At 47.9% G+C, this 72089-nt stretch overlaps 1 protein-coding gene and 1 gene segment (V, D, J or C); both read left to right on the forward strand.

Moving 5' to 3' along the window:
- The first annotated feature begins 25630 nt into the window (after positions 1-25630).
- Positions 25631-46966, forward strand: LOC140419442 (Ig heavy chain C region-like). The segment is given in 5 exon segments: positions 25631-25713; positions 42892-43188; positions 43385-43690; positions 44515-44823; positions 46529-46966. Coding segments are annotated over 5 exon segments (1347 nt in total).
- Positions 46967-58245: 11279 nt separating this feature from the next.
- On the forward strand, positions 58246-63766 carry LOC140419445 (uncharacterized). Of its 2 annotated transcripts, none has more exons than XM_072503314.1 (2): positions 58246-58341; positions 61381-63766. In XM_072503314.1, the coding sequence occupies exon 2, from the start codon at positions 61881-61883 to the stop codon at positions 62697-62699; it is 819 nt and encodes a 272-aa protein (XP_072359415.1). In that variant the 5' UTR covers positions 58246-58341; positions 61381-61880; the 3' UTR covers positions 62700-63766. The 2 variants fall into 2 exon arrangements, with proteins under 2 accessions (XP_072359415.1, XP_072359414.1); XM_072503313.1 differs by having other exon boundaries at positions 58334-58400.
- The last annotated feature ends 8323 nt before the right edge of the window (positions 63767-72089 follow it).

Below are 72089 nucleotides of genomic sequence, written 5' to 3' on the forward strand. Positions count from 1 at the left end.
CCACATCTGTCCTATACCCCAAAGAACCTGCTCAACCTCGCCCCCATCATGTGAGCTCTGTGAACCACCTTAAATTGTATCAGGCTGAGCCTGGAACACAAGGAGGAGGAATTAACCCTACCTAGGGCATCAGCCCACAAACCTTCCTCGATCTCTTCCCCCAGCTCCTACTCCCATTTACCCTTCAACTCTTCTACCAGCGCTTCCCCCTCTTCTTTCATCTCCTGGTGTATTGCCGACACCTTGCCCTCCTCGACCCATACACCCGAGATCACCCTGTCTTGAATTTCTTACGCCGGGAGCAACGGGAATTCCCTCAACTGTCGCCTCACAAAAGCCCTCACCTGCATATATCTAAAGGCGTTTCCCGGGGGTAACTCGAACTTCTCCTCCAGTGCCCCTAGACTCGCAAACTTCCCGCCAATGAACAGGTCCCCCATTCTTCTAATCCCCAACTGCTGCCAGCTCTGGAACCCCCCGTCCATCTTCCCCGGGACAAACCGGTGGTTACCCCTGATCGGGGAGCACACCGATGCTCCCATTGCACCCCTGTGCCGTCTCTACTGGCCCCAGATCCTTAGCGTTGCCGCCACCACCGGGCTCGTGGTATACTTTGTCGGCGAGATCGGCGGCGGTGCTGTCACCAACGCCCCCAGGCACGTTCCTTTACAGGACACCATCTCCATCCTCTTCCATGCTGCCCCCTCGCCCTCCATAACCCACTTGCGGATCATCGCCACATTTACTGCCCAGTAGTAGCTCCCCAGGTTTGGCAGCGCCAACCCTCCTCGGTCCCTACTGCGTTGCAGGGACCCTCTCCTTACCCTCGGGGTCTTGTTCGCCCACACAAACCCCATAATACTCCTACCTACTCTCTTAAAAAAGGCCTTAGTGATCACGATGCAAAGGCACTGAAACACAAACAGAAACCTCGGAAGGACCACCATTTTGACCGACTGCACTCTACCCGCCAGCAAAAGTGGTAATATGTCCCATCTTTTGAAATCCTCCTCCATTTGCTCCACCAACCTCGTCAGATTCAGTTTATGTAGGACCCCCCAACTCCTGGCTATCTGGATCCCCAGATACCGAAAACTCCCCTCCGCCCTCCTCAGCGGTAGGTCCCCTATCCCTCTTTCTTGGTCCCCTGCCTGTAATACAAAGAGCTCACTCTTCCCTACATTGAGCTTATAGCCCAAAAAGTCCCCAAACTCCCTTAGAGTCTGCATGACCTCCACCATCCCCTCCATTGGATCCGCCACGTACAGCAACAGGTCATCCGCATATAGCGACACCCGATGCTCTTCTCCCCCTCGGACCACCCCCCTCCATTTATTAGACTCCCTCAATGACATGGCCACTGGTTCGATCACCAATGCGAACAACAGGGGGGACAGGGGGCACCCCTGCCTCGTCCCTCGGTACAGTCGAAAGTACTTCGACCTCCGCCGGTTCGTCACTACACTCGCCACCGGGGCTCTGTAAAGGAGCTTAACCCAACTGATAAACCCTCCCCCGAACCCAAACCTACGCAGCACCTCCCAGAGGTACTCCCACTCTACTCGGTCAAAGGCCTTCTTCCCGTCCATAGCTACCACTATCTCTGCCTCTCCCTCCACCGATGGCATCATCATCACGTTTAAGAGCCGCCGTACGTTACTGTTTAATTGCCTGCCCTTTACGAATCGCGTCTGGTCTTCATGGATCACCCCCGGGACACAGTCCTCGATCCTCGTGGCCAGCACTTTTGCCAGCAACTTTGCATCCACATTAAGAAGCGAGATCGGCCTGTACGATCCACATTGCTGTGGGTCCTTGTCCCACTTTAGGATCAAAGAAATTGTCGCTTCCTACATTGTCGGAGGCAGTGTCCCCTCCTCTCTTGCCTCATTAAAGGTCCTCACTAATAGCGTGGCCAACAGGTCTACGTACTTCCTGTAGAACTCCACCGGGAACTCATCCGGTCCCGGGGCCTTCCCTGCCTGCATACTCCCCAAACACTTGCTCAGCTCCTCCAACCCAATTGGTGCCCCCAAATCAGCCACCTCTTGCTCCTCCACCCTCGGGAATCTCAGCCGGTCTGGGAATCGTCTCGTCCCCTCTTCCCCTGCTGGGGGCTGGGATCTGTACAGCTCTTCGTAGAAGGCCTTAAATACCTCGTTTATTTTCGTCGCACTCCGAACCGTGGGACCCCTTCCATCTCTGACTCCCCCTATTTCCCTCGCTGCAATCCTCTTACGGAGCTGGTGTGCCAGCATCCAACTAGCCTTTTCCCCATACTCGTAGGTCACCCCCTGCGCTTTCCTCCACTGTGCCTCTGCTTTCCCTGTGGTCAACAGGTCAAACTCTGTCTAGTGCCGTCGTCTTTCCCCAAGTAATCTTTCCTCCGGGGCCTCTGCGTATCTCCTGTCCACTCTCAAAAGCTCCCCCACTAACCTCTCCCTTTCCATGCCCTCTGTCTTCTCCCGATGGGTCCTAATGGAGATTAGCTCTCCCCTGATCACCGCCTTCAACGCCTCCCATACCACACCCACCCGCACCTCCCCATTGTCGTTGGCCTCCAAGTACCTTTCGATACACCCCCTCACCTTCCCACACACCACCTCGTCCGCCAGCAGTCCCACATCCAGCCGCCACAGCGGGCGTTGGTCCCTCTCCTCTCCCAGCTCCAGTTCCACCCAGTGTGGGGCATGGTCCGAAACGGCTATGGCCGAATACTCCATCCCCTCCACCCTCGGGATGAGCGCCCTGACCAGAACAAAAAAATCTATCGGGAGTAGGCTTTGTGTACATGGGAGAAGAAAGAAAATTCCCTGGCCTGCGGCCTAGCAAACCACCATGGGTCCACTCCCCCCATCTGATCCATAAACCCCCTAAGTACCTTGGCCGCCGCCTCCTCTTTCCAGTCCTTGATTTGGCGCGGTCCAGTGCTGGATCCAACACTGTATTGAAGTCCCCTCCCATTATCAGGCCTCCTATCTCCAGGTCTGGAAAGTGCCCCAACATGCGCTTCATGAATCCTGCATCATCCCAGTTCGGGGCGTATACGTTTACCAACACCACCCACGTCCCTTGCAGCCTACCGCTCACCATTACATATCGCTCTCCATTGTCCACTACAATAGTCTTGGCCTCAAATGACACCCACTTTCCCACCAATATTGCCATCCCTCTATTGTTCGCGTCCAGTCCCGAGTGGAATACCTGTCCTACCCATCCCTTTCTTAGCCTGATCTGGTCCGCCACCTTCAGGTGTGTGTCTTGGAGCATGACCACGTCCGCCTTCAGTCCCTTGAAGTGCGCGAACACTCGAGCCCTCTTCACTGGCCCATTCAGGCCCCTCACGTTCCACGTTATCAGCCGGATTGGAGGGGCTCTCACCCCCCCCCCCCACGCCCCGCCGACTAGCCATCTCCTTTTCTGGGCCAGTCCCGTGTCCACGCCTCACTCACCCTCCAATCCCCCAGATGGGGGACCCCCGCCCACCTCTTCTGTGTCCCATTCTCTTTCGGCCAGTGCAGCAGCAACCCTTTCCCACCCCCCTTCCCCTCCCCCCCACGCTAGACCCCTGTCTAGCTTTTTTGCTCCCCCCCCATGTCACTCCCGTAAGTCAGCTGACACCTGCTGACCCCGGCTTCCCCCGCCGTCCCATTGACCTCCCCGTGTGGGAGCCCCCATTCTATCTGCGTCCCTTCATTCCCCTTCCCACCTTTCTTACTGCGCGCGGGAAAAACACAGCGCTTTCCACAGCCCACTCCTCCCCCTCTGGCGCAGCTCCTGTCGCTGCCTTGTCTCTCTCCCCCAGACCATGTAACATTCCTGCGCGTGGTTGGCCCCCTATATACACCAACCATCACACATCAAACCTCAAACATCCCCCCCACCCTCACAAACCCTCAGTTAGAGTCCAACTTTTCAGTTCGAATAAAGGTCCACGCCTCTTCAGGCGTTTCAAAGTAATAGTGTTGGCCCTTGTATGTGACCCACAGTCGCGCTGGCTGCAGCATTCCGAATTTCACTCCTTTTCGGTGCAGCACCGCTTTGGCCCGGTTGAAATCCGCTCTCCGCTTTGCAACCTCCGTGCTCCAGTCCGGGTATATTCGGATCTCTGCATTGTACCACTTACTGCTTCGCTCCTTCTTGGCCCATTTCAGGACCCACTCTCTGTCCGTGAACCGGTGAAACCTCACCACCATCGCCCTTGGTGGCTCATTTGCCTGGAGCTTCCTCGCCAGGACCCGGTGTGCCCCGTCCAACTCCAGCGGCCTCAAAGGGGCCTCCTTGCCCATCATCGCCCCGAGCATCGTGCCCCGGCATCGGCCCCCTCCAATCCTTCAGGGAGACCTAGGATCTGCAGATTCTTTCTCCTCGACCTGTTCTCCAGGTCTTCGAGTCTTCCCGCCCACCTCTTGTGTGGCGCCTCGTGCTGCTCCACTCTCACCGCCAGGGCCCAAGAGCTCGTCCTCGTTCTGACTGACTCTTTTCTCTACCTCCTGAATCTTAACCTTGTGGGCCTTCTGGGTGATCCCGAGTCCTTCAATTGCCGAAAGCATAGGCGCCAGCATCTCCTTGCGCATCTCCTCGCGCTGCTCCTCGAAGCAGCGCTTGATGAACTCCTGCAGCTCCCCTTTGTCTCTGGCCGCCGCCATTTTGTTTTCTTTCCCTCGCTTCTCCCGCTGCTCCAGTGCCGATTTTTTGGCCTTTACACTTCTGGTCCCTTTCATAGAAGTTGGAGGGGGACCTCTCTCTTCCCTTCCCCACGGGTTGCCGTCATAAAAAGTTCCGTTGGGGCTCCTCTAGCGAGTCCGAAAGTCCGTGGTAGCGGGAGCTGCCGAATCGTGCGGCTTAGCTCCGCATAGCCGCAACCGGAAGCAGTTGTGGATTTTATCAGATCAGCCACGATCTCATTGAATGGCAGATCATATTCCATTAGCTGAATGGCCAACATCTGCTCTTCCCTCTTATAGTTTTATGGTAGCTGGGGGAAACAGCAATTGAATGAATTAATAAATCAGAAATAAAAATCATCGTGTCATTCATAATACTCAAGAAGCTATCGAAATTTCGCCAAGCCCAGCAGATTCACCAATGCCCTTCAGGCGAAGAAAGCTTCCCTCCTTAATCTGTCTGCCGTATATGTAACTCTAGGTCAACAGTGATGGGTTGACTATTAACTATCTCCGATATTGCCGAGCAAGCAAGTCAGTTGATGGGAAGATGCTGCAGAAAGTCAAATGTTAATTAAACCGCCCGAAGTGCACCTTATCAAAAAGGTGGTTCACATCCGGCTCCTCAGGATGGACAGTTAATGCTGACTGTTACTGATGGCCATATGGCGAAAATGAATCCAAAACTGTTCAAAGTGCTGCAGATTCTGGAAATCTAAAACTAAAACAACAAAAAAGGCTGCTCAGCAGGTCAGTGATCATCAGCAGAGAGAGAAACAGATTCACATTTCAGGTGGATTACCTCATTGATATAATTCTAAAGAGCAGAGCTGCTTTTCCCAGTATGCTAGACCAATGTCCGTTCTTCAACTAAAATCACAGATTAGCTGGTGACTTATCACATCTCAGTTTGTGGGAGCTTGCTGTGCACTAATTCCCTGCTCTGCTTCCAACATTACAGCAGTGACTAAATTCAGCAAAAATATATCAGTGAGTTTTAAGGGTGTTGGGATGACCTGAGGTCGAGTAAAGCGTTTTACAAAAGCAAGCTCTTTCCAAATGTTTACTTTTTAAAATGCAAGTTGTAACATGTCGAATGATCTGTGATTAATGTGACAATAGATCACTCCACTGCCTTACGTTTTAATTTAAATACTTTAAATTGGTTAATATTTCAATCAAAGTCACATTCAGTGGAAAAGTAGCTGGTTAAAGGTGCTTTATTAATTGAGGCTTCATAACTTTCAGAATGAATACTTAATTTAAATCTATTTTTCTTTCAATTAAGTAACATCTGTTCTAATGGAAGTTTCTATTCGTTTTAACCAACTGTCAATATTCTTAAAATAAACCACTATTTGGAGTTGAAACTAATCAATACGTGAATGTGTTTATCTCGTTTTGCTGAAATGCACACTTAATTGTGACCAGTGAGGTGTTTCGGTAAATAAACACAGAAATAGAAGTCCCAGTTTAGATTGTGGACTGAGAAAAACAAAACAAATATTTCCCCACCAACACAACACTGAAATAGAGGCAAGGATGCAAATCGATCAACGGATTCCAGTAATGCTTGTTTTTCGACATTTTCTATTCATCAGTTATATGAGAAAAATTTCATGATGGTATCCATGTTCAGAATTAGGAAAGATTCCCTCTAATCTCTAAATATAAGGACCTGCGAAATGTGTTCGTAGAGTTTTTCTGTATCCTATCTCTCTCTCTGCCTTTCTCATAACTCTCCGCGATGGGTCATTGTGCTTAATCGACAACATGAAGTCAACAGGTGGCCAATACATTCTCTCAGCCCAATCGCACCCCATTGGTTTCCAACTAAATGGATTGAATCCAATGAATTGGAATACGTAGAGGGAGTTTAACTCTAAAATGTGGTTGGAGCATTCAATGATCTTGGAGTGTTAATGAGAACTGTAGGACAATTTTACTCTATATCTGATCTGGGCTGCACCTGGTGGCGAGGATTTAATGTGGCAGGGCCGGAGAATCTTTCCTTGTACTTCACCAAGCTGCCGTGACCTTGGAGCATTTGTTTGCCCAGGGTGGAGCAAGCTTTAATTGCATGTAACCTGCACTAAACCTGCCCTGTGAGTGTTTGTTATGAATGTGCACAGGGAGCTTTACTCCGTATCTGAACTCTGCTGGACATGACCTGGGTGGGTTTGATGGAAAAATGCAGAGGTTTCTTTACCCAGTAACTAACCCCACTGTCAACCTGGCTTGGGGATCTCGGAAGGAAGAGTGCAGAAGAGCTTTTACCTGGTATAGAACCCTTGATTTCCAGGCCTTTAATGTGTCTAAGCGAGTTATGTAGAGGGAATTTCGTTCCACCTAATAATAATCGCTTGTTGTCACAAGTAGGCTTCAATTAAGTTACTGTGAAAAGCCTCAAGTCGCCACATTCCACCGCCTGTTGAGAGAGGCCAGTATGGTAATCGAACCCGCACTGCTGGCATTGGTCTGCATTGCAAGCCAGCTATTTAGCCCGCTGTGCTAAAGCAGCCCCTCATGCAATCTTCAGCTGCTCTGGGAATGTTTGATGGGGACAGTATGATTGAAGAAGTCCTGGCGACATCTTGCCTCCAACCAATGATGCAACTGTGCTGCGAGTGTTTGAAGGGACAGTAGGCCCTGCCTCTGTATTGTACCAGGCCGTGAACCCACCTCTGTTTATGTTATATTACCTCGTACCCGTGTCAGTTTATATTCAATAATAATAGGTGCAGGGTAAGCACATTCCCTTTAGGGTGAAGGGTAAGACGGGTAGAAGTAGGGAACCCTGGATGACTCGAGATATTGAGACTCTGGTCAAAAAGAAGAAGGAGGCATATGACGTACATAAGCAACTGGGATCAAGTGGATCCCTTGAAGAGTATAGAGATTGTCGAAATAGAGTTAAGAGGGAAATCAGGAGGGCAAAAAGGGACATGAAATTGCTTTGGCAAATAATGCAAGGGAGAATCCAAAGAGATTCTACAAATACATAAAGGGGAAAAGAGTAACTAGGGACAGAGTAGGGCCTCTTAAGGATCAACAAGGGCATCTATGTGCAGAGCCACAAGAGTTGGGTGAGATCCTGAATGAATATTTCTCATCGGTATTCACGGTGGAGAAAGGCATGGATGTTAGGAAACTAGGGGAAATAAATAGTGATGTCTTGAGAAGTGTGCATATTACAGAGGAGGAGGTGCTGGAAGTCTTAAAGCGCATCAAGGTAGATAAATCCCCGGGACCTGATGAAATGTATCCCAGGGTGTTGTGGGAGGCTAGGGAGGAAATTGCGGGTCCCCTAACAGAGATATTTGAATCATCGGCAGCCACAGGTGAGGTGCCTGAAGATTGGAGAGTGGCGAATGTTGTGCCCTTGTTTAAGAAGGGCAGCAGGGAAAAGCCTGGGAACTACAGACCGGTGAGCCTAACGTCTGTAGTAGGTAAGTTGCTAGAAGGTATTCTGAGAGACAGGATCTACAAGCATTTAGAGAGGCAAGGACTGATTCGGGGCAGTCAGCATGGCTTTGTGCGTGGAAAATCATGTCTCACAAATTTGATTGAGTTTTTTGAGGGGGTGACCAAGAAGGTAGATGAGGGCAGTGCAGTAGACGTTGTCTACATGGACTTTAGCAAAGCCTTTGACAAGGTACCGAATGGTAGGTTGTTGCAGAAGGTTAAAGCTCACGGGATCCAGGGTGAGGTTGCCAATTGGATTCAAAATTGGCTGGACGACAGAAGGCAGAGGGTGGTTGTAGAGGGTTGTTTTTCAAACTGGAGGCCTGTGACCAGTGGTGTGCCTCAGGGATCGGTGCTGGGTCCACTGTTATTTGTGATTTATATTAATGATTTGGATGAGAATTTAGGAGGCATGGTTAGTAAGTTTGCAGATGACACCAAGATTGGTGGCACAGTGGATAGTGAAGAAGGTTATCTAGGATTGCAACGGGATCTTGATCAATTAGGCCAGTGGGCCGACGAATGGCAGATGGAGTTTAATTTAGATAAATGTGAGGTGATGCATTTTGGCAGATCGAATCAGGCCAGGACCTACTCAGTTAATGGTATGGCGTTGGGGAGAGTTATAGAACAAAGAGATCTTGGAGTACAAGTTCATAGCTCCTTGAAGGTGGAGTCGCAGGTGGACAGGGTGGTGAAGAAGGCATTCGGCATGCTTGGCTTCATTGGTCAGAACATTGAATACAGGAGTTGGGACGTCTTGTTGAAGTTGTACAAGACACTGGTACGGCCACACTTGGAATACTGTGTGCAGTTCTGGTCACCCTATTATAGGAAGGATATTATTAAACTGGAAAGAGTGCAGAAAAGATTTACTAGGATGTTGCCGGGACTTGATGGTTTGAGTTATAAGGAGAGGCTGGATAGACTGGGACTTTTTTCCTTGGAGCGTAGGAGGCTTAGGGGTGATCTTATAGAGGTTTATAAAATAATGAGGGGCATAGATAAGGTAGATAGTCAACATCTTTTCCCAAAGGTAGGGGAGTCTAAAACTAGAGGGCATAGGTTTAAGGTGAGAGGGGAGAGATTCAGAAGGGCCCAGAGGGGCAATTTCTTCACTCAGAGGGTAGTGAGTGTCTGGAATGGGCTGCCAGAGGTAGTAGTAGAGGCGGGTACAATTGTGTCTTTTAAAAAACATTTAGATAGTTACATGGGTAAGATGGGTATAGAGGGTTATGGGCCAAGTGCGGGCAACTGGGACTAGCTTAATGGTAAAAACTGGGCGGCATGGACTGGTTGGGCCGAAGAGCCTGTTTCCATGCTGTAAACTTCTATAATAAGGATCTGTTTCTGATTGTTCATATTAGACTAGGCCACCAATTAGAGGACATGCCTTGCTCAATAAGGAGTTCAGGGGTTATTGTAAGAAGGCAGGAGAATGGGGATTCGGAACATATCGGCCAGGATTTAATGGTGGAGCAGTCTCGATGGGTCGAATGGCCTAATTCTGCTCCTATATCTTATGGACACATGGAACCTGTTTGTCTCTGTTTACATTAACCTAGAACCTGACTCTGTTTCTATTAATTTAAACCTGTCTCTGTATTAAATTAGACACAGCCTCAGTTCTGCATTGGGCCATATCTCTGTTCATATTACATTGGGCCCGGCCTCAGTATTTGCTGCGGTACACCATGCACAATAATGTCGAAAGTGGCTGGGGTGGAAATTGGGAAGATAAAGAAAAACTGAGGTAACAGTAATAATGTAAAATTCTTCAGCGAGCAATGCTGATCTATGCCCAGATAAACGTCGCCATCTGTCTTGTCAGCACCCTAGTCGTGTGTACATACAACCGCAGATCTCCCTGATCTTCTTGCAGCCATTTCAAATTGTGCAACTTAACTTCTATTGCCTGGGCCTAGTGCAATAAACTAAGGGAATGGACCAGTTGTAATTGTGCAACATAAGCAAAGGACCATTAGATAAATAACTGAGTACTTAATGTTACAGCAACATTCATTCTCTTCACAACGGCCACACAGTAGCTGCAGTGTGTAACATCGACGGGATGCACTGCAACAACTCGCCAAGAATTCTTCAACAGCACCTTCCATACCCGAGACCTCCGAGAATCACAAGGGCAACAAGCACATGAGAACATAATACGCTGCATCCTCCTACACATACAGCTCTCTGGGTAGAAATTGGTCTTGGGCATTGGCAAAGAAGAAATGCCAACTGAAATCTAATTCCGCTAACTGCACTGAAAATGAATATCAAATGTTGCATTGCACACACTGTAGACACTATACATCCCGTTGCAGGCTGTTGCCATATACTGATTTCTTGTCCAAAATATGTATTTAATATATTATATTTCTATCTCAAAGACATGTGGAATAATGCGCCCACAGTTAAAAACAGAGGTATCATCTGGTGCATTAATAAAAGTGAGCACGTCTCGGAAAAAATAGGCAGATTCAGGATCAAATATAGAATCCCTATAGGGCAGAAGGTCACTCGGCCCATAGCATCTGCACCGACCTATGAAAGATCACCCTCCCCCATCCCCCGCCCTTGCACCATGACCTGCGCAATTTAGAATGGCCAATAAACTTAACCGACGCATCTTTGGACTATGGGAGGAAACCGGAGCACCCGGAGGAAAGCCACTCAGACACAGGGAGAAAGTGCAAACTCGGCACGATAGTCAAGAATTGAACCCTGGAGCTATGAGGCAGCAGTGCTAACCTCTGCGCCACCGTGCCGCCGGCACCATAAGCAGAGACTGGGTCTAGTGCAATCTAAACTGAGCTCTGGTCTAGCGGAGTGTCGACTGATACAAATTCAGACACAAACAATGCAGCAATAAGAAGGATATTGTACAATACAAGAATAACAGGCAGGGCCTAGTGTTGTATAAACAGGGACATGGACAGGTGTAGCATTACCTAAGGCAGGAATGACTTTATTAGAATCTAACTATCTAGTAGAGTAATAACTGAGACAGAACCACATGTGATGCAAACAGAATGTTGTTCCAGTTTACGATGCACAGATAAAAGTTCTGATGCAATAACGATTGTGACGCATTTCTTACCAGATTAACCCAGACATGGGTCAGTGCGTCATAATTAATGATTTGTAATATAAACAGGATGTGGGCTGGTATATTAACAACTGATATTCAGCCGAGTGCAGGAAAACTGAGAGCCTGTTGCAATGTGATAGAGACACGGCCGAGTGTACTTTAAACCGAGGCGGGGGCAAGGTGAATGTAAGCTGAGAGATATGTTTAAAATGATTTAATAGGATCTTGGCGTCACCAGTAACGTCAACATTTGATGCCAATTCCTAATTGCCCTTGAGAATGTGGTGTTGAACCCTCTTATTGAACCATTGCATCCCATCCTGAGCAAGTGCTGATCGGAAGGGATTCCAGGATTTTGACCAGTGACAGTGAAGGAACAGAAACATAGTTCCCATCAAGATGGTGTGTGGCTTGGCGGGGAACTTGCAAGGCCTACTGTTGCAATGCATCGGTCGGGCCTGGTCCTTTTAGATGGCTGAGTTTGTGGGTTTGGAAGGTGCTATAGAAGGAGGCAGTTGCTGCAGTAGATTCTTGAATATCGTTCACGCTGCTAGAATTGTACACCCGTGATTCAAGGAGTGAATGTTTAAGCTGGTCGATGGGGTGTTGTCGAGACGGCTGCTTTGTCCTGGATGGCGTCATGATTCTCTCGTGTTGCTTGAGGGGCACATGTGAGACAAATGGAGAACATTCAGTTAAACTCCCGACTTCTGCCTTACGATGATGGATCTGGGTTAGGAGGTCAGGAGGTGAGATACTCACCGCAGAATTTCCAGCCACTGAGCTGCTCTTGTAGCCATATTATTTAAAAGAGTCTTCCAATTCAGTTATTAATCAATGAAAATCCAGAGGATGTTGATAGTGGGGGATTCAATCACGGTAGTGTCATTTAAAATCCAGGGGAGATGGTTAGAATCTCCCTTTTTGGAATGGTCATTGCCTGACACTTGTCAGCCCAAGCCTGAATGTTGTCCAAGTCTTGTTGTATATGAAGACAGACTGCTTCAGTATTAGAGGAGTCGAATATGGTGCAGAACATTTAGTAATCATCAGCGAACATCCCACTTCTGACCTTATGATGAATTGAGAAGCTAGGGCCGGGGACATTATGCTATGGAGACTATATGTGACAGGGTGATCCTTGACACTTCTCATGAAGTTGCTGATGATCGAATGCGGACTGACAGGGAAATAATTAGCCGGGTTGGATTTTTCATGCCTTTTGTGGACGGGTCATGTTTGGCAATGTTACACATTGTTGGGTACATGCCAGTGCTTTACCTGTACTGGAGGAACTTGTCTGGGGCGCAGCCAGTTCTGGAGCACAAACCTTCAATATTGCTGCTGGAATGTTGCCAGGGATAATGCATTTGCAGCGCCGTCTGCCATTTCTTGATATCGTGTGGAGTGAATCAAATTTCCTGAAGACTGACACCCATGATGATGCAGACCACCGGAGGAGGCCGAGATGGACCATCCTCTCGGCACCTCTGGCAGAAACTTTCAGTCTTGTTTTTTGCTCTGACCTGCTGGGGTCCCCCATCATTGAAGAGCGAAATTTTATTGAGGCTCCTCTGCTGGCTTTTTGTTTATTTATTCATTAATATTCAGGACTGGATGTGGCAAAACTGCAGAGATCGATCCTGTATATTGAAAATAGGATCACATTGATTGTGTGATATAAACATTGACAAGCACTGGTGCCGTATTAATTTAGACAGACTGTTGTGTATTATAAACAAAGACAGAGTCTAGTCTGACAAAAATACAGATGAAGTCCAATTTAAAATTAGCAGAGACAGCAGTAATTATTGAGGCAATGTCTGCTTCATGCAATGCAAGGCATCTCGATTTAAATTCCATCTGCTGGCCAAAAGTTGCAATTGCAGTTACTGTGAAAATGTCGCTGTCAGGTATAATCCATGATGTTGATGTATCCATAATCCATTTCCACAAATGTAATATCGCATCGCCTTCTGCGGGAGGTGCCAACATATAAAGTGTAACTAATTGCAGGTGTCGCTGACTGATTCTCCCACATTGAGATCAGCACCAGAGCAAAGCGGCTCAATTCCTGGTCATGCATTTTTGTTCATCTTTGTTAAATAGAGAAATGTTTACCTGGGCGCTGGATGGAGTCTATGGGAAATGTAACATTCATCTGACAAACATAGTGTTGGGGAGAGTTTATTGATTCATTCTACCACCTGGAAAATGGTTGGGGCCATTGTCTCCGAAGCTTCCCAGGAAGTTAACATGGGATTTTAATTTTAAAGGTGAAATGTGGGTGTGCGTGTAAGACAGAGAGAATGCGTTTGTGAGAGACTGTGTGTGTGTGTGTGTATTTGTGTGAAACACATGTTGCGTACAACTAAATTTCACAAAGGTCACGGCATCCTTCAATTTCCAATAGATACACAGCAAATGTTTCCACAAATGTTGCACCTGAAGCTCCCAATTGTCACCTGGGTTGTCATTTTCTCGGTTTGTGTCTATTTCAAGCTGCTAAATCCACTGGTCCTGGTAGTTCACACCAGCACACCGGAGGTGTCGCCATTTTTTTCAGTTTGCAGCTGGTGACTCCCAATTGTTTTTTTTTAAATATATTTTATTCAAAATTTTTGGCCAACCATAACAACAGTACATTGTGTATCTTTTACACAGTAATATAACAATATAAATAACAATGGCCAGCTTTTTAAACAAGAAATAAATAATATATAAACAACATCAAAATTAAAAAAACAAAACCTTGTCCCAAATAAATACCCTCCAAAAAATACAATTCAGCCGTCCAGTATACAATTACCTATAACAACAACCTATACATATTATACTTATACACTGACATCCCTGAGAGTCCTTCTGGTTCCTCCCCCCCCCCCACCCCCCCCCCCACCCCCACGCCCTCCCCCCCCCCCCCGCCCCCCCGGGTTGCTGCTACTGTCTTCTTCTTTTCCATTCCCTCTATCTTTCTGTGAGGTATTCGACGAACGGTTGCCACCACCTGGTGAACCCTTGAGCCGATCCCCTTAGGACGAACTTAATCCGTTCCAGCTTTATAAACCCTGCCATGTCATTTATCCAGGTCTCCACACCCGGGGGCTTGGCTTCCTTCCACATCAACAGTATCCTGCACCGGGCTACTAGGGATGCAAAGGCCAAAACATCAGCCTCTTTCGCCTCCTGCACTCCCGGCTCTTCTGCAACCCCGAATATAGCCAACCCCCAGCTTGGTTCGACCTGGACCCCCACCACCTTCGAAAGCACCTTTGTCACCCCCACCCAAAACCCCTGTAGTGCCGGACATGACCAGAACATGAGGGTGTGATTCGCTGGGCTTCTCGAGCATCTCGCACACCTATCCTCTACTCCAAAAAATTTACTGAGCCGTGCTCCAGTCATATGCGCCCTGTGTAACACCTTAAATTGTATCAGGCTTAGCCTGGCACACGAGGACGATGAGTTTACCCTACTTAGGGCATCAGCCCACAGCCCCTCCTCAATCTCCTCCCCCAGCTCTTCTTCCCATTTCCCTTTCAGCTCATCTACCATAATCACCCCCTCGTCCCTCATTTCCCTATATATGTCTGATACCTTACCGTCCCCCACCCATGTCTTTGAGATCACTCTGTCCTGCACCTCCTGCATTGGGAGCTGCGGGAATTCCCTCACCTGTTGCCTCGCAAAAGCCCTCAGTTGCATATACCGGAATGTATTCCCCTGGGGCAACCCATATTTTTCGGTCAGCGCTCCCAGAATTGCAAACGTCCCATCTACAAACAGATCTCTCAATTGTGTTACTCCTGCTCTTTGCCATGTTCCAAATCCCCCATCCATTCTCCCTGGAGCAAACCTATGGTTATTTCTTATTGGGGACCAAACCGAGGCTCCCGTCTTTCCCCTATGCCGTCTCCACTGCCCCCAAATTTTCAATGTAGCCACCACCACCGGGCTTGTGGTGTATTTCTTTGGTGAGAACGGCAATGGCGCCGTCACCATAGCTTGTAGGCTAGTCCCCCTGCAGGATGCCCTCTCCAATCTCTTCCATGCCGCTCCCTCCTCTTCTCCCATCCACTTACATACCATTGAGATATTGGCGGCCCAGTAGTACTCACTTAGGCTCGGTAGTGCCAGCCCCCCCCCCCCGCCCCCCCTATCCCTACTACGCTGCAAAAATCCCTTCCTCACTCTCGGGGTCTTCCTGGCCCACACAAAACTCATGATACTCTTCTCAATCCTTTTGAAAAAAGCCTTCGTGATCACCACCGGGAGGCACTGAAACACGAAGAGGAATCTCGGGAGGACCACCATTTTAACCGCCTGCACCCTCCCTGCCAGTGACAGGGATACCATGTCCCATCTCTTGAAGTCCTCCTCCATCTGTTCCACCAACCGCGTTAAATTTAACCTATGCAATGTACCCCAATTCTTGCCTATCTGGATCCCCAAGTAGCGAAAGTCCCTTGTTACCTTCCTCAGCGGTAAGTCCTCTATTTCTCTGCTCTGCTCCCCTGGGTGCACCACAAACAACTCACTTTTCCCCATGTTCAGTTTATATCCTGAAAATTCTCCAAACTCCCCAAGTATCCGCATTATCTCTGGCATCCCCTCCGCCGGGTCCGCCACATACAACAACAAATCGTCCGCATACAGAGATACCCGGTGTTCTTCTCCTCCCCTGAGTACTCCCCTCCACTTCCTGGAATCCCTCAATGCTATTGCCAGGGGCTCTATCGCCAGTGCAAACAATAATGGGGACAGAGGACATCCCTGCCTCGTCCCTCTATGGAGCCGAAAATACGCAGACCACCGTCCATTCGTGACCACGCTCGCCATCGGGGCCCTATACAGCAGCTGTATCCATCTAATATACTCATCTCCAAAGCCAAATCTCCTCAACACCTCCCACAAATAATCCCACTCCACTCTATCAAATGCTTTCTCGGCATCCATCGCCACCACTATCTCCGCTTCCCCCTCTGGTGGGGGCATCATCATTACCCCTAGCAGCCCCCGTATATTCGTATTCAGCTGTCTCCCCTTCACAAACCCAGTTTGGTCCTCATGGACCACCCCCGGGACACAATCCTCTATCCTCATTGCCATTACCTTGGCCAGAATCTTAGCGTCTACGTTCAGGAGGGAAATAGGCCTATAGGACCCGCATTGCAGCGGGTCTTTTTCCTTCTTTAGGAGAAGTGATATCGTTGCCTCTGACATAGTCGGGGGCAGCTGTCCCCTTTCCCTCGCCTCATTAAAAGTTCTCATCAGTAGCGGGGCGAGCAGGTCCACATATTTCCTGTAAAATTCAACTGGGAATCCATCCGGTCCCGGGGCCTTCCCCGCCTGCATGATCCTAATTCCTTTCACTACTTCCTCCATTTCGATCTGTGCTCCCAGTCCCACCCTCTCCTGCTCCTCCACCTTAGGAAATTCCAGCTGGTCCAGAAAACACATCATTCTCTCCTTCCCATCCGGGGGCTGAGCTTCATATAATCTTTCATAGAATGCCTTGAACACTCCATTCACTCTCTCCGCTCCCCGCTCCATCTCTCCCTCCTCATCCCTCACTCCCCCTATTTCCCTCGCTGCTCCCCTTTTCCTCAATTGGTGGGCCAGCAACCTGCTCGCCTTCTCCCCATATTCGTACTGTACACCCTGTGCCTTCCTCCACTGTGCCTCTGCAGTACCCGTTGTCAGCAAATCAAATTCTACATGTAGCCTTTGCCTTTCCCTGTACAGTCCCTCCTCCGGTGCCTCCGCATATTGCCTGTCCACCCTCAGAAGTTCTTGCAGCAACCGCTCCCGTTCCCTACTCTCCTGCTTTCCTTTATGTGTCCTGATTGATATCAGCTCCCCTCTAACCACTGCCTTCAGCGCCTCCCAGACCACTCCCACCTGGACCTCCCCATTATCATTGAGTTCCAAGTACTTTTCAATACACCCCCTCACCCTTAGACACACACCCTCATCCGCCATTAGTCCCATGTCCATTTTCCAGGGTGGACACCGTTCTTTTTCCTCCCCTATCTCCAAGTCCACCCAGTGTGGAGCGTGATCCGAAATAGCTATCGCCGTATACTCCATCCCCCTCACCTTCAGGATCAACGCCCTTCCCAAAACAAAAAAGTCTATTCGCGAATAAACTTTGTGGACATAGGAGAAAAACGAAAACTCCTTGCTCCTAGGTCTGCTAAATCTCCATGGGTCTACTCCTCCCATCTGCTCCATAAAGTCTTTAAGCACCTTGGCTGCTGCCGGCCTCCTTCCAGTCCTGGACCTCAATCTGTCCAGCCCTGGTTCCAGCACCGTGTTAAAATCTCCCCCCATTACCAACTTCCCCACCTCTAGGTCCGGGATACGTCCTAACATGCGCCTCATAAAGTTGGCATCATCCCAGTTCGGGGCATATACGTTCACCAAGACCACCGCCTCCCCCTGTAATTTGCCACTCACCATCACGTATCTGCCCCCACTATCCGCCACCATGGTCTTTGCCTCAAACATTACCCGCTTCCCCACTAGTATAGCCACCCCCCTGTTTTTCGCATGTAGCCCCGAATGAAACACCTGCCCCACCCATCCTTTGCGTAGTCTAACCTGGTCTATCAGTTTCAAATGCGTCTCCTGTAACATAACCACATCTGCCTTGAGTTTCTTAAGGTGTGCGAGTACCCGTGCCCTCTTTATCGGCCTGTTCAGCCCTCTCACATTCCACGTGATCAGCCGGGTTGGGGGGGCTCTTTACCCCCCCCCCCCTTGTCAATTAGCCATCCCCTTTTATCCAGCTCCTCACCCGGTTCCCACGCAGCTGTGTCCCCCCCAGGCAGTGCCCTCCCGCCCCGCCCACCCCACCCCATACCAGCTCCCCCTTCTCCCCAGCAGCAGCAACCCAGTAAATCCCCCCTCCCACCCCCTCCGCTAGATCCCCCACTAGCGTAGTTACACCCCCCATGTTGCTCCCAGAAGTCAGCAAACTCTGGCCGACCTCGGCTACCCCCCGTGACCTCGGCTCGCACCGTGCGACGCCCCCTCCTTCCTGCACCCCTATTCCCGCCATAATTATCATAGCGCAGGAACAAAACCCGCGCTTCCCTTTTGGCCCCGCCCCCAATGGCCAACGCCCCCAGCTCCTCCACCTCCCTTCCTCCCTCCCCCACAACCTGTGGAAGAGAGAAAAGTTACCGGGTCGCAGGATTAACAACATAAAAATCATCTATCCCCCTTTTTTCCCCCCTCTTCGCCCCCCATACTCACCCCACCACTTTGTCTCAAACTTTCTTTTTTAATAACCCGCTTATTCCAATTTCTCTTCAACAATAAATGTCCACGCCTCATCCGCCGTTTCAAAGTAGTGGTGCTTCCCTTGATATGTGACCCACAGTCTTGCCGGCTGCAGCATTCCAAATTTAATCTTCTTTTTATGAAGCACCGCCTTGGCCCGATTGAAGCTCGCCCTCCTTCTCACCACCTCCGCACTCCAGTCTTGATATACGCGGATCACTGCATTCTCCCACCTACTGCTCCGAGTTTTCTTTGCCCATCTGAGGACCATCTCTCTGTCCTTAAAACGGAGGAATCTCACCACTATGGCTCTGGGAATTTCTCCTGCTCTCGGTCCTCGCGCCATCACTCGGTATGCTCCCTCCACCTCCAACGGACCCGTCGGGGCCTCCGCTCCCATTAACGAGTGCAGCATCGTGCTCACATATGCCCCGGCATCCGCCCCTTCTGCACCTTCAGGAAGACCAAAAATCCTTAAATTCTTCCTCCTCGCATTATTCTCCAGCACCTCCAGCCTTTCCACACATCGTTTATGCTGTGCCTCGTGCATCTCCGTCTTCACCACCAGGCCCTGTATATCGTCCTCGTTCTCGGCAGCCTTTGCCTTCACGACCCGAAGCTCCCGCTCCTGGGCCTTTTGCTCGTCTTTTAGCCCTTCAATCGCCTGTAATATCGGGGCCAACAGCTCCTTCTTCATCTCCTTTTTAAGCTCTTCCACGCAGCGTTTCAAAAACTCGTGTTGTTCAGGGCCCCATATTAAACTGCCACCTTCCGACGCCATCTTGGTTTTTGCTTGCCTTCCTTGCCGCTGCTCTAGAGGATCCACCGCAATCCGGCCACTTTCCTCTCCTTTTTCCATCCGTATCCAGGGGGGATTCCCTTCTGGTTTACCGCACAGTACTTTTAGCCGTTAAAATTGCCGTTGGGGCTCTTATTAAGAGCCCAAAAGTCCGTTCCACCGGGAGCTGCCGAAACGTGCGACTTAGCTGGTCATCGCCGCACCCGGAAGTCGGCGACTCCCAAGTGTGATGATCAATGTTTAGGTTTAGGGACATTATGTCACACTTGGAAGAATCATTGAAGCGAAATATCGGGCTTCCCACTGGGTGCGTGGCTCCGGCTACTTCGCAAAGTGGAAATTCCTTGGTCGTGTGACCATGTCCCATTTAGGGACCATACTGCAAATGTGCAATCCACCTATTTTTAATTGTTTTGGAGAGACTTGGAAGCTCTGTCTTTGAGAGAACTGCCGCATTTCTGATTTTGTCCGGCCAGTAAATATCCATAATGCATTGCGGACAACAAAGATGAAATTGGCTGAGCTATTTTTCTTGACAGCTGTAAGTCTTTGTTTCACATCCATACAAGGTTCTGAGAGCTCGGGCCTTATAAACCATCAGCTTGCTCCAAAGGGTCAGCTTGATATTATTCCATGGACATTCAATGAGTAAAACAAAGGTCGGATCTGCTTTCCCCATGTCAGCATCACATTCTACTTCAAGGCAGCCTCTCAGCGCGGACACTCGGCAGCAGAAATTGCTCGCCTGCTCTTATTTTGTGTGACCATTGGCGAAAGTGCAACACCTTGTCCCACGACCACGGTTTTCCTCATACTACTCATTGGTAAGGAAGAACAAGTTACAGGCACCGGAGACATAGTTTCTGTAGATGAAGTTTTGTTTGGATGATTCCGCGTAGAGGAATTCTCTGTGGAGGATGTATTGTGATTATGTCTCCGTTTTGATGACTGGAAGATTGTAGAGGTTGCAGCCTGGCCTAGTGTGCAAGTGGACTTCATCCATATCTTCAGGGAAGGCGAAGATCAGCAGGATGCTGTCCAATAAAGTTGGGTGTGGGACACGGTCCTCTTTCATTCAATTATTCACTTAGAATCTGTCGGAAGTGGAATCATCAATCTGTACAGTGTTTTGCCAGGGAAAGAGTGAATGAAACAGTGGAGCTTTAGCAGACAGCCAAATGTCTCCAAATCGTATCGTCCCTGCTCTGCTGACGGTGTCGAAAGTTTATTGCGATTGATGAACGTAAGGTGAAGGTGTGTGGCAGAGGGAGCAGATCATGTCCAGAGTAAATCTTGCGACATGAATACCGCACCTTGCTTCCAGCTACATTCGGCCTGCAAGCAGATGAAGTGTTTAAAGTGTGAAACTAGCAAAGGCCTTCCCAGTGCTGCTATGAATGAGATATGTCAATAGTTGCTGCAGCTTCCTCTGTCCACTTTGCTTTCACATATTGGTTATGATTTTACATCATGGATCTCCTGTGGGATGGTTTATATTTTCCAGCAGAGAAGGAGCAGGCCATAAATGTTCAGAAACATAGTAATTATATTCACAGTTTTTCATTTATTTATGAACATAAATAATTAGATTCACCAACTCCCATCGTTTCACAAAGATTACAACAGTTTTAAATTAAGTTATACGGTGTGGGCGTCGCAGGCTCGCCATGATTTATTGTCCATCGCTAATTACCCTTCACAAAGGGCGGTGAACTGCGTGTTTGAACCTCTGCCGTCACTCTGGTGCAGGCACACCGACGATGCTGTTAGGGAGGGAGTTCTAGTCATTTGAACCAGCGACAGCGAAGATTCGGCGATATATTTCCAAGTCCGGATAGTCAGTGATTTGGAGCGGAATGTCCAGGTGGTGATGGTAGAAATGAAAATGTCTGTACCTAATGTGACGTTAATGCACCTTTCAATCCCGATTTGTTATTAGACTGTTTTGGAAAGTAATTCAAAGTCTGCAGCTGTCCACTGAGTTTCGCAGTATTTCTGTTTTCACATTAATATGTTTTTAGTCTGGTGTCTTCATTAATTTGGGGGAGGACATCTTGAGTGACTTATTGTACATGAAATGACCACATGTTCCAAATATTACCGTCCCTCCTCAACCTAATCATGTTCCAGCTTTCTGTCATTGAGATGAAGATTCACCATCAGCAGAGAATAACACCAGCACCACAGGAGTATCTCCAGTTTCCTCCTAGTAACGCCCAGCTGGTCTGTTCCCAATAGTCTGGGGATGGAATTCACACAGGAAATCTTCAGCCACCGATTGTATCATTCTGACACAATTTATAAAGGACCAGCTTTAATTTGTGAAGTCATCAAGCGCAAAACTGAGAATGTAGAACAGCATCTTTCAGGACCATCTATCCATCCATCCATCAACCCCATTCACTGATTCCTCAATCAACATATTTAGGCATCCAACCAACATCCATCCCTACATCAAAGCCGTAATCCTTTTATCTTTTGGTTGGGCGGTGGGGGAGTATTAATGCCATTGAACCAATAATGCAAAGGCTCAGGCTAATTCTGTGGGAACTCGCGAACAAATCCTACCATGGCCGGTGGGGGAATTTGAGTTCAATTAATAAATCTGGAATATAGACTAACTGTGTCCATGGAATCCCCTCTGCTTCATCAATGAAGGAAATGTGACATCCCTCCCTGGTCTCACCTACATGTGGCTCCAGTCAGACAGCAACATGTCTGACTCTTCAGTTCCTTCTGAGCTGCCCCAGCAAACCACTCAGTTCAACAGCAATTAGGGACAGGGAACACATGGTGGTCTTGCCAGTGAGTCTCACATTCCATGGAAGCATGTAGGAAAAAAGACAGAATATACATGTTGATCTGTTACAAATGGGCCCCTGTCTGATAGTCTAATTGTATTTCTATCCATCATCACAATGTTATGAGATGTGGGAGAGATCTCCAGCCGGCTGTTGTTGCTAAGAGGGACAAGAAAAGCTGGATAACTCTCCTTTCCTGAGATGGGAACAGTTCAGATAGGTTCGCAATTTAAAACGTAAAATTATGTCCAGTACTGTTGCTGGGTAGATTTGTTTATAAATAGTCCTCATTGACAATGTTAAGAGTTTGAAGTTGGCTTGCAGCCAAACGGTCAGTACTGAGGAAACAGATCTCTGAAGAAAAATCCAGATGCTTCCTGTAAACAACTTTGAACATTCGAGCCTGCCTGCTGCAGGCGGCTGGATTGCTGCCAAATACTGTGTGGGGCAGATTAGCCTGAATATGAATGGATAAAATGGGATTTATTCATTTAAACAATAAATGTTTCAGTCGCACATGAAGTAAACGTTTTAAATGGTGTTCCATCTAAATAAATATATTCAGTGAATGCTGTGATCACGCTGAGGCTAGACGCGATTGGAACATTGTAAACTGACCAGATGCTATTTAATTTATATTAGTTCTGAGTAAAGGTCACTGTAGTTATTGAAGTCCGTTTGTTAAGAACCTAATGAAGTGAGAGTGAGTGGTGTTGATGGACCCAATCCACAAGCCCAATAAGACGAGGTACTTAAATAAAATCATAAAACTGCCTTGAACCCGCCTGAATTATTGGAATATTCTCCGAGTTGTTGACTTCATTTAAACGGAGGCGTCTCTTATACCTGATTAACACCGTGTTCTGTACAGTTTAATTTGTGCTGATTTCCATTATTATTTAACAGTCCCTCTCATTGCTGCCAATGAGTGGAGAAATGACCAGTTCATGACCTGCTTCAGTGGAAGATAAAACATTTATTCTTGTGATATTGTGTAACATTCCGCAAAATCCTGTGTTCCCAACATAGCGAAAGTTAGACAGCCGGTGGTCAGTGAAATTAGCGGCATTGATTTGGATGCTGAAGGATAACTTTGCTGATCGCCGCGTCCGTTCTGATTCATTCTGTCAAATGTTAATGTCAATTTTATGTTTGCAAGCGGGTTTCTTTTACCGCCTATTTTCACAGGACTGTCTGAGGCTCAGGGGCAGTTCCAGAAATGTAAGGAGAGTCATTGTGTAATGTTAGGAGCCTTGTCTGCAGACCCGCAATGCTCAGTGATAGCCATCCGCACTGCAAATGGAATCACCTTGTTCATTCCCGTATTCCGACATAAATCGTCAACAATTCCTCTGATAAATGATATATTTTTACAAATGGAATGGGGACCCGGAGTGTTGCAAATCAGACTGACACACAACCTATTCTCTGACAAAATAATTAGTCTTTTTAAGATCATCTCAATATATTGGAGTAGAAATAAAGGGACTGAATTTGCAATGGAATAGTTATTTTCTTAACAGATGAGCAAACGTAATTTCGCAATGGGGACATTATAAAGAATCGATTCAGAGAAACAAATATCCCGATACAGATAAATGTCTATTTAATAATAACCTATAGTAAATCTCCGGGTCCATTCTGTAGGGGGGAGGGGGGAGGGGTGCGGGGGGGGGGGGGGGCGTGGATCCAGTCGCCGCCTCCACCAGGGAATCACAGGCGGCGCCTGGAAACCCGCCCCTTCTGCCGGGTATTTAAATGCCGCTCACTGGGACCCGAATCCAACAGTCCGGGAGCTGGTTTGTTCACTGAGTTCCTGACACAACCATTTCCCCCAAATGACCAGAAGGATGAGGTGGGCCATTTCTCTCAGTTTGTTGCTGACTTTCTTATCCCGTGAGTAGTTTTTATTGTCCAAGTCTCTCACTGTTACTGTCTCAGTGTTAGTCTCTCTCTGGAATGTTCCAGAGTCACCCATCATTTCACCAGCATTAATCCTCGGGCTTTCTGATATATTTTTACAGGTGTCCAGTCGGAGGTTGTGTTGACTCAGCCGGAGGCAGAGACCGGGCGTCCCGGAGGCTCCCTGAGACTGACCTGTAAAACCAGCGGCTTCGATCTTGGCAGCTACGGCATGTACTGGATCCGCTAGGTTCCCGGGCAGGGGCTGGAGTGGCTGCTTTACTACTATAGTTCATCCAGCAACAACTACGCTCCAGCAATTAAAGATCGATTTACTGCGTCCAAAGACACTTCGAACAACATCTTCTCTTTGGCCATGACGAGCCTGAAGACCGAAGACACGGCCACCTATTACTGTGCAAGAGACCACAGCGAGAGGAACCAGGGCTGGACCCGCACAAGAACAGCTCGAGAGGGAATTCAGCAACTTGCACCTTAACCTGAAGGTCAGTACTTGATCCAAATGTAATTATTTATGGCAGTGATCAGAGTCAAAACACAAGCTGCTTCTTACATAACTGACACAGGGAAAATTAAACAGTAAAACCGAACAAACCAATCGATCTGCAAGTATTAGCTTTTGTCTGTTGATGTTTACTGTTAACAGTTTCAGTAAATCCAGGCCTGGATATACTCATCGTTGTATTATTTCTGATACTTGGAGAAAGTATTTGTACATTGCGTTTTATGAACTGCTGTCTAAATTGTAAATTAGATCAGAAGTAATCGTCTATTTGAAGTGAATATTGAGCGGCAGGGCTGAACAGAGAGTGAGTGCAGTTTTTGTGCGGGTGTCTGTCACTGTGACTACAGCAGTGGGCCACAGTGCTGTGCACAGCGACATCCTCATACAAAAACCTCAGTGAAAGAGTTTGTCCAAATTGGTGATCATTGCCACAGCAGGATTGTCAACGTAAATGAGGCTTAAATAAAACACAATATTAGTTTGTGAAAAGGTAGAACAATCTTCCACTTTATCTCCGTGGAACGACACGCTAAATGTGCCCAGAGGGTTTAAAAGTGTTCCGATCCTCTTTATAAATGTATTGACCAGGCCAAGCTGAAATAACTCAGATTCGCTCTTGGAAGAGACAGAGTTAGTTTTTTGAACGCGCAGTGAAATTAAATCTCTGTATTTTACAGTTAACAGTCTGCCGCAGTATTTGACACGCTGTGTCTCACTGTGATAACTGGGGCACAGCAGTTACTGTCAATACAAAAAGCCCCTCAGCACCAATTAACTGAGGCTGGCTCAGTGATCGCTTTTACAATCCAACTTTATTTACAGTGAAGTATTATTCATGTCCAGCACTGACAAAATGACAATAATTAATATGGAAATCTGTGACAATTATTCACTCGTTAGTTGGTGATTTCAAGAACATGATCACGTGTTACTCTGAAATATAAAACATTAGGGTCGTTTCTGAACAGCAAGCGATCTCCACAAGTACAATTCTAGTTTAATGAAAATGTACCGCGATTTTACCTTGTCTCTGGTTTGTGAATATTTAAAATAATGGTGGATTTCTGTCTATTTTGTGCAGGTCCGGTTATTGTACGGAGCTGCTCAGGGAATGTGACACTGTGACGCTATGGACTACTGGGGACAAGGCACCATGGTGACGGTGACTGCAGGTAAGAATCATTCAATTATTTATGAACTGTTTTACTTGAGTCTGTTTTATTTATTTTTCTATTTTAACTACGCATTCGTTCACTGAATTGCGGGTTTGCTGGATTCTGTATTGAGATTTTGTTGTCATGTTTTATGTGATTCTGCTGGAAAAGGAATTATTCTGCCTCTTGACAAAAGGTTCTGCTGAGGGATTCAGTCCCTGGTTGTTGTGATTTGATGTTTATTTGCTGAGGATACTGTGGCCGGGTTACTTTAAATACCTAACGCCTGTTAAACAGTTTGGTATTTCTGCAATGTTTAATCTCGGTGACACCTGGTGGCTGCAGATTTTACCGCCTCCTGCACAAGTGTTAGAAATCTACCCAATATTCACAAAATATGCTGAAGTATCTGTGTCAATTTATTGAACACTTCCCGCGTATTGACAATGCTGATGATATTCTTCCATATTTCTGTTTGTTTTAATTGTTCATTCACTTGCTGAAAGGCGGATTTGGTGGGTTCTAGATATAAATTTTCTTGAAATGCTGTTTGATTCTATTGAAAGTGTTTGAAGAATTGAGCTGGTTCTCCATGAGACGAGTTTCAGCCCCTCGGTGATGTGATTTGGTGTTTTTCTGCTGAAGAGATTGTGTCTGGGTGATTTTGAATGAGTAAAGTTTGTGAAACGGTTCTGGCGTGTCTATACTCTTTAAACTCGGTGATATTGAGCGTTTCCATGTTTTGTAATTGAATGAAAATAAGACACGTGTTTGAAACTGCTTGGCACACGATTGTGGGTGGACAACGGTCAGGATTTTAGAGTTTTTTAAAAGTGATGATTGCAGATTAAACTAAGGCACAGTTTTAAATGCTCTTTCCGAACATAATTTGTTCCTGCAATCACAGCCTGGCTTTTCTTCAATGTTCCATCTTGGTGGGATTGATGGATGCAGCTTTTATCTCTCCTGTCAACTGTTGAAATGCGTTTGAAATATGGTCCAACGTGAATAAAATATGGTAAAGTTTCAAAAATATTTTGGACATACCCCACCTGCTCACAGTAATATTACTGTTGTTCTGTATTTCTATTTTGTTTGATAATTCATACATTTGGTGCCGAACTGATTTGCTGGATTCGATATTCAGATGTTTTTGAAATGTTACGTTTGATTCTGTTGAACGTAGAATTGAGCTGCTTCTCAATGAAACGGGTTCAGTCCTCACGATGAGTTTTGGTGTTTTGCTGCTGAGGAGATGGTGTGTCTGGGTGACTTTGAATAAGTACAATTTGTGAAGCGGTTTTCTGTTTCTACGTTGTCTCTGCATTGTTCAAACTGGGTGACATTGAGCAGTTACACGTTTTCTGGTTAAATGTAAAAAGGTTTGCGCGTTTGAATCTCCTTGAAACACAATTGTGGGGAGTAAACGTGGCCGGTTTCGAAAATAAAGAAAGGAATTAAAGATTTGATTGACATTTTTAAATTTTACCTACTGATTACTGATTAAACTAAACCATGGCGTCATTCAGAACGCAATTCGTTACTGCAGTCTGAAACTATTTAATTAAAACGTTTTCAAATTCGTCAGTAAAATTAATATAACTTAAACAATTATAATGTGGTATTATCACCATATTATCCAAAGATGTTTCCATATTAATATCATTAATCATCAATTTCCTTCCACAATTCTGCTGTGCTTTGCACACCATCAGCATGACCGGAAAAGTTTGTAGGCTGGGAATATTTTGTGATTATTTATGAAACTGTTTTAATAATAACATACTGATTCTACAGCACTGTTCAATTACACAAGATATATTTGAATTAATTTTTATTTCTCTGATTACGTTTGCAGTTACTTAAATAGGAGTTTTATATTGCAGTTTGGCAATTTATGTATCCGGTTATAGTATTATTTATGTGCAGCAGCAAGAATATTAATTATCTCTTCAACGTCATTTGTAGTTGTCTCTGACCTAATCATAAAGAGTTTTCTCAGAGGTGGAAGTCGCTGACAGTGCAAGAATTGTTCTTATGATTTTATCTGAATTGTAGGAATGTCCAGACTGCACAGTGCTGGAGCTTGACAAGTAAAAGCTTGAAATTCAAAGAGATTAATTTAATTACAAAAAGAGAATATTAGCTTTGCAAAAAATAATAACATCCTGTCTCGCAGAGCTGTGCTGTACACAATATAACATTATTGAAATAAAACAAATTATACAATCGAAGAATAGATTATATCTGAGCCTCAAGCTTATTTCTTCTTAACTCGTAAATTGAACAAAAACATTTCTCCATCATTTTCTAGATATTACACATGTCTGAATTATTCCATCCGATAATTTGAAGTTTAATATTTAATTAAATCCAAATATTTATCAAATTTCAGGCAGGAGCAGGTTTTGAATTACAGAGAACCATGTTTTATTATTTATATTATGAGTACAAATCAGCTGACAGGTCAACTAATTGACAATTGGCAATAACTTGCAATGCGACTTTAGTACTAACTAATTCAACATAAATTAACCGCTACAATTGAGTAGCATACTGGCGTGTTATATCAAAGCTATTGGAGAATGTTTAATTGCCCTGAAAATAATTTAGAAAACAATACATTTATTTGCTCCGGTTGATGAGGTGGCCCGCCTCCATTGTTTTGTTGATTGTATTTAATTAAGACATTGGATCAAATCAGGTAATCAGTTTCCAATGTGAATGTTTCCTGGTTTGTTTATTTCTTATCAAACACTGGATCTCTGTCACAGACATTAAACTCCCCTCAATCTGTTCTATTTAATGTGTTCATTCTCAGTGAAAATACATTCTGCCCAGTTCAGACAGGAGAAATAGCTGAAAGGCGAAGGGAGTTTGAAATTTATATCAGTTTAATTTCACAGTGGTTATTAATTTCATTTGTCGTAAGTTGACCATTTATCAATTAGAATCAAGCAGTTTGAATGATTCGATCCCCTGTGTTTCAGAGTGAAATTTGACACACTAGGTACACTCTCATCCGCACACTCTTTCTCCCTCACACACTCCCTCTCTCCCAGAAACCCGGACTATTCCTCAAACACACAGACACTCTCTCTCACAGACACTCTCACATACACGATAGCTCTTCAAAAACACACAGTCTCTCTCACACACATACTCGGTCACACACGCATTGCCTCACACACTCATTCTCTTACATACTCTCTGTCTCCAACTTTCTCTCTCTCCAACTCTCCCTCACACACCAACAGACTGTCACTCGCTCTCTCACAGACACAGGCACATTATCCCTCTCTCTCTTTCAGACAATCTCCCTCTCTCACACTCTCACACACACTCTCTCTTACACGTTTTACCAATCTCACTCACATACACAATCATTCACAGACACACACTCTCGCACACATGCACTCTCGCACACATTATCTCTTGCACACACGCTCGTTCACACACATGCCCTGTCACACACATCTCTCCAACACAAAAACGCTCTCTCACATACAGGCTCTCTCACACATCCGTTCTCTCACGCATACACTCTCTCACACATACACTCTCTCTGACATGCATGGTCTCTTGCAGGCATGCTCTCTCACACACATGCTCTCACACACATGCTCTCTCACACACACACAGCCTCTCGCTCACACATGCTCTCTTGTACTCCTGCTCTCTCACACATATATCCTCTCTTGCATACATGCTCTCTCATACACATGCGCTCTGATACTCACACTCTCTCACACATTCACTCACTTGCTCACTCACACTCATGCTCGTTTACACACATGCTCTCTCACACACATGCTTTCTCACACACTTGCTCTGTTGCACACATGCTCTCACACCCATGTACTCTCCCACACATGCTTTCTCACACACACTCTCTCAATCACATATCTCTCACACTCACGCTCTCTTGCACACACGCTCCCTGACACACATGCCCTCTCACTCACATGCTCTCTCATACACTTGCTCTCTCACATACACACTCTCTCATACACTCACTCTCGACACTCATGCTCTCACACACACACACTCTGACACACACGCTCACACCCACACACTCTCTCTCATTCTCTCTTGCACACACGCACTCTGGCACACCTCATGGTCTCTCTCGTACTCATGATTTCTCGCACACATGCTCTCTCACACATGCTGTCTCACAGTCATGCTCTCTCACACACATGTTCTTTTGCACACATGCTGTCTCATGCACACGTTCTCTCACACACATGCTCTCTCACACATATGCTCTCTTGCACACATGCTCTCTCACACATATGGTCTGTTACACACTCACACACATGTGTTCTCACACACATGATCTCTCGCACACATGCTCTCACATACATGCTGTCTCACTCACATGCTTTGGTGCATACATGCTCTCTCACACACATGCTCTCTTGTGAAAGCACTCTTTCACTCACATGCTGTCTCACACACACAATTTTGCACATGCAGCCTCTCTCCTGTGCACACTATTTTGCTCCCTCACACACACAGATATCCTGTCGCTCGCAGAAATACACACAATCGCGCTCTCACACACAGATATTCTCTCACACACAGATACTCTCTTGCACACACACACTCACACGTGTACTCTCTCTCCCCCACTCTCTTGATCCATCTCTCGCAGAAACAATCACACGCATGCATGCAGACACATGCATACACACAGTCACGGGCTCTCACATACCCAAATTCTCCCTCACACACACACACACACACACACACACTCAGACACGCACACACTTTCAGATACACAGGTGAGAGCGACTGAACATCAATAATAATAATCATTATTATTGTCACAAGTAGGCTTACATTAACACTGCAATGAAGTTACTGTGAAAAGCCCCCAGTCACCACACTCTGGCGCCTGTTCGGATACACAGAGGGAGAATTCGGAATATCCAAACCACCTAACAGGTCGATTTTCGGGACTTGTGGGAGGAAACCGGATCACTCGGAGAAAACCCACCCAGACTCCGGGGAGAACGTGCAGACTCCGCACAGGCAATGACCCAAGTGGGAATCGAACCCGGGTCCCTGGTGCTGTGAAGCAACAGGGTTAACCACTGTGCTGCCGTGCCGCCAAATCAAGGCAGCATTGAAACGTGAGACCTAAAGCAGCCCAAACAAAGAATGAATGGATGGGAATCAGGGGAAGAATCTCCGCTGGTTGGAGTCACAACCAGCACCAAGGTGGATGGATTCCATTGCTGGAGGCCAATCAGCTCAGTTCTAGGACATCACTGCGAGACTTCTTCAGGGCAGTGTCCCAGGTCCAACCATCTTCAGCTTGTTCATCAATGGCCTTCTTTCCATCATCAGGTCTGAACAGGGGTTGATGGCAGATGATTGCATCATGCTCAGCACAATTTGCAACTGTGCAGTCACTAAATAAACCTGTAAATAAAGCAACATGGAGGCTCTATCCGGTTCTGGCTGACAAGTGGTAAGTAACAGTCAAGTCACCCAATTGAAGGCAATGCCCACCTCCAGTAAGAACAGATCTAACCACTGCCCCTTGACATTGACTGGCATTACCATCATTGAAAACCACTAACAACCTCCTGGTGAACAACATGGACCAGAAAGTGATCTGGGCGAGTCATAGAAATTTTGAGGCCAGAAGAACAGATCAAAGGTGAAAACCCATCTCCTGACTCCCCGAAGCCTGTCTACTATCTAAACATCCGCTGCTGAAGCTCATCGTGTCTCCGTAGGCAGCATTTTCCAAACCGATGACAGCGGCCATTTGGACAAGGACAATAGACACATGGGAACATCACCAACTGGAAGGTCCCCTCCTCACCATTCACCATCATGACTATGTAATATATCTCCGTTCCTGCACTGCCGCTGGTTCAACATCATGTATCGGACTCGGGGAAACACCACATGGACTGCAATGGTTAAAGAAGGAAGCTCAGCATCTTCTCAAAGTCAATGAGGGATGGAAGATAAATGCAGGCCGAGCCTACATCACAAGAATGAATAAACACAACACACTCTCTCTGACACAATATGACAAGACTTTTACGGGCACAAAAATCCCATTTGCAAAATGAAAATCCGTTAAGTCGCAGGAATGTTCATTGTCCCAGTTCTAAATTGTTTTCTCACTCAACTTTTTTCAGCACCACGCACTCACCCACTCTAACACATCAACCCTCACTCACACACGCTCACTCACCCTTTCACACACACACCCTCATTCACACACCCTCACTCACACACCCTCACTCACACACCCTCACTCACACACCCTCACACACACACCCTCACACACACACCCTCACTCACACACCCTCACTCACTCACACCCTCACACACACACCCTCTCACACACAACCTTACTCACACGCCCTCAATTACACCCTCACTCACACGCCCTCACTCTCACACCCTTGCATATACACCCTCACTCACACACCCTCACTCACACACCCTCACAAACACACCCTCACTCACACCCTCACTCACACCCTCACTCACACACCCTCACTCACACACCCTCACTCACACACCCTCACTCACACACCGTCACTCACACACCCTCACTCACACAACCTCACTCACACAACCTCACTCACACACCCTGACTCACACACCCTCACTCACACACCCTCAATCACACACCCTCACACACACACCCTCACACACACACACCCTCACTCACACACCCTCACTCACACACCCTCATTCACACATCCTCATTCACATACACTCACTCGCACACCCTCTCACACACCCTCTCTCACACACACCGTCACTCACTCTCATACCCTCACTCTCACACACCCTCACTCACACACCCTCACTCACACACCCTCACTCACACACCCTCACACACCCTCACTCACACCCTCACTCATACACCCGCAGTCACACACACCCTCATACACCCTCACTAACCCACCCTCTCACACACACATTCACACACACACCGTCTCACACCCTCACTCACACACCCTCTCACACAACCTCACTCACACACCCTCTCACACACAGACTCACACAACCTCACTCGCACGCCCTCACTTACACCCTCATTCACACGCCCTCACTCACACACCCTCAATCACACACCCTCACTCACACACCCTCACTCACACAACCTCACTCACACAACCTCACTCACACAACCTCACTCACACAACCTCACTCACACACACACCCTCACACAACCTCACACACAAACCCTCGCTCACACACCCTCACTCACACACCCTCATACACCCTCACTCACATACCCTCACTCACACACCCTCACTCGCACACCCTCTCTCACACACCCTCACTCTCACACCCTCACTCACACACCCTCACTCACACACACCGTCACTCACACACCCTCACTCTCATACCCTCACTCACACACCCTCTCACACACCCTCACTTACACATCCTCTCACACACCCTCACTCACACACCCTCACTCACACACCCTCTCACACACACAAACTCACACACCCTCTTACACACCCTCTCACACACCCTCTCACACACCCTCTTACACACCCTCTCACACACACACACACTCACAGCTCCCACTCTCCCACCCACACACACCCTCACTCACCCACCCACATTCATTCGCCCTCACTCATACACCCTCACTCACACACCCTCACTCACACACCCTCATACACCCACACTCACATACCCTCACTCACACACCCTCACTCACACACCCTCACTCACACACACTCACTCACACACCCTCTCACACACACCGTCACTCACACACCGTCACTCTCATACCCTCACTCACACAACCCTCACTTACTCATCCTCACTCACACGCCAAACTTACACCCTCATTCACACGCCCTCACTCACACACCCTCGCGCACACACCCTCACTCACACACCTTCACTCACACACCTTCACTCACACACCCTCACTCAAACAACCTCACTCACACACCCTCACACACACACCCTCATTCACACACCCTCACTCACACACAACCTCATTCACACACCCTCACTCACATACCCTCACTCACCCACCCTCACTCACACACCCTCAAACACACGCCCTCAAACACACGCCCTCACTCACATACCCTCACTCACACAACCTCACTCACACACCCTCATTCACACACCCTCATTCACACACATTCACACACACACCCTCACTCACACACCCTCATACACCCACACTGACATACACTCACTCACACACCCTCACTCACACACCGTCACTCACACACCCTCACTCTCATACCCTCACTCACACACCCTCACTCACACCCTCACTCACACACCCTCACACACACACTCTCATAGATCTCACTCACTCAACCACCCACATTCATTCACCCTCACTCAAAGTCTCACTCACAAACCCTCACTCACACACCCTCACTCACACACCCTCTCACACACACAGTCACTCACACACCATCACTCTCATACCCTCACTCACACAACCTCACTCACACGCCCTCACTTACACCCTCATTCACACACCATCACTCACACGCCCTCACTCACACACCCTTACATATACACCCTCACTCAAACCCTCACTCACACCCTCACTCACACACTCTCAATCACACACCCTCACTCCCACACCCTCACTCACACACCCTCACTCACACAACCTGACTCACACACCCTCACACACACACCCTCACTCACACACCCTCAATCATACACCCTCACTCACACACCCTCACACACACACCCTCACTCACACACCCTCACTCACACATCCTCACTCATACACCCTCATTCACACACCGTCACTAACACACCCTCACACACACACCCTCACTCACACACCCTCACTCACACACCCTCATTCACACACCCTCACACACACACCCTCACACACACATACTCACACACACACACTCACCCACACCCTCACTCATACACCTGCAGTCACACACGTCCTCATACACCCTCACTAACCCGCACTTTCACACACACATTCACACACACCGTCTCACTCCCCCACTCACACACCCTCGCTCACATACCCTCTCACACAACCTCACGCACACACCCTCTCACACACGCTCTCACACACAGACTCACACAACCTCTCTCACACGCCCTCACTCACACCCTCACTCATACACCCTCTCACACACACCCTCATACACCCTCACTCACACGCCCTCACTCACACGCCCTCACTCACACGCCCTCACTCACACGCCCTCACTCACACGCCCTCACTCACACGCCCTCACTCACACACCCTCACTCTCACACCCTCACTCACACACCCTCACTCACACACCCTCACTCACACACCCTCACTCACACACCCTCACTCACACACCCTCACTCACACACCCTCACTCACACACCCTCACTCATACACCCTCAGTCACACACACCCTCAGTCACACACCCTCATACACCCTCACTAACCCACCCTCTCACACACATATTCACACACACACCGTCTCACACAACACTCACACACCCTCTCACACAACCTCACTCTCACACACCCTCACTCACACACCCTCACTCACACACCCTCACTCACACACCCTCGCACACACACCCTCACTCACACACCCTCATTCACACACCCTCATTCACACACCCTCACTCACACACCCTCACTCACACACCCTCACTCACACACCCTCACTCACATACCCTCACTCACACACCCTCACTCACACACCCTCACACACCCTCACACACACACCCTCATTCACACACCCTCACTCACACACCCTCACTCACACACCCTCACTCACACACCCTCACTCACACAACCTCACTCACACAACCTGACTCACACACATACCCTCACACACACACGCCCTCACTCACACACCCTCACTCACACACCCTCACTCACACACACAAACTCACACACACAAACTCACTCACACACCCTCACTCACACACCCTCACTCACACACCCTCACTCACACACCCTCACTCACACATCGGAACTCACACACACAAACTCACTCACACACCCTCACTCACACACCCTCACTCACACACCCTCACTCACACACCCTCACTCACACACCCTCTCACACACACACACTCACAGCTCTCACTCACGCACCCACATTCATTCGCCCTCACTCACTCACCCACATTCATTCGCCCTCACTCATACACCCTCACTCACACACCCTCACTCACACACCTTCACTCACTCACCCTCACTCACACAACCTCGCTCACACACCCTCACACACACACCCTCATTCACACACACTCACTCACACACCCTCACTCACACACCCTCACTCACACAAATTCACTCACTCACCCTCACTCACACAACCTCACTCACACACCCTCACACACACACCCTCATTCACACACCCTCACTCACACACCCTCACTCACACACCCTCACTCACACACAACCTTATTCGCACACCCTCACTCACATACCCTCACTCACCCACCCTCACTCACACCCCCTCAAACACACACCCTCACTCACACACCCTCACACACCCTGACTCACACACCCTGACTCACACACCCTGACTCACACACCCTCACTCACACACCCTCACTCACACACCCTCACTCACACACCCTCACTCACACACCCTCACTCACACACCCTCACTCACACACCCTCACTCACACACCCTCACTCACACACCCTCACACACCCTGACTCAGACACCCTGACTCAGACACCCTCACTCACACACCCTCACTCACACACCCGCACTCACACACCCTCACTCACACACCCTCACACACACACCCTCACACACACCCTCACTCACACAGCCTCACTCACACAGCCTCACTCACTCACCCTCACTCACACACCCTCATCACACACCCTCACTCACACACCCTCACACACCCTGACTCACACACCCTCACTCACACACCCTCACTCACACACCCTCACTCACACACCCGCACTCACACACCCTCACTCACACACCCTCACACACACACCCTCACCCACACACCCTCACTCACACAGCCTCACTCACACAGCCTCACTCACACAGCCTCACTCACTCACCCTCACTCACACAACCTCACTCACACACCCTCACTCATGCACCCTCACTCACACACCCTCACTCACACACCCTCACTCACACACCCTCACACACACACCCTCACTCACACAGCCTCACTCACACAGCCTCACTCACTCACCCTCACTCACACACCCTCACTCACACACCCTCACTCACACACCCTCACTCACACACCCTCACTCACACACCCTCACACACACACCCTCACTCACACACCCTCACTCACACACCCTCACTCACTCACCCTCACTCACACACCCTCACTCACACACCCTCACTCACACACTCTCACTCACACACCCTCACTCACACACCCTCACACACACACCCTCACACACACACCCTCACTCACACACCCTCACACACACACACCCTCACACACTCACACCCTCACTCACACACCCTCACTCACACACCCTCACTCACACACCCTCACTCACACACCCTCACTCACACACCCTCACTCACACACCCTCACTCACACACTCTCACTCACACACTCTCACTCACACACTCTCACTGACACACCCTCACTGACTCACCCTCACTCACACGCACTCACTCACATGCCATCACTCACACACCCTCACTCACACACCCTCACTCACACACCCTCACTCACACACCTTCACTCACACACACACCCTCACTCACACACCCTCACTCACACACCCTCACTCACACACCCTCACACACTCACCCTCACTCACACACCCTCACACACTCACCCTCACTCACCCACCCGCACTCACCCACCCTCACTCACCCACCCTCACTCACACACCCTCACTCACACACCATCACTCACACACCCTCACTCACACACCCTCACTCACACACCCTCACTCACACACCCTCACTCACACACCCTCCCTCACACACCCTCACTCACACACCCTCACAGACACACTCACTCACACACCCTCACACACACACTCACTCACACACTCACTCACACAAACCCTCACTCACACACCTTCACTCACACACCCTCACTCACACACCCTCACTCACACACCCTCACACACACACCCTCACACACACACCCTCACACACACACCCTCACTCACACACCCTCACTCACATACCCTCACTCACACACCCTCACTCACACACCCTCACTCACTCACCCACACTCACACACCCTCACACACACCCTCACTCACACACCCTCTCACACACCCTCACTTACACATCCTCTCACACACCCTCACTCACACACCCTCACTCACACACCCTCACTCACACACCCTCACTCACACACCCGCACTCACACACCCTCACTCACACACCCTCACACACACACCCTCACACACACCCTCACTCACACAGCCTCACTCACACAGCCTCACTCACTCACCCTCACTCACACACCCTCATCACACACCCTCACTCACACACCCTCACACACCCTGACTCACACACCCTCACTCACACACCCTCACTCACACACCCTCACTCACACACCCTCACTCACACACCCGCACTCACACACCCTCACTCACACACCCTCACACACACACCCTCACCCACACACCCTCACTCACACAGCCTCACTCACACAGCCTCACTCACTCACCCTCACTCACACAACCTCACTCACACACCCTCATTCATGCACCCTCACTCACACACCCTCACTCACACACCCTCACTCACACACCCTCACACACACACCCTCACTCACACAGCCTCACTCACACAGCCTCACTCACACACCCTCACTCACACACCCTCACTCACACACCCTCACTCACACACCCTCACTCACACACCCTCACTCACACACCCTCACTCACACACCCTCACTCACTCACCCTCACTCACACACCCTCACTCACACACCCTCACTCACACACTCTCACTCACACACCCTCACTCACACACCCTCACACACACACCCTCACACACACACCCTCACTCACACACCCTCACACACACACACCCTCACACACTCACACCCTCACTCACACACCCTCACTCACACACCCTCACTCACACACCCTCACTCACACACCCTCACTCACACACCCTCACTCACACACCCTCACTCACACACTCTCACTCACACACTCTCACTCACACACTCTCACTGACACACCCTCACTGACTCACCCTCACTCACACGCACTCACTCACATGCCATCACTCACACACCCTCACTCACACACCCTCACTCACACACCCTCACTCACACACCTTCACTCACACACACACCCTCACTCACACACCCTCACTCACACACCCTCACTCACACACCCTCACTCACTCAGCCTCACTCATAACCCCTCACTCACACCCCCTCACTCACACACCCTCACTCACACACCCTCACTCACACACCCTCACTCACACACCCTCACACACTCACCCTCACTCACACACCCTCACACACTCACCCTCACTCACCCACCCGCACTCACCCACCCTCACTCACCCACCCTCACTCACACACCCTCACTCACACACCCTCACTCACACACCCTCACTCACACACCCTCACTCACACACCCTCACTCACACACCCTCACTCACACACCCTCACAGACACACTCACTCACACACCCTCACACACACACTCACTCACACACTCACTCACACAAACCCTCACTCACACACCTTCACTCACACACCCTCACTCACACACCCTCATTCACACACCCTCACACACACACCCTCACACACACACCCTCACACACACACCCTCACTCACACACCCTCACTCACATACCCTCACTCACACACCCTCACTCACACACCCTCACTCACTCACCCACACTCACACACCCTCACACACACCCTCACTCACACACCCTCTCACACACCCTCACTTACACATCCTCTCACACACCCTCACTCACACACCCTCACTCACACACCCTCACTCACACACCCTCACTCACACACCCTCACTCACACACCCTCACTCACACACTCTCACTCACACACTCTCACTCACACACTCTCACTGACACACCCTCACTCACTCACCCTCACTCACACACCCTCACACACTCACCCTCACTCACCCACCCGCACTCACCCACCCTCACTCACCCACCCTCACTCACCCACCCTCACTCACACACCCTCACTCACACACCATCACTCACACACCATCACTCACACACCCTCACTCACACACCCTCACTCACACACCCTCACTCACACACCCTCCCTCACACACCCTCACTCACACACCCTCACAGACACACTCACTCACACACCCTCACACACACACTCACTCACACACTCACTCACACAAACCCTCACTCACACACCTTCACTCACACACCCTCACTCACACACCCTCATTCACACACCCTCACACACACACCCTCACACACACACCCTCACACACACACCCTCACTCACACACCCTCACTCACATACCCTCACTCACACACCCTCACTCACTCACCCACACTCACACACCCTCACTCACACACCCTCACTCACACAACCTCACTCTCACACCCTCACTCACACACCCTCACTCACACACCCTCACTCACACACCCTCACTCACACACCCTCACTCACACAGCTCACTCACACACCCTCACTCACATACTCTCACTCACACAACCTCACTCACACACACTCACTCACACACACTCACTCACACACACTCACTCACACACACTCACTCACACACCCTCACTCACATACCCTCACTCACACACACTCACTCACACAGACTCACTCACACACCCTCACTCACATACCCTCACTCACACACTCTCACTCACACACCGTCACTCACTCACCCTCACTCACACACAGTCACTCACACATCCTCACTCACACACCCTCACTCACACACCCTCACTCACACACCCTCACTGGACTGTAACGTACACAGCTCAGTGAGCTGGATTGTGACGTACACAGCTCAGTGAGCTGGATTGTGACGTACACAGCTCAGTGAGCTGGATTGTGACGTACACAGCTCAGTTAGCTGGATTGTGACGTACACAGCTCAGTTAGCTGGATTGTGACGTACACAGCTCAGTTAGCTGGATTGTGATGTACACAGCTCAGTTAGCTGGAGTGTGACGTACACAGCTCAGTTAGCTGGATTGTGACGTACACAGCTCAGTTAGCTGGATTGTGACGTACACAGCTCAGTTAGCTGGATTGTGACGTACACAGCTCAGTGAGCTGGATTGTGACGTACACAGCTCAGTTCGCTGGATTGTGATGTCCACAACTCAGTTCGCTGGATTGTGACGTCCACAGATCAGTTAGCTGGATTGTGATGTCCACAGCTCAGTGAGCTGGATTGTGACGTACACAGCTCAGTTAGCTGGATTGTGACGTACACAGATCAGTTAGCTGGATTGTGATGTCCACAGCTCAGTTCGCTGGATTGTGACGTCCACAGATCAGTTAGCTGGATTGTGATGTACACAGCTCAGTTAGCTGGATTGTGAGGTACACAGCTCAGTGAGCTGGATTGTGACGTACACAGCTCAGTTAGCTGGATTGTGAGGTACACAGCTCAGTTAGCTGGATTGTGACGTACACAGCTCAGTTAGCTGGACTGTGGCGTACCCAGCTCAGATAGCTGGATTGTGATGTACACAGCTCAGTTAGCTGGATTGTGACGTACACAGCTCAGTTAGCTGGATTGTGACGTACACAGCTCAGTTAGCTGGATTGTGACGTACACAGCTCAGTTAGCTGGATTGTGACGTACACAGCTCAGTTAGCTGGATTGTGACGTACACAGCTCAGTTCGCTGGATTGTGATGTACACAGCTCAGTTAGCTGGATTGTGACGTACACAGCTCAGTTAGCTGGATTGTGACGTACACAGCTCAGTTAGCTGGATTGTGACGTACACAGCTCAGTTAGCTGGATTGTGACGCACACAGCTCAGTTCGCTGGATTGTGACGTACACAGCTCAGTTAGCTGGATTGTGACGTACACAGCTCAGTTAGCTGGATTGTGATGTACACAGCTCAGTTAGCTGGATTGTGAGGTACACAGCTCAGTGAGCTCGATTGTGACGGACACAGCTCAGTTAGCTGGATTGTGACGTACAGAGCTCAGTTAGCTGGATTGTGATGTACACAGCTCAGTTAGCTGGATTGTGACGTACACAGCTCAGCTAGCTGGATTGTGACGTACACAGCTCAGTGAGCTGGATTGTGACGTACACAGCTCAGTTAGCTGGATTGTGACGTACACAGCTCAGTGAGCTGGATTGTGACGTACACAGCTCAGTTAGCTGGATTGTGACGTACACAGCTCAGTGAGCTGGATTGTGACGTACACAGCTCAGTTAGCTGGATTGTGACGTACGCAGCTCAGTGAGCTGGATTGTGAAGTACACAGCTCAGTTAGCTGGATTGTGAGGTGCACAGCTCAGTTAGCTGGATTGTGATGTACACAGCTCAGTTAGCTGCATTGTGAGGTGCACAGCTCAGTTAGCTGGATTGTGACGTACACAGCTCAGTTCGCTGGATTGAGACGTACACAGCTCAGTTAGCTGGATTGTGACGTACACAGCTCAGTTAGCTGGATTGTGACGTACACAGCTCAATTAGCTGGATTGTGACGTACACGGCTCAGTGATCTGGATTGTGACGTACTCAGCTCAGTTAGCTGGATTGTGACGGACACAGCTCAGTAAGCTGGGCGGCTGGTTCGTGATGGAAAGCGACCCCAACAGCGCGAGTTCAATTGCTGTATCGGCTGAGGTTCTCATGAAGACCACCATTCTCAAACTTGCCCCTCATCTGAGATGTGCTGACCCTCAGGTCAAATCACCACAAGTCAGCTCTGAAAAGGAGAGCAGTCTCTGTGATTATGGCGCCATTTACATTTTATTTTACATGATGGCTGAAATAATGGGGAAAACCCTCTGCTCCTCTCATTCAATTCAATGAAAGTTACATCATTCAGGTGGCATCAAAATGCTATTTTTTGTCATGTGATAGAGATGGAGAGAGAGATGTGAGTTTCTATTGAGGGGCCATAGAGATGGTGATCCCCAAATGATAGACGCTGAAATGTGGATGTAACGTTTAATGAGAAAATATTCGGATAAACGCATGGTCACATTTTGAAGTGCTTGTTAACTTATAAATCACAAATAACAGAGTCTAACTTGTTGAATGGACCATTCTCCCCCAGCGACACCGTCTCCGCCCACTCTCTACAGCCTGGTCTCCTGTCAGCAACACAACAGCGACGGCTCCGTGACCTTCGGCTGTTTGGCGATGGACTACTCCCCAGAAATCACCAGCCTTACCTGGAAGAAAGATGGGCAGCTGATCACCACTGGAGTTAAGAAATACCCGTCAGTGAGAAACAAGAAGGGAACCTACACCCTGAGCAGCCAGTTAACCATCACCGAGTCAGAGGGGGGATGCAGCAAAATCAGCTGTGAGGTTCGACACAGCGGCTCAGACAAGAGCATTGGAATGGAATGTAAGTGTTGTGGAATCTGTGAGAAACAGACGCTTTGATTACTTTATTTACATCTTTGGTCATAACACATTTATGGTTCTCTGCATAGTTCTGATTCCTGCGAGAAATAGTGACCACAGAGAAACTGTTAAAATACAATTAGTAATTTTATTGATTACATCTTCTTCAAGAAATGTCTCACTTGTGTTTCTTGAAGGTGGAGTCAACACTCCAAATGTTCTCCTCACCGTGAGTTCCAATGAAGAAATCTCAAGACAGAAATTTGCAACCATGATCTGTTCAATCAACGATTTCCATCCAAAGTCAATGACGGTGAAGTGGCTGAAGAATGGACAACCCATGGGTTCAGGATTTGTCACCTCGCCCCCCTGTGAAGTGAACGGGAACTTCTCGGCGAGCAGTCGGCTGTCAGTCTCCGCTGGGGAATGGTTCAGCAAAGCGGTCTATACCTGCCAGGTCACTCATCAAGAGGTCACACAAAGTCAAAATATCACTGCGTCTGGTAAGAGACTCAAACAGTGGAAACAATAAATCATCCTGCACTCTGATGTTAATCCAAATCAGGAATTTACTGAAGTTAGTGTAAAGCACAGAACAACTTCTAATTTACTGCCATGTGGTGTGTGTTTCATTCTGATGTAAGAGCTGCATGAGGGTTGCTTATCATTCACGATTTTATGAATATAGAAATAAATTTATCCCTATAATTTGAAGTAATTTAGTGAGTGAGGTGGATGAATGAAATGAAAATCGCTTATTGTCACAAGTAGGCTTCAAATGAAGTTACTGTGAAAGGCCCCTAGTCGCCACATTCCGGCGCCTGTTCGGGGAGGCTGGTATGGGAATTGGACCCGCGTTGGTGGCCTGCCTTGGTCTGCTTTAAAAGCCAGCTATTTTGCCCTGTGCTAAACCAGCCCCTGGTGGACTTGATACCAGCTTTATCCTGAGACGGCTGATTATATTTGAGTCAGTGGGTGTCTCAAACACTTAACTGATAACAGCTCCGGGGGAAAGCGTTGGAAAGTTCATCCAACCTATTTATGGATCAGCCGCCAGTACTTCGTTCCTGAGATCAGGAATGGAATATTTGTATTGGGAATGCTGAAATGCTGATTCGTTCGAACAATATCGGGGCTGACTGTATTTCACAATGAGAATAGTTTTCACAAACCAAACTGATTTTCCATTGCGGATAGAAGATTAAAGGCGGTCTTTAGAGGTTGATGTTTCGAAGTTGATTCATTCCCATTTAGAGTTCAGGCTGAATCCTGTTGTCCTGATTCTGAAGATCAAACTTGGGTTGATTTCCACTTTTTTCATTCGCAGATCCTTCCCTTTGCACTGATGCCTCAGTAACAATACTGCCACCACCAATAGAACAGGTCTTACTGGAGGCGACTGTAACCTTAACCTGCGTCATTTCGAATGCTCCTTATGGAGTCAACGTGTCCTGGAGTGAAGCGAAGAAGCCGCTGAAATCAGAGATTGCCGAGCAGCCTGGGGCAGATACTGAGAGCGTGGTCAGCAAATTAAACATCTCGACACAAGCCTGGCTGAGTGGGGCTGTGTTTGACTGTGTGGCGAGCCACCAGGACCTGCCGACTCCTTTAAGAATTTCAATCCACAAAAAAATAGGTGAGCGGTGAGACTGAAGCAATAAGTGAGTCATTGTGTCTATTTCTAGTGTCAGTGCAGCGGTCAGTGTTTAGCATTCAGTGTATTTATGGTCCATTCTGATTGGTAATTCCACTAACTAAATACTCTGGGCGTTTAGAGTTTAAGGGGGAAATTGATATGCAGATGAATGAACAATGAAACCCAACAGTGATATTGGGTTTAGATGGAGCGAGACCATAGACCACAAGACTGAGGAACATACGTTGGCCATTGGGCCCATCAACACCGGTCCAGCCTGCAGTGAGGTCATGACTGATCTGATGTGATAATCTTAAACTCGTCTTTCCCGACTTATCCCCATATCTCTTGACGCATTCACAGATTTAAAGTATGTCTCCCTCAACCTTGAACATACTGAACAACCCAGAATCTACAGCCCCCCGGGTTAAATAATTCCACAGCTTCCCTACTCTCTGAGAGAGGAAATTCCACCTCATCTCTGTCTGAAATGGGCGAACCCTCACTTTGTGATCATGCACGCTGGTCCTAGACGCTCCCACACGGGAAAACAACCCCTCAGCATCTATCCTAAGGAGCTCCCTGAGAATCTTTCATGTCTCAATTAGGTGGCCTTCATTCCTCTAAACTCCAATAAGTACAGCCCAGCCTACTTAACCTCAGCTCATAAGAAAATCCCTCCATACTCGGGATCAACCTCGTGAACCTTCTCTGGACTGCCTTCAAAACCAATCTGTCTTCCTTAGATAAGGGCGCCGAGACTGTTCAAAGTATACCAGGTGCAGTCTAACCAATGCCTTGTATAGTTTTAGCCAGACTTCCCCATGTTTATATAATATTCCCTTTGAAATGAATGTCAACATTCAATTTGTCTCCATATTACCGGCATAACTTGCTTTGTGTGATTTTTGCACGAGGACCCCCAATTCCCCGTTACTTCAGCTTTCTCCAGTCTTTCTCCATCTGAATAATATTCAGTTATGTACTTCCTCCTACCAAAGTGTCTAACCTCACATTCTCGGTCCCTCTGTGTATTTTCTGTAATCCTCACCACTTGCCTTTCTACCTATTTTTTGTCATCTGCAAACGTGGGAATAGAACATTCATTTATTAAACACAGTTTTGAAATTCATGTATATTACATCTACTGGCTCCCCTCTCTCTCGCCTTCTCGTTATCACCTCAAATAAGGGCAATAAATTTGTCAGGCAATGATTTCCTCTTCACGAGGCCACGCTGACTCTGTTGATTATATTGAGTATTTCTAAATGCTCAGCGATTGGATCCGTTATAATGGACTCGAACCGTTTCCCACTGACAGATGTTAAGGTCACTGGCCTATCGTTACCTGTTTTTGTCTCCCTTCCCTTTTGAATAAGGGTGTTACATTGGCAGTTTCCCAATCCTCTTGGGGTAAGGTGGGAGGAGCCTGGTGTGGAGTTTAGACACCAGCACAGAACAGCTGGGCCGAATGGTCCGTTCCCCTGCTATCCACATTCTGAAACTTTCGAATCCAATATGTAAATTCTCAGGGAAAAGGCTTGTGTCCACCTCTGCTCCGAGCTCGGAAACCGGACAGATCCCAAAGTGGAAAATGGAAACCTTTAAAATCCAACACAAAACACATTTCTCTCACATCTAACCCGCGGTTCCATTGTCTCCAGAATTCCCCATTTTATTTACATTTATTGTACATTTTCTGCAGATCCCAACCCGCGGGAACCGTCCGTCTCTGTCCTCCTGCCCTCGGCTGAAGACGTCTCCGCTCAGAGATTCGTCTCCCTCAGCTGCTTAGTGAGAGGTTTCTCCCCCCGAGAGATCTTCGTCAAGTGGACCGTCAATGACAAGCCGGTGAATGCCGGGAACTACAAGAACACCGAGGTGATGGCGGAGAACGGCAATAGCTCCTTCTTCATGTACAGCCTGTTATCCATTGCAGCGGAGGAGTGGGCCAGCGGTGCTTCTTACTCCTGTGTGGTGGGACATGAAGCCATCCCCTTGAAGATCATCAACAGAACGGTTGATAAATCCAGCGGTAAACCCAGTTTTGTGAACATTTCCCTCGCTCTGATGGACACCGTTAATTCATGTCAATGAGAATCTATCAATTGCATTTCGAACTAAATAAAAAAATTAAAAAGTTTTTTTTCCTCCAATTGTGATTTAAATGTACAGCCACTTAATTAATGGAGCTTCCACTTTGCTGATATTAGATCTGTTCAATGAGACCCGGATTTCTACAGGTCTCAGCCCCAGGTCTGATACAACCAGAGCTCCCAGCTCAGATACACCCTGGGTTGGAGACAGAGTAAAATTCATTCATTGCAGGATTCACAAAATATATTCATTGACTTTCTTCTCGCTGAGGAGAAATCGGACACTTTCCCATTTCAGACAGACAAACACATCACATTTAGATCTCGGTGTTCCTGCTTCTCCCATTGCCCATCCCTTTAAAATTGATGTCAGCTTAAAATTGCTGCATCACACCCACTGGGAACTAAATTGAGAATCAAACAGAAACAAGGACCAACAATCACCCATCAAGGAGAGGGGAAAGGGAAATGTTTAATCCATTATATCTCCACCTCTCCTACAAAATCAGTAGGAGCCCCTAGGTAATCCACTGTCCCCCCACCTCCCCCACAGAGACAGGAGGAGGGGCATTAGTTAATGCACTCTACTGCCACTTCCTCAAAAGAGAGAGGAAGGGGCATAAATTAATCCACTGCAACCACACTTCCCAAAACAAAGACCGGGGGGGGGGGGGTTATAGTTAATCCACTACATCCCCACTTCTCCAACAGAGAGTGGGGAATGGACGTTAGCTAATGCCCTGCACCCCAACTCCCTAACAAAGAGGAAGGGACTTAGTGAACCCACTATACCCCTCACTTCCACACCAAAGCATGGGGGCAGTAGTTAATCCAGTGTATCACCACGCCCCAACAAATAGTGGGGGAGGAGCATTAATTAACCCTGTACCCCCACTTTCCCACCAAGGAGCTGGGGCATTAGTTGATTCACTGTACAGCCGCTTCCAACAAAGAAAGGGGGAGGGCCTAAATAAATGCACTGTCCGCCCACTTCCCCAACAGAGAGGGATGGGCAATATAAACCCATTTTACCTCCACTTTCCCGACCAAAAGAGGAGGAAGGTGATGAGTGAACTCACTGTATCTCCACCTCCTCAGCAGGGGGAACCCAAAGAGAATTTGTTCAGCTGGCCAGAGAGGGAGAGACTATTAAATCACTATCCACCTACTCCCCAAGCAGGGAATTTGGGAGTGGATGTGTCTCTACACTAAGGACTCAGTTACTGACATTACAAGACGGCTTGTAGCTTACTGGTTGAAGATTTTAAAAACCCATCATGCTAAAGATGTTCTTAAACTATCTATTCACGCAACATATTTTTTTTAGCACCCTTGTTCCTCTTATCCATATGCAACAACTGATTTCCCAAAATCCAAATCCAGATGGTGATTGAATTCTCCCTGGGTTTTCAGTGTTCTCTCCTGAGGCACCTCCTTGTATTTTTGCATTCGGTCAATGATGTCAGCTTGCAACTCACACAAAACACATTTATAAGCAGAAAGTTCAACATATTCTACATCGGTACCAATAATACCCACAACTGGCAAAGCTACAGGCAGCTGATACAAATACACAGACAGATAAAGACACAAACACTAAACATACAGGCACACGTACACACACCCACAACCATATACATGAGCACACATAGACACAAACACATACATAGATGTACACATAGAAACACATGCATACATATACACATAAACAAACAAAAATTTACAAACATGCACATAAACACAAAAAAGCACACGTTTATGTACACAGAGACACTCGTGTACACACACACGCAAATTCACACACACAAGCCGGCATGCACAAACATGCACATACATCCACATGTCCACACAGATACACAAATATGCAAACACAAACATATAAAACCAGACAAGCAGACTGACACAAGAATATGAAACACAACTGTAAGCAACTACATATACATAATAGTAAAAATAATGTTTATTGTCACAAGTAGGCTTATGTTAACACTGCAAGAAGTTACTGTGAAAAAACCCTAGTCGCCACACTCTTGGCGCCTGTTCGGGTACACAGAGGGAGAATTCAGAATGTCCAAATTACCTCACAAGCACATCTTTCGGGACCTGTGGGAAGAAACCGGAGCACCCGGACGAAACCCACACGGACACAGGGAGAACATGCAGACTCCGCACAGACAGTAACCCAAGCCAGGAATCGAACCTGGGACTCTGGCGCTGTGTAGCAACAGTGCTAACCACTGTGCTACCGTGCCGCCCACTATCGCACAATTTCACAATGACAGAAATATTTCCATTAAAACAGAGACAATAATCCACATTAACACACTAATGGGCACACATAGTCACATATTAACAGATTCGTACACACGCTCATACAAACACACATGAATACACATGGAGGTGTCAATACACAGCAATAGATAGCTATAAACAAACATCAACGCACAAATAGCACTGCTGCCTCACAGCGCCACAAACCCGGCTTCAATTCCAGCCTCGGGTGATTGTCCGTGTTGAGTTTCCACACTCTCCCGTGTCCGTGTTTGCTCCGCGTGCTCCAGTTTCCTCCCACAGTCCAAAGATGTGCAGGTTAGGGGGATTAGCCATGCTCTATCACCCCTTCGCGCCCAAAACGTTAGGTGGTGTTACGAGGTTCTGGGGATAGGGCAGGGCGTGCACCGTGCACCTCGGTAGGGTGTTCTTTCGAAGGGTCGGTGCAGACTCAATAGGCCGAATGGCCTCGTTCTCCACTGTAGGGATTATATGATGATGATTCTGTGATGAAATACACGCATTGACACACACAGACACACACACGCATTTATCCAGGCACAAACATTAAGACACTGGCATGCATGTTGAACGCAAAAAGACACATTAACACATATATTGCTAGACAGGAAAGTATAAACACATATTAACACAGGCAATAATATATAAACATAGATTTCAACACATATACATACAATATATCACTCATATATACACATTGAAAGAAGACAAACAAAGTTCCGGTTTGGGCCACTGTCTGTGCGGAGTCTGCACATCCTCCCCGTGTGTGCGTGGGTTTCCTCCGGGTGCTCCGGTTTCCTCCCACAGTCCAAAGATGTGCAGGTTAGGTGGATTGGCCATGATAAATTGCCCTTAGTGTCCAAAATTGCCCTTAGTGTTGGGTGGGGTTACTGGGTTATGGGGATAGGGTGGAGGTGTTGACCTTGGGTAGGGTGCTCTTTCCATGAGCCAGTGCAGACTCGATGGGCCGAATGGCCTCCTTCTGCACTGTAAATTCTATGAAAAAAAAAATCACACACAAGCGCTGACACACAAATACACAGACCAATACTCATTGACACGATGAACACACAGTGAACCTACACAGACATCTGGACACACAACAGAGGAGTAAATCAAAACACGGAACTTCGCATCGACACAGACACAAAAGCTAAGGAACAAACACAAACGTCAGGCAATGGCGGCACGGTGGCATAGTGGTTAGCGCTGCTGCCTCACGCCACCATGGACCTGGGGTTCATCCCGATCCTGGGACTCTGTCCCGGTGGAGTTTTCACATTCTCCCCATGACCTGTGGGTCTCACCCCGACAACCCAAAGATGTGCAGGGTAGGTGGATTGGCCATGCTAAATTGCCCCTTAATTAGAAAAAAAAGTTAAAGACATCAATTTCTGAGAGTCATGAACGCAACAGTAGATATGCAATGACAAATATATTAAAGAATAAATTAGCAGCGGGAGAAAATGAAACGAGAATATAAAAATAAATCGTGGATTAATAAACAATCTAATTATATTTATTTGGCTCTATCCTCATAGATACCACAGACCACACCTGGACTGAAGACGATGAGGATGATAACGGGAACATCTGGACAACCGCTTCCACATTCATCACCCTGTTCTTCCTGAGCATTTCCTACAGCGCTGCAGTCACTCTGGTGAAGGTGAGAAGATTCAATCCACTCACACTTCAAACTGACAGAAGCCGTTTCAAAAATCTCTAAATGTTTGATTGATTGAAAACTCTAACATCAATGTCCCCGATCATAAACATCTGCTTCATCATTTTCTCTCTCTTTTACAGATCAAGTGATCGGTTGACGTTCGGACGCTGTAGATTTTCCTCAGCTGTTTATTATGATGTGTGTGTGACACAAATGCAATATCTCCTCTTGGTGACTCGAACAGTAAAATTCTCTCAGTTTATTATTCTGCATCTGTAACTGAGACAATCATGGACAGTATTTCTGTTTCCCAGTTTGAAATGTCCGAGATAATTTTGGCTGTAATGTAATTGTAGCTAATAATTTCCCTCAATATCTAAGTAAAGTAATTTATCTCGTTCCCTACTCATAACTTTGGCCTTCCCTTTACATTGAGCTCCTGTTCTCTCTTTCTGATGTCTGTTACAGTTGTACATACATTTGGCAGCTCAGAGGGCATGTGTTCTGTTCTCACTGTGACCCTCAATCGTTATGTTTCCTTTCGTCAACTTCAAAATAAACTTTTGTGGAATATTTTCTCTGAAATTTTAATAAATATTGAATGAAAAATGAAGAAAATAAGACTTGTCTGAACTCCTTTCTCTCAGGCCCATCGGCACCGCTCCATTTCCCCGATTACACAGTTTTCTCCCTTTTCCCAGACAGATATTTCTCACCAGTCCTGTTTGGGATGTGTCTGAACTCAAGGCCCCTCAGTGAAAGAGCCACTGCGCCACCAAGCGGCCCATCCGGGTAAACACACCTTCACCTTTGCCTTTTTATGGTTAAACTCCAGAGACAGAATGATTGCACAGCTAAAGAATTCCACAGATTCACTGCGCTCTGAGAGAAGAAATGTCGCCTCATGTCTGTCTTAAATTTGAGACCCCTTACTTTGAGATTATGCCCTCTGGTCCTGGACTCTCCCACAAGAGGATACTCCCTCTCAGCATCTACCGTGTCAACCCCCCTGAGAATGCTTATGTCTCAAAAAGGTCACCTCTCATTCGTCTCAACTCCAATGAGTACAGGCCCAAACAACTCAACCTCTTCTAATCAGAAAATCTCTCCATATCCGGGACTAACCTTTAGTTAATTGGATTAGGCCAGTTTTCAGAGGCTAGATTCACAGTATAAAAGTGATCCACCGACAGTGCAGACTTTGTTTTCACTGAGTGCTGAATTTGGTGCATTTGAGTGCCATAGTGAGAGTTTGGTGACTGAGGGAGTTGGGTGAGGAGGGAGTAAGGTGCTCCTTTCATTTTGTTTCCTACATTTCCGCAAAGAGCGAGAAAAGAGCCAGGCGTTTACAGAGAGTGCAACTGACTGGGAGCAGAGTCGGAGGGCGGAGGTCCAGTTGGTCCACAGGGCAGCTATATTCTGTAAGGTAAGAGGGGATTGAGGCTAGGCCAGTTGCATGCTCCTCCTGTAGGATGTGGGTGGTGAGGGATACCACCAGTGTCCCCGCTGACTATACCTGCGGGAAGTGCACCCAACTCCAGCTCCTTGGAGACCGTGTTAGGGAACTGGAGCTGGAGCTGGATGAACTTCGGATCATCCGGGAGGCAGAGGGGGTTATAGAGAAGAGTTACAGGGAGGTAACCACACCCAAGGTACAGGACAAGAGTAGCTGGGTTACAGTCAGGGGAAAGGAAACAAACAGGCAGACAGTGCAGAGATCCCTCGTGGCCCTTCCCCTTCAAAACAAGTATACCGTTTTGGATGCTGTTGGGGGGGGGATGACCTACCGGGGGAAAGCCCCAGCGGCCAGGTCTCTGGCACTGAGTCTGACTCTGGGGCTCAGAAGGGAAGGGGGAGAATGGAAAAGCAATAGTAATAGGAGATTCAATGATTAGGGGAATAGATAGAAGATTCTGTGGTCGCGAGCGAGACTCCCGGAAGGTATGTTGCCTCCTGGTTGCCAGGGCCAGGGATGTCTCGGATCGTGTCTTCAGGATCCTTAAGAGGGAGGGGGAGCAGCTAGAAGTCATGGTGCACATTGGTACCAACGACGTAGGTGGGAAAAGGGGTGTGGAGGTAATAAACAAGTTTAGGGAGTTAGGCTGGAAGTTAAAAGCCAGGACAGACAGAGTTGTCATCTCTGGTTTGATGCCGGTGCCACGTGATAGCGAGGCTAGGAATAGGAAGGGAGTGCAGTTGAACACATGGCTGCAGGAATGGTGTTTGAGGGAGGGCTTCAGGTATTTGGATAATTGGAGTGCATTCTGGGGAAGGTGGGACCTGTACAAGCAGGACGGGTTGCATCTGAACCAGAGGGGCACCAATATCCTGGGAGGGAGGTTTTCTAGTACACTTCGGGAGGGTTTAAACTAATTTGGCAGGGGAATGGGAACCGGATTTGTAGTCCAGCAACTAAGTTAGACGATATTCAGGACGGGAAAACGTGTAGTGAGGCAGTGGGGAAGGGAACACTGACAAAGGAGAGTACTTGCGGGCACGGAGATGGGTTGAAGTGTATATACTTAAACGCAAGAAGCATCAGGAATAAGGTGGGTGAACGCCAGGCATGGATCGGTACTTGGGACTACGATGTGGTGGCCATCACGGAAACTTGGATAGAAATGGTTGTTGGAGGTCCCTGGTTATAGATGTTTCAATAAGATTCGGGAGGGTGGTAAAAGAGGTGGGGGGGGGGCATTGTTAATTAGAGATAGTATAACAGCTGCAGAAAGGCAGTTCGAGGAGTATCTACCTACTGAGGCAGTATGGGTTGAAGTCAGAAATAGGAAAGGAGCAGTCACCTTGTTGGGAGTTTTCTATAGGCCCCCCAATAGTAGCAGAGATGTGGAGGAACAGATTGGGAAACAGATTTTGGAAAGGTGCAGAAGTCACAGGGTAGTAGTCATGGGTGACTTCAACTTCCCAAACATTGAGTGGAAACTCTTTAGATCAAATAGTTTGGATGGAGTGGTGTTTGTGCAGTGTGTCCAGGAAGCTTTTCTAACACAGTACGTAGATTGTCCGACCAGAGGGGAGGCCATATTGCCGCCGTCTGCTCCATGATCCCTTTTAGTTCCTTTGCCATCGCTGGCACCCTGCCCGTTTTCGAGCTTGACCGGTCCAAGCCAGGGCCAATAACTATGTTGAAGTCCCCTCCTATGACCAAAATGTGTGAGTCCAGGTCCGGTATCTTCCCCAGCATCCTCTTTATAAACTTCACATCATCCCAATTTGGCACGTACACATATACTAATACCACCTGCATCCCCTCCAGTTTCCCACGGACCATAATGTACCGATCTCCCACATCTGAAATTATTCTACCCGCCTCAAACACCACCCGTTTATTGATCAGGATCGCGACCCCCTCCAGTCTCTGTGTCTAGACCCGATTGAAAGACCAGACTGACCCAGCCTTTCCTCCATCTAATCTGATCAGTTACTCTAAGGTGCATCTCCTGCAACATTACCACGTCTGCCTTCAGTCCCCTAAGATGCGCGAACACATGTGCCCTCTTGACCGGCCCATTTAACCCTCAAACATTCCAGGTGATCAGCCTCGTGGGGGGACTCATTGCCCCACCCACCCTTTCAACGATCAGCCATCCCCTTTTATGGGCCCACCTGCAGCCCATGCTCCACGACAGCCTCCGCCCCCAACCTCCTCTCTGTCCCTTAGCCCAAATCCCTCCTTCGTCAGCAGAACATTCACCTCCTCCCTCCCCCTAGTAACAACACTCTGTAACCCAAACCCTTTAATAAACCGAACATATGCACCCCCACCTCCCCATTGCGCTTCCGTGAGCAAGCCCGCCCAGCTCGCTTGGTGGCCCCCATCCCTGGCGCTGGATTGTCTCCCACCTATTGTCCCCTCACCACCCTCCCCTCACTCATACAAACTAACTCCAACATCATACAATCCCCACACAATTGCCCGACAGAAAACACCAAAATCTAAACAAGCAGACCTCCATCCCCCAACAGTGCAAATGAAAACCTTAACTCACTCAGCTCTACCGCTGGTCCCAAATCAATGCAAAATGCATTACAAAGAGCTTCCAGAAAACGAGAAATAAGAAACTTTTTTTAAAAAAAGAACAGAAACACCAAAAAAAAACATGAACATTGCAGCAAAGTTCAAAAGTTCTCGGTCCACCACCAGTCCTTTCCTTTTTGCGAAGTCCAGCACGTCCTCAGGTGATTCAAAATAAAAGTGCTGCTCCTCACGCATGACCCAAAGATGGGCCGGAGACAACAGTTTGAACTTCACCTTTTTCTTAAAAAGGATTGACCTGATCTGGTTGAAGCCTGCTCTTCTCCTGGCCACCTCCACACTCAGGTCCTGATAGATCCGCAGGATACTGTTATCCCACTTACAGCTCCGTGTCTGCTTGGCCCACTGTAGAATGCGCTCCTTATCCAAGCACCTGTGGAATCTCACGACCATTGCCCTCAGGGGGTCTCCCATTCACGGCTTCCTCGCGAGCTCTCTGTGAGCCCTGTCCACCTCCAAGGGTCGGGGGAATGCCCCATCCCCCAGCAGCTTCTCAAACATGTCCGTGATGTATGCCCCAGCGTCCGCTCCTTCAGACCCCTCCGGGAGCCCAACAATTCTCAATTTCTGCCGGCGAGACCTATTCTCTTGGTCCTCCACCTTTTCCAGGGGCTTCTTCTGCTGGTCTCTCAGCATCCCCACCTCCAACTCCACCGCAGTTTGATGTTCCTCCTGCTCAGCCAGTGCCTTCTCTACCTTCTGGATCGCCCAATCTTGGGCGTCCAATCTAAGCTCCAGCCGCTCAATTGACTCTTTTATCGGGTCCAAGCTGTCCAGTTTCTGCTTAGCAAAGCCTTCCTGAATAACTTGCATCAGCTGCTCCAGAGACTGCTGGGTCGACAAACCAGAGGTCCGGTCATCCGCTATGCTGTCTCCTGCTGCAGCTTCAGCCCAAGCGTTCTCTGTCTTTCTGTTTCTGCCTTGATGAGCATGTCTAGTCCTTCTCTCCATGCACCAATGTGGGAATTCAGTACACAATTGCCTCTGTCATCAGTTTTACAATTCAAGTCCGGTAGAAAATTGGGGGAAAAGGCCCAAAATGCTGACTCGAGTGGGAGCCAGCAAATGTGTGACTTACTCCTTCATTGCCGCCACCAGAAGTCCTCTTCTTCCCGCTGTTACCAGACTCCTAAACAACCATCTTATGGACTGACCTAATTGACACTACACCTCTGTATGCTTCATCCGATGCCGGTGCTTACACAGTTACATTGTGTACCTTGTGTTGCCCTATTATGTATTTTCTTTTATACCCTTTTCTTTTCATGTACTTCATGATCTGTTGAGCTGCTCGCAGAAAAATACTTTTCATTGTATCTCGGTACACGTGACAATAAACAAATCCAATCCAATCCAATCCAATGATCAGTTGAATCCTCGTCCACACACAGAGCACGTGTACAGTCTTTCCTTGCTGTCAATGGTGTGGTGTTCTTTCAGGCTGTGAAACTGGTTAAATCTCTTTCCACAGTTAGTTCACTGGAACTTTCTCGCTCGGGTATGTGCTGTGTGTGTGTCGGTGCTTTTCCAGTCACACTGATATTTGAAATCTTTGCCCACAGACAGAACAGACAAACACATTGAAAGTTTGTGCTTTTTAGGTCGTAATGAATTGAGTGACACCGTCAGATCTCAATATGATGTTTGGTTCGAGTTGCCCAGCTGCCAAACCTCCCGTTCTAATGCTCTGAAAAAGAGGTTTCCAAAAATGAGCACTGTATGAATAGGATAGAAATTCACAACAGATCATTTTAGTTTCTATCGAACCTTCTTTCCTCTCTTGCTTTCCCCAAGCATGTGGTCCAGTCAAACAAAAAGACCAAAATCAGCTAGAAGTCCCAACAAAAGTGCCGGGAACCTTCCTAACTGAACCAGAATATTGTTCCCAGTGTCTCTGGAACACTCTGTCCGCTGATGTGTGGTTGTGGAAGGTGTCAAGCATTCCGGTGGTTGTGGAAGGTGTCAAGCATTCCGGTGGATACCGCATGCTCCCTCTGAGGAGCCACTGGGAATAGACAAAACCACGCAACACAGTCGGCAGCCAGAGTAACCACCCACCCACCTCCAAGGTCCTCACCCAGCTACAATTCACTGTTTTAACCAGGCCCAAGGTCAGATTCAAGATCTTACGCTCAGCACAAGGATACTAGATATTATAAACTGTAAGATCCACAAACTCTGCCAAGATAGCTGCAATTTAACAGGTTATTATGGACATTAAACTGTGGGCAATATTCGATTCTGTGACCAATAATTAGTTAAACACGGACCTGAATAAGGAAACTTAGAGCCACCTGTGAAGTTTAAATGTCTCGTTGTGTCAGTATGAACCAGCATTTGAGGAATATGAAATCACGGCACTCTTAGTCTCCAAGTGCCGTATTGAACACAGGAGAATGAGCTCGAATTGGGGCATAGATAAGCGTGAATGAGCATCGTAAACTGCTATTGTATCGGGATGTTCTGGGTCTCAGAGTTTTAACTCTGCAGTTAATTGTCAGGGATGCAGTATAATAAACCCTGAACAAAGCAAATGTGTGTGTGAGAAGCATCTGAAGCAGCTGAACCAGCAGAGCTGAATGTCTCCCAGTGCAGCCACAGTACTGAACTTATTCCAGCTTCCAAGCCCACCTGAGAACCAACCTCCTGGCTATTCATCGACAAGAAGCTTCAGAGCCTCATGAGAATTATTTGTTTCTAAAAACCCTTGACTCCAACTAAAGGACCAGCTCAACAAGAAGACCACAGACCTGCAGCAATATAAAGATTGCAGTCTACATTCCATTTTCATCATTACAGCTTCAACTTGACTTGTACCTAATTTCTGTGTATGTGTCAGTGAGTGTGAAATAGACGAGAGACTGAGATTTTCAAACGTCCAGGAAATAGTGTGTTAATAAATAACCTCCTTTCCTTTAAAAAATCACCAGTAAGCTTGCTGCTGAAAGTATTTTAAATGAAGAAATATCACTCTGAGGGGAAGAAAATATCACACAAACATCCTGATAATGAACTGGAAAGGACCACGAAATGTAATCAAACGCTGTATAACCCCCTTCAGGTAGCTATATAGAGGCTGCAGCTTCTCACACTAAATGTATCCGTGATCCATAGACACCTCCAGGCTACAAAGATCAGCTGGATCCTGGGAGTAGGTGAAACTTATTTAAAACCTGTTTCACTGCAATTTTCTCACCGGCACTAGGACCCGGCTGGGAACAGAAACCCACTAGTTGTTGCGTCACCAAGACGCCAGCGCATGCGCTCTGTTTTCCCAAAGATGGCGTCTGTGAACCAGGGCCTGATCCCGGGAGAGAGCTGACCGGCGGTGATGTGACCTGAGGATCACCACACCTCAGGCAAAGGGCCAGGTTGGGAAGGCGGTGCCTTCAGGAATAACTGGGAAGGTGATGTTTGGTCAGTTGCTGCAGTCTGTGTAGTGAAGGTGCTGTCACAGTGGTGTGAGGTGAGGAAGTACAGGATTATCACCCAGCAATGATCAATTAAGGGGAATGTAAATCCAGCTCAGGCTGCTTTCAGATTGGAAAGGGAGCTAAGGTGTGTCCTTGGAGCTGGTGAATGTTGTGGCTTTGGCAGTTTCTCTATAAACTCCTTCTCAACCTCCCTCCCTCTCCCACCTCTATCTTTAGAATCATAGAGTTTTACAGCACGGAAAGAGGCCCTTCGGCCCATTCATAATCTTTATCATTAGTGTCACAAGTAGGCTGACATTAACACTGCAATGAAGTTACTATTAAAATCCCGTAGTCGCCACATTCCGGCGCCTGTTCGGGTACACAGAGGGAGAATTCAGCATGTCCAATTCACCTTACAAGCTCATCTTTTGGGACTTGTGGGTGGAAACTGGAGCATGCGGAGGAAACCCGCGCAGACACAGGGAGAACGTGCAGACTCCACACAGACAGTGAACCAAGCTCGGAATCGAACCCGGGTCCCTGGTGCTGTGAAGCAGCAGTGCTAACCACTCTGCTACCCTGCCATTATTAGATTACTAGCTCTGGATGAATTGTGTCCCAGGATGCTGTGGGAGGCGAGGGAGAGACTGCAGCGGCTCTGATCCAAAGTTTTAACCACAAATACGCCTGTTTTTGCTAAAATTTAGACATTTAAGGTGTGATCTAATTGAAGTATTTGAGCTATTAACAGGGAACGACAGGGTCGATGAAGATAAACTATTTCCACTGGTTGGAGATTCTAAAACTCGGGATCATTGTCTAAAAATAAGGGCTAGACCGCTCAGTACAGGTGTCAGGAAGAAATTCTTCATACGCAGGGTGGCAGAGGTTTGGAACTCTCTCCCACAAACAGCAGGTGAAACTGGATCAGTTGTTAAGTTTAAATCTGAGGTAGAGTTTTGTTAAGCAAAGATATTACTGGATATGGAGTTAGGTCACAGATCAGCCTGATCTCACTAAATGGCGTACAGACTCGAGAGGCTGAATGGCCTACTCCTGTCCCTATGTGTATTTCTGTGATTCTGAAATTCAGACAATATTATGACAGGGAAAGAATCCGGATTAGAACCTGAGTTAGTCCGAGCTGCAAATCATCCCTCCATGGATTTAATGAAGGCCAAGGCAATAGTTGGGTTGTTGAACGACTTGATGGAGTTGTTGGATACCATTTTTTGGGTTGCAGGATAAAGCCTGACATAATTCACTCCCCACAGCCTTGAGCTGCCTTTGAACTTCATCAAAGCTTCGACGCTTCGTTTGTGTTGCTGCCGAAAAGTCCTGGAAGAAGTAAATCCTCACTCCTTCCTGGGGCCAGGTGCTACCTCGCCGTTCATTCTTTCAAGTTGTGGAAGTGAATGATTACAGGCCTGGGATGAAAACTATCCCTCGGCCTCAAAGACCGATGCACCGTTTCTAATTTGAAACGCCCAGGCTTCACATCCAACTTGAGAAAACGTGGCAGTCGATCCTCGCAGAACCTAACGGGAGCCTTACCCTCCACACTGAATGGACAGAAAAAAACAGCATTCATGGGCAGCACGGCAGCACAGTTGCTTCACAGCTCTAGGGTCACAGGTTCGATTCACGGCTTGGGTCACTGTCTGTCTGGAATCTGCACATTCTCCCCGTGTCTGCGTAGGTTTATTCCGGGTGCTCCAGTTTCCTCCCACAGTCCAAAGATGTGCAGGTTAGGTGGATTGGCCATGATAAATTGCCCTTAGTGCCCAAATAAAAGATTAGGTGGGATTACTGGGTTACAGGGATGGGGTATGGGCTTGGATGGGGTTCTGTTTCCAAGGTGCAGACTCGATGGGCCGAGTAGCCTCCTTCTACACTGTAAATTCTATGATGACCATTGGACAGACCGACGACTCGGATGTTCTTTCTCCGACCCTCAGTCCTCCAGGACCTCCGCCACGCCACTCGGCTGGTTTTCAAAGGATTGAATTCTTGTCTCCGTCGAGTAGGCATCTTACTGAATGTTCAGGATTCTCTCCTCCGGATCATCGAGCATCTTCATGGCGTTTTGGAGCTGGGCCTTATGAGCTCACAGATATTGAGTCAGCACACTCAGCCTCTGGTCAGTAACACGGATAATTTCGGTAGTCATCATTTTTGCCGCCTCCCAGAGAGCCCCGGAGAGGGCGGGGTCGAGAGACCTCCCAAGGGTCAGGCCGCCATGTTGAAAAGGCGGCTCCATTCCCGCTGAATCCACCTGCGCTGTTTATCAACGGATTTCACTTTTACTGGCATAATCCTACCAATCCGAGCCCTGAAGTCTTCCAGAGACATGGTGACAAATATGAATTCAAGGATTAGGTAGATGAGTGCCAGGCTATCAGGATCAGTGACAGATTTGAGGTGAGCGGCACTAGAACCTGCAGAATAGCAGCTCCCGCACCCGTATCAAATACCAGACACCCCGGCACAGACATATTTCTGATTCAGGATGTCAAGTGTTATGCGGAACTGGCAGGTAAATGGAGAGAAAGCTGAGATGAGGAGGGATTTCTTTATTTGAGGATGTGGTGAAGCTTTGGAATTCCCTCCCTCAGAGCATTCTGGAGATTCAGTCATCAAGTATTTTCAAGACACAGACTGATTGGTTTCAAGATATTGAAGATGTCGAGGGACATGGGATAGTGTGGGGAAAACGGTGCTGAGGTAGATCGGCAAATGATCCCATTGAATGGTTCAGGCTTGATGGGCCGAATGGCCGACTGCAGCTCATATTTGTTGTGATCTCCTGGACAGGAAGTTGTGAGCTTGGATCTGTCAATCAACATGAATCAGCACCTTCAGGAGAATAGGGAGGGTGAATATTCGAGTCAGCAGAGTGAGGATGGAGGGAGAGTGTTTACAACTTTAGGGGAATAAGAGAGGAAAAAATATGCCACCAAAACTAGAATTGTCCATTCTGAGTTTCTATCCTGTATTGACAGTCATGACTTTTGTAAATTGTTTTTACAGGATATTAGACGAGGAGGAATTACAGACAGAAATCTCAATAGTCAAGTCTCGGTGTGACAGAGTCACTCGATTCCTTACAACCTGAATATGTACAGAACAAAGAAATGTACAGCACAGGAACAGGCCCTTCGGCCCTCCAAGCCCGTGCTTGACCTTTGAATCTAGAAGAAATGTTTGTCTGATCTGTCGGCTTCTATAGATTTGAAACATCAATGTGACTGGAAAAGCGCCGAGACCCACACAACACACACCCGAGTGAGAGTGTTCCAGTGAACTGACAGTGGAAACATCAGTGTGACTGGAAAAGCACCGAGACCCACACAACACACACCCGAGTGAGAGTGTTCCAGTGAACTGACTGTGGAAAGAGCTTTAACCAGTTACACAGCCTGAACAAACATCATACCATTTACAGCAGGTAAAGACCGTCCCCATGTTGTGTGTGTGGTCAAGGATTCAGCTGATCATCCACCCAAGAGAGACACGAGGAGACCCAAAACATGGAGAAACCGTGGAAATGTGCGGACTGTGGGAAGGGATTCAAAGCCCCATCAGAGCTGGGAACTCATCGACGCAGTCACACTGGGGAGAGGCCGTTCACCTGCTCCCAGTGTGAGAAGGGATTCACTCAGTTATCTCACCTGCAGTCACATCAGCGAGTTCACACTGGGGAGAGGCCGTTCATCTGTTCCCAGTGTGAGAAAGGATTCACTCAGTTATCTCACCTGCAGTCACACCAGCGAGTTCACACTGGGAAGAGGCCATTCACCTGCTCTGAGTGTGGGAAGGGATTCAGCGATTCAGCCAACCTGCGGAGACACCAGCGAGTTCACACTGGGGAGAGGCCATTCACCTGCTCTCAGTGTGGGAAGGGATTTACTCAATTATCCACCCTGCAGTCACACCAGCGAGTTCACACTGGGGAGAGGCCATTTGCCTGTTCTCAGTGTGGGAAGGGATTCATTGATTCATCAAGCCTGCAGAGACACCAGCGAGCTCTCACTGGGGAGAGGCCGTTCAGCTGCTCTCAGTGTGGCAAAGGATTCACTCGGTCATCCACCCTGCAGAGACATCAGCAAATTCACACTGGGGAGAGGCCATTCACCTGCTCTCAGTGTGGGAAGGCATTCACTCTGTTACCTCACCTGCAGAGACACCAGCGAGTTCACACTGGGGAGAGGCCATTCACCTGCTCTCAGTGTGGAAAGGGATTCACTCAGTTATCTCACCTGCGGAGACACCAGCGAGTTCACACTGGAGAGACGCCGTCCACCTCTCAATGTGCGATGGGATTGCATACTTCATCGCACCTGCTGTGACGCCAACAATTTCACAATTGATTATGGGGTTGGATTCTGCTGTTATTGTTTCTGCTCTACATCCAGGACTGCATTTTGGTCATTCTGACAGGTGGTCAGTGGGGATGGTTGGAGGGTTCCTTTCTGCTATACTGGCCGGTCTCACTACTTTGGCTCCAGTGGGCTGATGCTGTTTGAGCCTTGTTGCTAATTCCTGGCTTCAAATTGCACAAGGATCTCGGAGTGAAAGAGTGTTTGGAAGTTGAAGATATTTAGTTTCCATTTCTTTTTGGAACTTTCGAACCAGACCACGTTGTCTTGGAGATGGGCCCTGGTGGTTACGTGGTTCTTTTGTTTAAGTTATCTGAGTGTTCCTCATAGAAGAAAACTATCAGGGTATGAGGAGGAAGTTGTCCGATGTGGACTGGGAAACTGATTGGTGCAGGGAATACTTAATATTTAAAGAATTATTACATATTTATCAGGGGTCGGTTTGCTCAGTTGGCTGGACGACTGGTTTGTGATGCAGAGCAAGGCCAACAGTGAGGATTCAACTCCCGTACTGGCTGAGTTTATTCATGAAGGCCCCACCTTCTCAACCAGGCCCCTCGCCTGAGGTTTGCTGACCCTCAGGTTAAATTGAGGAATTGAACTAAAGAAAAGAGCATTAGACTGGGATGACCAGTTAGAATAGTGCATTATGGACATTAATTCAGGTTGCAGGGAGTGAACGAAGAGATGGGCAAAGCATGGCGAGAGGGGGAGGGGTGGCTATCAGGACTGGCTCTTTGCACAAAGGATGCTGGGAGGCAGAGGCCCAAAGGAAGGAAAGGAATGTGTAATGAGCCTATCAGAATCAGTGGCAGTTAGATTATATGACCAGGTCAAGGAAGGGGCCTATCGGAATCTTGTATTCATGTATGTGGAACTTGATGCTGCATGAATGTATATGAGACCACATGTGTTGCCTCCCTTTGTCTCACTCGCTCTGGGAGTTTCAAGAGACATGGGTCCCCTGCCTTCATCAGAGGGAGCGTAAGCTTGCAAGCTATTTGAAATAAACTAAAGGAATTTCAGCGAGGAGAGAAGCCGATGGTCCTCTGGGATTTTTGTGACTTTTATTTCACATATATACAACAAATATAGATTTATTTAAGGAATAAAAATCAAACAGGAAAAGTGATGCAACCGTGGCTAACAAGAAAAGTTAAAGATTCCATTAGATCAATGGAAGAGGCTCATAACGTGGTCAAAATAGTGGTAACCTGAGGATTGGGAAATGTTTTACAATTCAGCAAAGGAGGACCAATAAACTGATAAAGAGCAATAGAATATGAGGGCAAACTGGGGAGAAACATAAAAACCGACTGGTGAAGCTTCTATAGATAAGTAAAAAGGAAAAGATTGTCAAAGACAAATGTGGGTCCATTCCAGGCAGATACAGGACAGTTCATAATAGGGAATGAGGAAATGGCAGAGAAACTAAGCAATGTGTGTCTGATTTCACAGAGGAAGATGCAAAAATTTCACCAAAACACGAGCGAACCAAGCGACAAGTGAGCACGAGGGACAGAAAGAGATGAGAATTAGTGAAAAGTGGTACTGGAGAAATGAATGGGGTTGGAAGCGAATAAATGCCCAATAGCTGATGATCAATATCCCAGAGTGTTGAACGAGGTGGCTGTAGAGATCGCTATTCCTCATTCCTCACTATAATCGTGCAGTTCGACTTTAGATTGCATACCTTTGGTACGGTAGCACAGTGGTTAGCACTGGTGCTTCACAGCGCCAGGGTCCCAGGTTCAATTCCCACTTGGGCCACTGTTGTACAGAGTCTGCACGTTCTCCCCGTGTCTGCGTGGGTTACCTCCGAGTGCTCCGGTTTCCTCCCACAAGTCCCGAAATATGTGCTTGTTAGATGAATTTAGACATCCTGAATTCTCCCTCAGTGTACCCGAACAGGCGCCGGACTGTGGCGACTAGGGGCTTTTCACAGTATCTTCATTGCAGTGTTAATGTAAGGCTACTTGTGACAATAATAAAGATTATTATTATTAAAAAAGAGCAAAGTTCTATGTGTAGGTTAAAGTAGCTTCTAGTTTGTTTGTTTGTTGCATTCAAAGTCATAAAACTTGAAGTCCCGCCGTGTGATCCTTTTAATTTGTTGACTGGGAATTCGATTTTTTTTCAAGAAGTTGCTGACCTTTATGGGGTCGTAATCCACAAATTCTGACTTCTGGTTTGAGCCTCTGGCACCTTTCTGTCTCTATTGCTCGTGTTAGTGACAGCTGAGGGCTGAATTTAGCTGAGAATAAAGGGGCCTGTTCACTAATAGAGACAGGAAGGTGCTGGAGGCCTGACTGGGAAATGAATCTCCAACTAATCAGGAGCGAGGGTGACGGGCTGACGGTGATGCGACCCCCAGGGTTCAGTGCCCCCGTGTCCAAAGTCACGGGAACAGGGTACAGAGGAGCCGCAGGGAAACCATTTGGGACCAGAACATTGTGACCATCCTGTTACTCTGGATGTCTTTCATCCTCAAGTAATTTTCTGTTACTTTTTTTAACCGTGTTCTGTTTCGTCAATAAACTTTTAACAGGAAAATATTTGAATTTGTTGGACTTCTCCTGATTACATTTTTCACTTTCCGTAAAGTGGGTGAGAGGGGTTGGCAGGCAATTAACAGAAAGTGAGTCCCTCTAAGGTAATTGGCAAAGGGGCCAGAGGGGGAGAGGAGATTTGATTTTTCTTTTGATACATTGTTTGAAAATGAAAATGGGGTTCAGGGAATCAATCGTGACTGACTAATTTATCAAGGTTCACTGAGGAAGTAACAAGGGATGTCAATAAAGGGGAACCTGTAGATGTACTTTATCTGGATTTCCAGAAGGTATTTCCCAAGGTGCCGCATCAAAGGTTATTGCACAAAATGAGCTCATTGTGTGTGTGTGGGGGGGGGGGGGGGGTGGGGGGGCATATCAGCATGGATAGAGGATTGGTTAGCTAACAGGAAGCAGACAGTAGGTATAAATGGGTCATTTCTGGGTGGGTAAGGTGTGACAAATGGAATGGCACCAGGATCAGTGCTGGGCTCCCAACCATTTACAATCTGTACGAATGTGTTGGATGACGGGATTGAATGTATGACTCGTACAGGAAGGGAAGTAATATGTGAAGTAGATTTAAGGAGGCTGCAAAGGACGCGAGAGAGTCACCCAAGGCCGTTATCGAACCTGGGTCCCTGGCACTGCGAGGCAGCAGTGCTAACCACTGTGCTCCCATGTCGCCCCTTCGACTGAACCTTTACTGTGGCTGGGTCAAACTCCTGGAATTCCCTCTCGAAAAGCACAGTGGGTGTCCCAACACCACACCGACAGCAGCAGTTCAAGAAGACAGCTCACTACCTTCTCAAGGACAATTAGGGATGGGCAATAAATGTTGGTGAAGATTTTGTAATCTGTGCTGAGGAGGGAGACCGGTCACCATTTTTTAAGGTGGGGGAGATCCTCCCTCTTTGGCAGCAGGGTAATGGTGGCATCTCCCCAGTCGCGAGACTTTTCCCCCAGGACCCCTGCGTCGTCGCTCCCCAGAAGTTCCAGAACACTCTGAAAGTCTGCATGGTCAGCCCGGGGTTTTTGCTCCTGGACAGACTGTCGAGGGCAAAGGTCAGCTCCCTCAGGCTTATAGGGTTATCAAACCTCCCGGCGCCCTCTGGGCCGATCTGCGGCAGGTCCTTCCACAAAACTCAAAGCATCCTCCTTGGACGGATCCAGGAGAAATGGGCACTAGATGTTTCGAATTTGTGCCCTGACCCGAGATGAGGGACCAATCATCAGCCAGCAGTGTAAGGAACTGCTGATGGACCCCACGCATTTTTGCCAGAAGTAGGAGAACTGGGGTCCATGAGGATCTGGATCTATGACCTCAGAAACGGGCCACGGGTCTCGACAAGTTGCAGATCCCGCATGCGCCCTTCTTCTCCCTGAACATCAAGCACGGGGCCAGATCCTCATCGGGCTGACTGAGACATGACTCCAGGTAACGTACCTCCTTGACCATCTCCTCGACCTTGGATTTCGGCCTCTTTGTCGACCCCCTCGCATTCTCATGACAGAAGGTAGGCATGGGAGTCTTGCCCACGTCCCACCATAACCTCATGGGGAAGCCTCTCCGCTTCCTCCTCAAGCCCGTCCAGATCCGACGAACGAGCCAAGGAACCACTTGTCCTCCAGCAGTAGGTTGTTGAAGTGCCAGTACGTGGACCGTGTCTGAGCACGAGACAGGGCGAGCCCCACCCAGACCAGACTGTGGTCCGAGCACGGCACCTGCTGCACAGAGGCCATCAGGAAATGGGGCGGGGCAGGGCAGCACGGTGGCAGAAGTGGTTAGCACGGCGCCGAGGACCCAGGTTCGATCCCGGCTCTGGGTCACTGTCCGTGTAGAGTTTGCACATTCTCCCAGTGTTTGCATGGGTTTCACCCCCACAACCCAAACGATGTGCAGGGTAGATGGATTGACCATGCTAAATTGCCCTTAATTGGAAAAAATTAATTGGATGCTCTAAATTAAAAAAGAAAAAGATGGTAACGGGGCAGCTGTGACCTTGAAATGTAGAGGCGGTCAATTCTGCACACTCCGACCCCTGGCCTCAAAAAAGTGAAGACGCTGGAGTCAGGATAGAGTGCCAGACATCCACCAAGTCAAAGAACCCGACCAGGTTCCTTAACTTCACCACCGCACGAGAGCTGCACAGGGTACCGAGGCGGTCCTTTGACCCGAGCGGGCAATTAAAATTAAAATCCCCCCCCCCCCCGGACGATGCACTTGCCTGCGGCGATGATGCCAAGGAGAGTGGATACTTGCTCGAAGAAAGTCATCTGCTGCTGGCCAGCCTGAGGTGCGTAGACATTCACAAGGTGAAATACCTCACCCACCTCGTGGACCGTCAGGTGCTGCAACCAACCTGGCACTGGCTCCTTGACCTTCAAAATCTCCGGCTGAAAATGTGGGACCAACAAGATAGCCAACCCACCTAAACGTAAGGTTAGGTGACTCATATAGACCCCACCCACCTCCTCTCTGCCACTCCAGGAGCCATGTGACTTTGTCTCCTGGGGCAGTGTGGGTTTCTTGCAGGAAGCATGCCACATACTTCCTGTCCCAGAGGACCAAGAAGTTCTGAATGAGTGCCTGGAGGGAGCAGAGGAGCGCGGGCCCCTTCGTTTCCCCTGGAGCCGGGCGAGGAAAGATTTCAGCTCGCGCTGCTCAGTCGCGTCCGCGTCTCCCGCCTCTTTCACGTAGGCGAGGGAAGACTTAATGATCAGCGCCATGTCCGACCACTGGTTGAGGGCTAGCTGCACTCGGGTTTCGGCGACCACAGTTTACATATAGAAAATCCCGGAGTTCCCCTCAAGGAAGTGTGTGTAAAGGCCAAATGTTACAGAAATTCAAGTAAACAGGTTACAAGGAGAAAGAATATAATAGAAATGTTTGCACTGAGCAAGAGAAAACTCTAAAGCAACAAAAGTAAGAACCTTCTTGATTCTCATGATGGGGAATGTAGACAGAGGGAGGCAATGCGGAGAAGATCTGAATAACTTTAATAAACATTATTCAACAGTAATAGAAGTGTAGAAGATTGTAGTTTAGTCGGGCAGCTTGGTCGGCACTGGCTTTGAGGGCCGAAGGGTCTATTCCTGTGCTGTACTTTTCTTTGTTCTAATGTCACTTACACACATTAAAACAAAGGACCTACAATAGAAGCAGGTTCTCAGAGGTCAGACTGAGGATAAGATTAGACATGAAGATTTAAATAATCTGAAAGTACAGACAATGTATGTTCTCGACACTGAGCCAGAGGGTCAGAAGATGGACTAAATACAAAGACATTCTTAAGTTTAGAAGGAAGAGAGGAGATATTCAGTTATAAACCATGGGAAAAGTAGATCACACAGACTGACTAAAGAACATAATTTACCAGATGAATTAATGGGTTCATGTGTTCCACTTTGATAAATAAATAACCAGAGTGAGTTGACAAGTTAAGAACACGTTACTAAAGTGAAAAACGATCAATACAAAAGCTCGGTGTTCCTGACCAGATCTACCTTCAACCAGATTGATCAGATTAGAATAACGTGCTCACAGATCTTTCTGATGAGACCTCCCGTCGGTGTCCAGTAATCTCATGGTCTCTGTCTGGAATGGGTTGTGTGATAGAAATAAAAATATTGAACCAATGTCTCATTGTTTCCGAGCTTGTATCAAGTGATATGGATAATTTGGTAAAAACACATGGTATATTTAGATTTTAGGGAGCAACACTGTAACAATCTGAAATTAAATCCAGGATCTCTGATCAATATGAATTCCATTATCAGAAACTGTGTTGCCAGACAGCACACACAGACACCCTCTGTGCAGTGTGAACTTACTGATGAGTCAAAGGTTTAAACGACTGAGTGAATCCCTTCCCACTCAGAGCAGGTGAACAGTCTACGCCCAGTGTGAACTTTCATCAGGTCAGTTGAAACATTTCCACACACACAGCAAGTGAATGACTGTCCAAGGGGGCTGGTTTAGCACAGGGCTAAATCGCTGGCTTTGAAAGCAGACCAAGGTAGGCCAGCAGCACGGTTCAATTCCCATACCAGCCTCCCCGAACAGGCGCCGGAATGTGGTGACTAGGGGCTTTTCACAGTAACTTCATTTGAAGCCTACTTGTGACAATAAGCAATTTTCATTTCATTTCAACTGCAGACTGTGTGACTGAGTGAATCCCTACACACACACACAGGGCAAGTGCATGACTGTCCAACAGCAGATTGTGTGAATCCCTACACACACACACACACACACACATAGAGCAGATGGTTGGCCTCTCCCCAGTATGAATACACTGGTGTCTCAGAAGGGTGTATGTCTAATTGACTTTCCTCCCACACACAGAGCAAATCAACATCTGACATGTGGGAGGCTTTCAAGTGTCAGTTGAAAGGAATTCAGGACCGGCATGTTCCTGTGAGGAAGAAGGATAAATACGGCAATTTTCGGGAACCTTGGATAACGAGAGATATTGTAGGCCTCGTCAAAAAGAAAAAGGAGGCATTTGTCAGGGCAAAAAGGCTGGGAACAGACGAAGCCTGCGTGGAATATAAGGAAAGTAGGAAGGAACTTAAGCAAGGAGTCAGGAGGGCTAGAAGGGGTCACGAAAAGTCATTGGCAAATAGGGTTAAGGAAAATCCCAAGGCTTTTTACACGTACATAAAAAGCAAGAGGGTAGCCAGGGAAAGGGTTGGCCCACTGAAGGATAGGCAAGGGAATCTATGTGTGGAGCCAGAGGAAATGGGCGAGGTACTAAATGAATACTTTGCATCAGTATTCACCAAAGAGAAGAAATTGGTAGATGTTGAGTCTGGAGAAGGGTGTGTAGATAGCCTGGGTCACATTGAGATCCAAAAAGACGAGGTGTTGGGTGTCTTAAAAAATATTAAGGTAGATAAGTCCCCAGGGCCTGATGGGATCTACCCCAGAATATTGAAGGAGGCTGGAGAGGAAATTGCTGAGGCCTTGACAGAAATATTTGGATCCTCACTGTCTTCAGCGGATGTCCCGGAGGACTGGAGAATAGCCAATGTTGTTCCTCTGTTTAAGAAGGGTAGCAAGGATAATCCCGGGAACTACAGGCCGGTAAGCCTTACTTCAGTGGTAGGGAAATTACTGGAGAGAATTCTTCGAGACAGGATCTACTCCCATTTCGAAGCAAATGGACGTATTAGTGAGAGGCAGCATGGTTTTGTGAAGGGGAGGTCGTGTCTCACTAACTTGATAGAGTTTTTCGAGGAGGTCACTAAGATAATTGATGCAGGTAGGGCAGTGGATGTTGTCTATATGGACTTCAGTAAGGCCTTTGACAAGGTCCCTCATGGTAGACTAGTACAAAAGGTGAAGTCACACGGGATCAGGGGTGAGCTGGCAAGGTGGATACAGAACTGGCTAGGTCATAGAAGGCAGAGAGTAGCAATGGAAGGATGCTTTTCTAATTGGAGGGATGTGACCAGTGGTGTTCCACAGGGATCAGTGCTGGGACCTTTGCTCTTTGTAGTATATATAAATGATTTGGAGGAAAATGTAACTGGTCTGATTAGTAAGTTTGCAGACGACACAAAGGTTGGTGAAATTGCGGATAGCGATGAGGACTGTCAGAGGATACAGCAGGATTTAGATTGTTTGGAGACTTGGGCGGAGAGATGGCAGATGGAGTTTAATCCGGACAAATGTGAGGTAATGCATTTTGGAAGGTCTAATGCAGGTAGGGAATATACAGTGAATGGTAGAACCCTCAAGAGTATTGAAAGTCAAAGAGATCTAGGAGTACAGGTCCACAGGTCATTGAAAGGGGCAACACAGGTGGAGAAGGTAGTCAAGAAGGCATACGGCATGCTTGCCTTCATTGGCCGGGGCATTGAGTATAAGAATTGGCAAGTCATGTTGCAGCTGTATAGAACCTTAGTTAGGCCACACTTGGGAGTATAGTGTTCAATTCTGGTCGCCACACTACCAGAAGGATGTGGAGGCTTTAGAGAGGGTGCAGAAGAGATTTACCAGAATGTTGCCTGGTATGGAGGGCATTAGCTATGAGGAGCGGTTGAATAAACTCGGTTTGTTCTCACTGGAAAGAAGGAGGTTGAGGAGAGACCTGATAGAGGTCTACAAAATTATGAGGGGCATAGACAGAGTGGATAGTCAGAGGCTTTTCCCCAGGGTAGAGGGGTCAATTACTAAGGGGCATAGGTTTAAGGTGATGTACGAGGCAAGTTTTTTATGCAGAGGGTAGTGGGTGCCTGGAACTCGCTACCGGAGGAGGTGGTGGAAGCAGGGACGATAGTGACATTTAAGGGGCATCTTGACAAACACATGAATAGGATGGGAATAGAGGGATACGGACCCAGGAAGTGTAGAAGATTGTAGTTTAGTCGGGCAGCATGGTCGGCACGGGCGTGGAGGGCCGAAGGGCCTGTTCCTGTGCTGTACATTTCTTTGTTCTTTGTTCTTTGAGATGGCCTCTTCCCAGAGTGCATGCAATGGTGAACTGTGAGGCGAGATGTTTGCCTGAATCCAGTCCCACAGTGAGAGCACCTGAACTCACTCACATCGGTGAACACGTCAATGGGAGATAAGTTCCTTGGAAAGTTTACAGCACTTCCCGCAGTCTGGACACTTACTGGGTCAATCATCAGTGTGAACTGTCTGATGTCTCACCAGGTTGGACCAGTGAGCAAATCCCATCCTACACTTGGAACAGGTGAATGGCCTCTCCCCAGTGTGAATTCGCTGGTGCGTCAGCAGGTAGGATGAAAAAGTGAATCCTTTCCCACACACAGAACAACTGACTGGTTTCTCCCCAGTGTG

This window comes from Scyliorhinus torazame, chromosome 5, assembly GCF_047496885.1.
Source record: "Scyliorhinus torazame isolate Kashiwa2021f chromosome 5, sScyTor2.1, whole genome shotgun sequence".
Taxonomy (NCBI): Eukaryota; Metazoa; Chordata; class Chondrichthyes; order Carcharhiniformes; family Scyliorhinidae; genus Scyliorhinus; species Scyliorhinus torazame.

Bases quoted from the DNA above. Each gene is read 5' to 3' on its own strand.
- LOC140419445 (XM_072503314.1), top strand. From the start codon at position 61,881: ATGGAGAAACCGTGGAAATGTGCGGACTGTGGGAAGGGATTCAAAGCC.